A 72,089-nucleotide genomic window follows, 5' to 3' on the forward strand; every position below is an offset into this window, starting at 1 on the left:
TGGATTGATCTGGCGATCGATCCAGTGATACGGCTGATCGGTCTGGTGACCGATCAGTAATCAAATAAAATGTACGTGGATTATCGATCGGTGCGAAGACCGATCGAGCAAACAAGAGAAGAAGAAAGGTGATCGGTCCAAGGGACCGATCAGACTCCTCTGGACCGATCGGGACATAGTCTCGGTGAAGAGTGCTGATCGGTCCCCAAGACCGATCAGGGACAGTGTGGACCGATCAGGTTGGAGCCTGATCGGTCCAGCACTAGCCGTTGTGACTCAACGGCTAGGTTATTTCGGGCTCCTGTGTTCTGGTCTTTTTGCTTGCAGGTTCGCAGTTTGGCTCAGGAGATCAGAGGTTATAAGAAGAGATCGAGGGTTGCTACTGCTACCTCTTCTTCCTCTCTGTTTTTCTTGCTTCTTGCAAGTTTTTCCTGGTTCCTTCTGCGAGCTTTGTTGAGCTCTCACTGCCAAAGATTCGGGTGAGCTTCCTGCTGGTTTTCTAGCTGAGCTTGGATCCGAGAAGTTGCTGCTTCATCAGGATTCCAGTCGACAACGAGAAGGCAAGCAAAGGGTTTTACATTTCGATTGTTCTTGTTTGCTTTCTCTATTGTTGTACTCCTTATTGCTGTTGCAAAGTTCTTGTGGCGAGGTTTCTCCACCCATAAGGAGTTTATATTAGCCGATTTTCCGGGGACTCATCCACCGACGGATTGATAGGCTTCGTCCACCTTACGGACACGCCGAGGAGTAGGAGTTTCATCTCCGAACCTCGTTACATCGCTACGTGTTGAGGTTTAATCTTCTTGTCTTTGTTTCTTTGTTTTATTTTCCGCTGCGCTAACTCGACTTGTAGAAAGAAACGAAGATTTGGGGTCGGCTATTCACACCCCCCCTCTCTAGCCGCGGCCATCGATCCTAACAAGTGGTATCAGAGCGAGGTTGCTCTTCGTTGGATCAACACCCGGGGGAGCACAAGCTAGAGATGGATCAACTCGGAGAGGACATCACGATTCCACCCTTCTACGATCGCGACGACTGCGCGTTTTGGAAGGTAAGAATGAAGTACTTTCTTATGACTAACCTAGTTCATTGGAGTTGTGTGCAGGTATGGTTTACTCATCCGGTGGATAAAGACGGAGAACCCCTAGAGAAGAAAAAGTGGACGAAAGAGCAAATCCACCAATCCACAATCAACGATGAGGTAACGAAAATTCTTGAATTTTCATTACCTAATGACATTTTGTGTAAGGTAGGTGGATATAACAATGCCAAGGAGTTGTGGAACAACTTGGCCAAGTTCCATGAGGGAAGCTCCACTTCAAGTCATGAAGAGGAGTCAAGTGAGCTAAGTAGCTCACTTCATGGAGGCATGGAATTAGAAGTTGAGGGCCACTCAACATCTAAGGAAGAAAAGGAGGAGAGTTCTTCTTCAAGATCGGAGCAAGATGAAGAAGCTTCTACCTCCGGAAGGGATGAAGGAGAGAGCTTACATCCCACCTCAACCCTAGGTAACTCAAGCAATTTAAGTTCTAGTAAATTGCATATATTATGCTTTGAGTGTAGGGAATTTGGACATTACAAGAGTAAATGTCCAAAGAGGGTTAGGAAGACTCCACCGGCGCCAAAGATCAAGGAAGCCGGAGTCCCGATACGCAAGAGCAAGGAGCACGTGGTGTGCTTCCAATGCAAGCGAAGGGGACACTATAGGAGCCAATGTCCGAGGGGGAGGCAACCTCACAAGGACAAGAAACCAAGCACATCGATAGGGGGAGCTAAGGCAAACCCTAAGGTAACCTTTAAGGCTCATTATTGCAATTCTAATAAGACACATGCTAGTAGTTTTATTGCAATTGCTAATAATGATAAGCATGTTAATTATAGGAATCAATATATGTGCTTAGGTGCTAAACATGTTAGCTTGAATAAGGACAACTCTAGGAAAGCCAACCCTAGAATTAACCCATCTAAGGCTAAGGAAAACCTAGGTAGGAATCCCAAAACTACTAGACATATGCCTAGGAGTACCTCAAAGAACAATGACAAATTAAAACTTGAGGTATTAGAAAAGGAGAATCAAGTCTTGAGGTCAAGACTTGACACTTTAGAAAAGACCCTTAAAAATTTAGAGAAGTCAACTCTAGGGTCTAAGGGTCAAAAATCCAAGTCCAAGGACATGAAAGGTTTGGGTCACAAACCTAAGTCCCAAGTGGTCAAGCCCACTTATCACAATGTTCCATTCGATTATGGAACAAAATCTAGGGCTAGGAAGACCATCACCAAGGTCACAAGGGGAGTCGCCTCTAGGGTTGATCTTGATGAGTCCCAAATGACTAAGGTTTTAAAGCCTAGGAGGGTCATTAGGAGGGTTGCTAGGGAAGTCATCCCTAGTGAATATTTAGTGAACCCAATGAGCTCCAATAGGTATTGGGTTCCTAGGAGCGTGATTTCATCACGCTAGATTAGTTAGGGTGTGCCAACCTTACTTGAATAGGTAGTTAACCTAATCATGGCAAAAGGTGGCACTTTAGGATTTTTCAAGGTATAATCAAGCCTTGAAAATGAAATTAAGAATTATTCCTAAGGTGATTAGAATGTGCCAATCAAATTTGAGGAGTTGTCTAGAGTCAATCTAGTTGGCACATAGTGATCTAAAAGTCTTGAGAATATGATTTTAGGTCTATTACACTTAGGAATATAGAATCTATGGAAAAATGATCAAAATTGTCAAAAATGGCAACTAAGGCTAGAATTAGATATTTTCTATACCTTGACATGTTATTTGCCATATATTGTTTGCCATATGTCATGTCATGACATCATATTTAATCTATGATCATTTGAAATGTCATGATAATGCTTAGGTTATTTAAATGTCATGCTTTATTTAAGTTTCATACTTTATGCCATGACATCATGACATTGGCACATGTTTCCATTTATGATATCATTATATGTCATGTCATCATCTCTTCTCTTGCATTTATAATCAATGAAATTGATTTAAGGACTAAAACACATTTTGATATGGAGATCAAATTGTTGTTTAGAAAATGCATGAGAACCTAGTTAAGATAACCTAAACTCATATCTCACACCAAAATTGACTTGGATGTGTTTGATACACCTTAGATGTGTGTGAGATATTAGGATGATGAGTTAGGATCAAGGTGCATAGTTCTTGTGCCTAGATGAGCCTAATTCGAAATTGGGGATCATAGGGAAAGCTTATGTACAAGTCATGTACATTTAGCCCAAAGATTGTGGTCCTAAATTAAATGGTTTAAAATCATTTCAAAATTGATTTGAAAAACCTTGATGAAGCTTTTCTAGTGATAGCATTCATCATTGAACAAGTTGATACAAAGATAAGCTAACTTTGAGCTATTTCAAAGACTTTTAAACTTTGTATCAAGATTGAAAAATAGAAGTTATTTTCATAGAAAACTATTTTTCCTTGATAGTATATGTTATGAGGAATGTATCCTCAAAATTTCACAATTTTTGGAATTTTCTATAATTTTCTAGAGGTTTCTGAATTTCGGGAGAAGAAAAATTCAGAAATCAGAAATCAGAGTTGTGGACCGATCAGAGGGGATTCTGATCGGTCCAGGGGTGCCTGGATCGGTCACCGTGACCGATCAGGGCGTGCCAAGTTGCTGAATTTCGACTGTCTGTCTGAAATTGCAGCTATGGAAGTGGTGTTTTGGAGTTCTAAAGGGTTGAAACTCTCCAAGACATTGTTGGTGCAATGGTCAAGGGGGAGTTGACCTTTAAGGGGGAGTTTTACCTATTAGTCAAGGGGGAGTTGACTTTTAGGGGGAGTTTTTACTCCTAAAGACTTGAGTGATATGGGATTATCACTAAGTTAATTGTTGGACCTTAGTATCAGGGGGAAATTAAGAGTTTCAATGAAAGGTATGGGACTTTCATTAGGAAGAAACTCTTGACCTTGATTCACTCTTTTTGATGTGTGTCAAAAAGGGGGAGAGTAGAAAGGAGAATGGAGAATGTCTAGAGAATGTTCAGGGAAGAACATTGGAAAACCTAAGTTAGGTTATCGGGTTAACCTAACTTGATTATGGGTTTGATTATGGGTTTTGCCAAACATCAAAAAGGGGGAGATTGTTGGTGCAACCTTAGGTCAAGGTTGACCTGGTTGACCAGACTCGAGTTGACTTGACTCGAGTTGTGTTTTGATGTTTGACGAGTTATGTTTGACAATGTTTGTACCTTGATGTTTTACAAGGATACAAGCTTGGGAGATTGTGGATGCAACCCGTGGTCAAGGTTGACCTGGTTGACCCGAGGTGAGTTGACCTGACTCGGAAAAGTCCAAGCAGGGAGCTTGGCACGGGAAGAGTCCAAGCAGGGAGCTTGGCTTGGGAAAAGTCCAAGTAGGGAGTTTGGCATGGTGAAAAGTCCAAGCAGGGAGCTTGGCACGGGAAAAGTCCAAGTATGGAGACTTGGCACGGAGAAGTCCAAGTATGGAAGCTTGGCACATGGGAAGTCGGAGAGGGCTCGGTAGCTCGTTGTCTGGACTGTGGTCAGAGAGGGTTCGGGAGCTCGTTCTCTGGACCGGATGGAAGTCGGAGAGGGCTCGATAGCTCGTTCTCCGGACTGTGGTCAGAGAGGGCTCGGGAGCTCGTTCTCTGGACTGGATGGAAGTCGGATAGGGCTCGGTAGCTCGTTCTCCGAACTGTGGTCAGAGAGGGCTCGGTAGCTCGTTCTCTGGACCGAATGTGGAAAGTCCTGGTGAGTGAAGCCAGGCAGACGGATAAGTCCTGGTGAGTGAAGCCAGGCAGTGGGAAAGTCCTGGTGAGTGAAGCCAGGCAGTTATGAAAACCCTAGTGAGTGAAGCTAGGTGAAAGTCCTAGTGAGTGAAGCCAGGCAGTGGGAAAGTCCTGGTGAGTGAAGCCAGGAAGCTGGAAAGTCCTGGTGAGTGAAGCCAGGCAGCTGGAAAGTCCTGGTGAGTGAAGCCGGGCAGATTGGAAATCCTGGTGAGTGAAGTCAGGTGAAAACCCTGGTGAGTGAAGCCAGGTAAAAGTCCTGGTGAGTGAAGCCAGGCAAGGAAAAATCTAGATGGATCAAGGGTGATCGGACATCTGGTGTTGAGAAGGTCAAGTAGGTCAAGGGAGTGACCGGATACTTGACACGAAGAGAAAAGTCCAAGTGGGTCAAAGGGATTGACCGGACACTTGGTGGGGAGTCTTAGCAGGTTAAGGGAGTGACCGGATGCTAAGCATAATGTACCAACAGGTCAAGGTTGACCGGATGTTGGTTTGGAAGGTTTGAGACTTGGTTTGGGCAAAAACCAAGCTCTGGATCGATCCGGGGGGCGATCCAGTGATACGGCTGATCGGTCTGGTGACCGATCAGTAATCAAACAGAATGCTTCTGTGGATTATCTGATCGGTCTGAAGACCGATCAGGAAGCAAACAGAAGAGAAGAAGGAGAAAGGCTGATCGGTCCAAGGGACCGATCAGACTCCTCCTGGACCGATCAGGACATAGCCTGATCGGTCCAGGCTTAGCCTGATCGGTCCCCAAGACCGATCAGGGATAGTGTGGACCGATCAGGTTGGAGCCTGATCGGTCCAGCACTAGCCATTGTGACTCAACGGCTAGGTTATTTCGGGCTCCTGTGTTCTGGTCTTTTTGCTTGCAGGTTCGCAGTTTGGCTCAGGAGATCAGAGGTTATAAGAAGAGATCGAGGGCTGCTACTGCTACCTCTTCTTCCTCTCTGTTTTTCTTGCTTCTTGCAAGTTCTTCCTGGTTCCTTCTGCGAGCTTTGTTGAGTTCTCACTGCCGAAGCTTCGGGTGAGCTTCCTGCTGGTTTTCTAGCTGAGCTTGGATCCGAGAAGTTGCTGCTTCATCAGGATTCCAGTCGACAACGAGAAGGCAAGCAAAGGGTTTTACATTTCGATTGTTCTTATTTGCTTTCTCTACTGTTGTACTCCTTATTGCTGTTGCAAAGTTCTTGTGGTGAGGTTTCTCCACCCATAAGGAGTTTATATTAGCCGGTTTTCCGGGGACTCATCCACCGACGGATTGATAGGCTTCGTCCACCTTACGGACACGCCGAGGAGTAGGAGTTTCATCTCCGAACCTCGTTACATCGCTGCGTGTTGAGGTTTGATCTTCTTGTCTTTGTTTCTTTGTTTTATTTTCCGCTGCGCTAACTCGACTTGTAGAAAGAAACGAAGATTTGGGGTCGGCTATTCACACCCCCCCTCTCTAGCCGCGGCCATCGATCCTAACACATATTTCGTGTAGGGATGTACTCAAGAATAATCGTTTTCTTGTCAATAATATCTCATACAAAATTATACTTAATTTCTATATGCTTGCCTTTGCTGTGATATTTGGGATCCTTGGAAAATGCTATCGCAGCTTGACTGTCACAATACACAGTAACAGGACTCCCACTATCCTCAGCAATCCTCAGATGTTTCAGGAACCTTCTTAGCCAGACAGCCTCTTGCACAGCCGCTGCACAAGCCGCATACTCAGCTTCCATTGTTGACAAGGCTACACAAGCCTGCTTCTTGCTGTTCCATGAGATGGCGCCATCATTCAGCAAGAAGACATAGCCAGATGTGGATTTTCTATCATCAAGGTCCCCTGCCCAATCTGCATCTGAGTAGCCACTTAGGCTCATATTTGATCCTTGGAAACAGAGGCAATAATCAACTGTTCCTTTAAGATATCCGAATATCCTCTTCACCGCTTTCCAGTGTCTCGATCCTGGGTTTGACTGGAAACGACTAACTAAGCCAACAGCATAGCTTATATCGGGACGAGTACACAACATAGTGTACATCAAACTACTAATAGCACTGGCATATGGTTTCTTCTTCATTTCGGCTATTTCCTCAGGAGTCTTGGGATACATACTTTTGCTCAAGACAGTACCTTTCGCAATAGGCGTATGTTCAATGTTGCAATCTGATATATTGAAGTGTTGTAGCATCTTAGTGATATAAGCTTCTTGAGACAAACCCAAAAGTCTCTTTGATCGGTCTCTAACGATCTTCACTCCTAAGATGTACACTGCTTCTCCCATATCTATTATGTTAAATTGTGATGAAAGCCAACTTTTGACTTCTATCACACTCTTTATGTCACTTCCAGCTATTAGCATATCATCAACATATAATGATAAAATGACAAGCTTTCCTTTTCCTTTCTTAGGTAAACACAATGATCCTCATTGATCATTTTGAAACCATAAGATAATATTACATCATTAAATCTTATGTTCCATTGTCTTGACGCTTGCTTTAGCCCATATATAGACTTCCGAAGTCTACATACTCTTTTCTCTTGGCCCTCAGCAACATAACCTTCTGATTGTACCATATAGATTTCTTCATCAAGATTACCATTAAGGAAAGCCATTTTTACATCCATCTGATGTAATTCCATGTCATAGTGTGCTACTATAGCTAGGATGACACGTATTGACACAAACTTTACAACTGGGGAGAATGTCTCTTCAAAGTCAATACCCTCCATTTGGGTATATCCTTTTGCAACTAATCGAGCTTTGTATCGATTAATCGATCCATCTGCTTTCCTCTTTACTTTGAGAATCCATTTATTCCCAATAGCCCTTCGGCCTGGAGGAAGATCGACTAAATCCCAAACTTGATTCTTTCTCATTGACTCCATTTCTTCATCCATTGCAACTTTCCATTCTTTTCTAACTGAGCTGCTCAAAGCTTCCTCAACTGTTCGAGGTTCCTCATCATCAACTGGAAGAACCATTAATGCCTCATTCTCAATATCAAACCTTCTCAGAGGAATAATCTGATGACTACTTCTTCGAAGGTTAGACTGTTGAGAAACTGACTCATTCAGTGGCAAATTACTCTCACTCGGTTGACTAGATTCAGGCATCTCCTAATTTGTTGATAAAGGAACATTATCCTCCTCCTCTATCTCATATAGAGGAATTGTCTTATCAACTTCACCTCGTGTTGGAAACTCAGTTTCTAGAAAAGTAGCATCTCTTGACTCTATCTCAGAGATGGTTCCATCTTGTCACTCACCAATAAAAACATAACCCTTAGAGGTCTCAGAGTATCTTATAAAGATACACTTCTTACCTCTGGGTCCTAGTTTTCCATATTCATGAGTCTTATCATGAACGTAGGTAGCTGACCCCCAAGGTCTCAGATTACTCAGATCCGGCTTTCTGCCTGTCTAACGTTCATGTGGGGTAGATGGAACTGACTTTGAAGGCACTTTGTTAAGTATATAGGTCGCTACTAGTAATGCATCTCCCCAATAGGAGATTGGCAAATTAGCTTGCGCCATCATAGACCTAACCATTTCAAGAAGAGTCCTATTTCTTCTTTCAGCAACCCCATTTTGCTGTGGAGTTCCAGGGATAGTAAGCTGTCTAACAATCCCTTTCTCATTACACATTGTCTTGAACTGATCAGACAAATATTCTCCTCCACGGTCAGTGCGCAAGGTTTTAACCTTACGTTCCAATTGATTCTCAACTTCGTTCAAGTAACGAATAAAGCAATCCAATGCTTTAGATTTATGAGAAATCAAATACACATGACCAAAACGTGTGAAGTCATCGATAAATGTAATGAAATAAGAACTCCCATTTCTAGCCTTCATATTCATCGGACCACAAATATCCGAATAAATTAATTGCAATGGTGATTCAACCCTAATAGCCTTACCAAATGGTTTTTTAGTCGTCTTTCCAGCAAGACAATGCTCACATATAGACAAGTTAATCTTAGCATGAGTGCCTAAGAGACCCTCCTTAGCTAATCTATTCATTCGTTCTTGTCCTATATATCCCAATCTAGCATGCCAAATTTCATCATTAACATCAGCATTACTAGTAAGAGCAATGTTTGAAAAACAACTATTATTATTTGGTTCTACATCAAGAACCATAAAACCATTTGTTACATAACCATATCCAATTAACACAGAGTTAATTCGAAGTTCCACACAACGGCTATAAAAATTTACATTGTAACCTAAATCAAGAAGACAAATAACGGAAACCAGATTCCGTCGAATCTCAGGAGCGTACAGGACATCATGTAGAAATAAGGTACCTCCACCACGTAGGTTGAGATTGCAAGTGTCAATTCCTTTGACTTCAATTCTTGCATTGTTTCCTACATATATCCATTTGTTGCCAGCTGGTACCCGACGGTACTCCACATATGTAGCTCGATCATGAGCTACGTGGTTCGTTGCTCCTGAATCTACAATCCACAAAGGATACGAATCAGCTAACAACACTATACTTGCAACATATTGCTCGTGGAAAGAAGACAAAAATGGATTTACCTTTTTAGCCTCAGTACAATCCCGAGCAAAATGGCCCTTCTTGCCACAGTTGAAGCAAGTCAACCTGCTCTTAGGTTTTTGTCCATATTTCTTTCCTTTCTTCTTGATTTGGTTTTTCACAGCAACAGCATTAGCCTCCTTTCCTTTCCCCTTTCCTTTCTTGAACCACTTGTTCTTATTCTTGGAACCAGAACCTTCAGCTACAAAATCCTTGCGGATTCAATCCTCTCCGCCTCAAGTTCTACATGGCGTGAGACATTAGTGAAAGTCTTGATACTCTCACTATGGGTCAGGTTCTGTTTCATCGTTTCCCAAGAATCAGGAAGGGAACGGATAACTGCCTGAACTTGTTGTTCATCGGTCAACGTATAACCAGCAGTCTTAAGCTCTCGAATCATGTTACCCATCTCCCTGAGATGTTGGGCCATGGTAACATTCGAGCGCTTCTTACAACTATCAAACTTAATAGTTAGCTGACGGAGCTTACTCAGACTGACTCCACTATACTTCTCTCTAAGGGCTACCTAGACAGCATTAGCCAATGGTAATAGCTCATATTCAAATACCAGGTCATCCACCATTGAACTAATCAATATACCCTTAGCAATGGAGTCCTTCCTTTTCCATGCCTTATAGGCATCAAGGTCACGTCTGTGCTGTGCTGTAGAACCATCAGCTGATTCTTCCATGATTTGATTTACAGCCTCTAGAACTTCTTGCTCCTCAAGAACATATTGTATCTTGAGGTGCCAGATTTTGTAGTTATCCCCATATAATTTCTCACCCTTATTGATTTCAACTATGATATTTTTAGTTGCCATGATCTACATAAATAAACAAATTATTTATTATTTCAGTGTAATTCATATATGTGCAATTAATCATTGACTCAGTGTAAATTAGAATTAGTTTACAAAATCAAGTGATAACATTATTTCCACTCATCATTTGTATGTTCTAATCTAATCAATTTTATTGCACACATCCCAACTAATGAACAAATCATTTTATATGAACGAATCATACTTATATGAACTAATCATATCATGAAATGAACTAATCATTTCCAAGTTAGTTAACATATAACATAACTTTTATTATATAATTCTGTTTGTACAAAACAACAAAAATTATTACATGACTCAAAACTAAATGAGCTAACACTGCTCGTACATAACGACAGCAAACAGAACACTAATAAACTAGATAGGCCAGCACTGCTCCCACTAGGACAAACACTAGTATAGCAGCCAACACTATCCCTATTAACCTGGACTCATTTGGGATAATCTCAGATGGGGTAGCTTCAAGATTCTCCATTAGATCCATTTCTGGATCTTCCTCGAGCATCTCCTGGTCCTCTTCAGACTCTTCAGGCTCTTCTTCACCCATATGGTGAAGTAGTTCCTTACACAGTACTGAATATGTGACACGCCCTTGATGACGCCCCCATACATAGTCTGCTATTATCCTGGGATACTCTGGCAATGAATGCATCAATGCCCAGATCCTATAACTGTCCAGGACTGGAAACTCTTCTTGCTCAAGTTTCCAAAATAGTCTATCCAGCCGTCTAACATGTCCGTCAACTCCATAAGCAGACTTATACTCTATCTCCTGAATCTCCTCTCAGAGCTGGTTTTGCCGCACTTCACGACGAGTCAATGTGGTAATCGTCCGTGCCATCTGAAAAATTAAATTTCAATACGTCAGTACAAAACTGACTAACCAGTACAAAACCAGTTTAATTCAATTTATACAGGCATACCATCATTATAAATCAAGAAAAATAAATCTTCTCGATTTTCAGGAGTTTAAGTCGACTGACCCATTAGACAGGTCAATCAGGAGTCTGGATGTTAAACTTAGTCTATTGTCCTCATTAGAACTAATCTAATTGGACCTATGTTCTGTTCTAGTTTAAACCCATTTGAGTCAATCACAGACTTATTAATCAAACTCAGGTTCGTTTGACTCGTCCAATTGCCCATTGGATTAAGTCTGACTCATTAGAACAAATCCAATGTTTCTGATCAAATTTGGCACAACGAAACTAATCCGGTCATATTTGATCAGCCCAACTACTGTAATCAAGATCACCCTTATTAATTCAATAATAAACTGAGCTGATTAAACCAACAAACAATTTGAACCAGCTTTAGATATCATTGAATCAAATTGGTCTGCTTAAATTAACTAATAATTTAAATCAGACCTGGGTTTGATCGGACAAGTTGGTCTAGTTCAATTTTCAGTAAATTGAACCATAAATTAATTAAATATCTATTTATTAATTAATAATATATTTTCTTATGTATTTAATTAATTAATAAATACATTTAATTAAAGTTTAACTCATGCACTTGTTTATTTATCAGATTAATAATAATAATAATTAATTAAATCTTTAAACAGTGCTGCATGCAACGAACACGATTTTATTGTTTTTTTTTTTAAACAAAACACACTGTTCACTACAGCGTTTTCAAATCGATCAAAAACTCATTCAATCGATTCAAAATTAGCTTCGTCAAAAGAAAACAATCGCGATTTTTTTTTTCTCTAATCGATTCATTCACTGTGTCGTGAACCTAATCGATTCATTTTCCTTCTCAATCGATTCAAAATGTATGAATTGTTGGATTTTTCGGGCCGCGAAAATCGCTTTTCACATCGCGGAAACCCCGAATCACCCAAAGTCGTAGATCCGTGCAAGGAAAACCGAACGAAAATTACGAGTACGAGTTTCAAAATATCTATATCTACTCCTAGATCTATGTGTTAAGAAAATACCTTGAAGCGTGCCCTTTCGCGTTCCCGCTCGTCCAAGGAGTTGCCGGATCTCTAGACCGTCAAGCGTCGGTCCTCTAGAAGTATCCACATGGACACGTAGGTGGAGAAAACCTCACACAAAGGTGTGCTAGCACCTTGGTGAGATTCAGCCAAGCAAGGAGGAGAGGGAGAGGAAGAGCTTCAAGAGGAAGAAGAAGAAGATACACCACTTGAATGAAAAAATGAAATCTCATTCAAACCCAAAGTGGCCGGCCACTCTCAATGGTGAAAACTCCCAAATTAATTGCATTAATTGCAATTAATATGAAGACATTAAAGAGAATGGCTTTGTAACTTCCATGAGGTGGCACCCATGATGATGTGGAGTATCATCATTGGTCCACCTAATGCCAACTCACCAATGAGGTGGCAAAAGGTCAAGTCAAAATTAACCTTTGGTCTTCCTTCTTAAGTCAAGTCAAACTTGACCCAATCTCTTCCATGGTTGATCTAATCTAACCATTTGATTCAAACCAACTTAATATAATGAATCTAATTCATTTAATTAAATTGATTCAATGAGTCAAAACCTAAATTAGACTCATCGAACACATGAATCAACTTGAGTCGAACTCAAGTTAGCCCAATTAGGATTACTCTTAATCCAATTTGATTCATCAAATGAATCTAATCCTCTTGGTTCATCATATGAACCTAATCTCCATCTAATTGTCTTAAGTGTGTGACCCTATAGGTTCTTGTAACGTTGGCAATGCCCTAAACCCATTTAGGAGCATAAGTAATGAGCGGTATCTAGCAACACATCATTACTACCCAAGTTACAAGAATGTCGAGATCCGACATCACCTTGTGACTACTAATTGTGACTCCTCACAATATGTAACATTGTCCTTCTATCCTAGACATCTAGATTGATCAATGTGAGGCATAGACCGTGTCATCCTCTAACCAATCTAAATCTTGAACTCCAAGTAGACTCACTCAATCAAATGAGCTCAACATCTCATGTTGACTCACTTGGGCATAGTCATGCACTTCGTGGTCTAACTCTATCAAGAATATTGATGTCGCTCCCGTCATATGGGAGGGATAGATCCCATCTACATCACTCACATCCCTCTGCATAATTTGTTACATACCCAGTAATCGCCTTTATAGTCCACCCTGTTACGGGTGGCGTTTGACGAAACCAAAGTACATAACTCCTTATGTAGGGATCCATGGTGACTTCAGGTCAAAGGACTAATAGTCATACTAATAGCCACATGAGAAAGTATATGACACTCATATAACGATCCATGATACTTTCTCATGGCGGGTCATTCAGTATACATTCTCTAATGCATACTCATGTGTCAGCTTGATATCTCTATATCCATGACTTGTGAGATCAAGTCATCGAGCTGACCTACATGCTAGTCTTATTGCATTAACATTGTCCCTGAATGTTAATACTCGACTAGGAATGATTTAGAGTAGTGTTCCCTATATCATCTCACTATCGATTCAACTGATCGATTGATATAGGTATGAACCTTCTACTCAAGGACACTATTATACTTAGTCTATTTGGCACTAATACAAATAAGTATAATAGCCAAACAAATGCCTTTATTAATATACAAGAATATGATACAATGAGTCCATACAATCATCAAATGATTGGCTCTAGGGCTCTAACTAACATGAATCGATTGAGTAATCGATTAAAACAACAAAATGTGCACTGTTCATGTTTTTTAATTCCTGTTCAATCGATCCATGAATCGATCAAGCAATCTGTGCGATTTTTTAATCGATTGATTAATCGATTCAATTGCACTGTTCATCTTCTTCTTCGCGACAGAAGAAGAAAAAACGCGAGCTTTTTCGCATCAATTTTCATGCTTTCAAAAAACATGCACGCTCTGATACCATTGTTGGTAGTTTTGAGAGCATGAAAAACTAAAACGAATCAATTGAATAATGCGGTAACTACTCACATGGATCTCCCGAAGAACCGCAACCAAAGACGTCGGTCGATGAAGTCGCCGATGAACCGCCGGAGACGTTGCTGCTGCTGTCGCCGAGAAGATCACCACACGGAACCTTCTCGGACTCTTCTACAAACCAAATCCTTTCCCTGGACGTTCTCTCTTTGCTCACTGATCACCTCACGCCTCAACTCGCTGATTACCTTCGCATCAACTTCTCCTCACCTCTGATTGCCTTGGACGCCTCTTATAAGAAGGCTGAGGAAGACGAAGGGGAAAGGACGCCCCTTCGTCTCCTTGACATTTCCAGCAAACTGCCGTTTGCGACAGCGAAAGGGACGAACCCTTTCGTCTGCTAAGTGTAATGCCCAACAAAAAATTCAAACACAGTTTTTAACTGTTGTCAAAACATTTCTAATCAAGATGAACAACCGTTTTTAAACTATTATGAAAAGTAATTAAATACAATAGTTTTAAACTTGTTGTCGAACCATCATCTAACATTGAGGTCATCAAAAAAGATAATGATATTTAGCTGTTGTCAAAAGAAGATAGCAATTTTTAATATTGTAAAAATATTATTTTTGATATTAAAAGATAACAATTTCAAATCGTTACAAAATTATTATTTATCGCGCTCAAATATAACAATTTAAAATGTTATAAAATCGTTGTCTTTTCATTCAAATATAATGATTTAAAATTATTATCTTTTAACATATTTTTAATAATAGTATCAATTATAATAATTTTTAAATGATAAAGATAATTGATAAAATCTGTTATCTAGTATTTTTGTTATAGTGAATTTTAGTTGTCAAACAAGGTCTTTTAATGTTTGGTTTCTTCGGAGGTGGAAAGAACCCCATGTAAAGGGACTTATATTTATCAACTCTTTCAATTAGTCATTTGGTTGCACTGATGATATGATGGATTTAAATTCGAAATAATTACTTGTCTATTGCATTTTTTTTACGATATGCATAGAGACAACCCTTGTAGTCAAAAGTTACACGGTCTCAAAAAGCTTCAAGTACTAGACATCATTTAGCTCTACAAAATAAATATTTCATTTCTTAATCAGATGTTAATTTTAAATACTATTGAAGCAATAAGTAACATCGTTTATCATATTAATATCATCGATCCCCATAAAATACAGATAGATAAATTATAAAGAATATTTTATTCTACTTCAATGACTTTTATATGAAAAACATCAAACACAAAATATTTTATCTCCGCTAAAAATTGACCCAATTTATTTTGAATCCTATTATCGTATATAAGTTAGTTTTGATGAGCCTATGTAGGAGGATATTTAATCATTTACAAAAATCAACCTTTATTTAATGAAACAACTCTACAATTTAAATCAATTTGGCTACACCATGGGGCTAATAGATAAGTAGTTGAAGAGCTAAATTGGAACAATCAACTTTTGAAAACTTTAATTTTGGTTTTCTGGTACATGAAGCAACCGATTCATTTTTAGCTGAGTGACAGCTCAATTATCATACATTTAAATATTATAGGAACTTAGATATTAAAAATAGATTGAGAACCCTTTTCGAAAATTTCTAAAACGTATAAAATTTTAGTATGATAATAATTATATAGAATTATTATAGACTTAAATCACATTCATAGAGTATACTTTTTAGATATTACTCTATAATAGAATTAATTTTTTATGTTAGTAAAAGTTGTAATGGTAGAAAAACAAGGAGTACTATGAAGGCCCTGCAGGATGCGTCCTTTTCTCCTCCACCACGCACCACTCCTGCTATATCCGTCCTCGCTCTTTCTCCGCCCACGCGCTCACAATCGGCTGTAGACGAAGCGTCAAATGATCCCGATGTGATTTCCTGACCGAATTTAACCTAATCATGGAGGAAATCTTCCCCTTCTGTTCCTGCCGCTCCCTCCGCCAGGTTCCCCCAATTGCTCCACCCCTTCTCTCACGAACCCCCCCGCTCGATCGCTGCCGTCGCCTCAGGGCATGCGCCCATCTTTCCAAGAACACTCCCATCCCCCTTCCTGAGAAGCCTCCGCGAATATCCCCACCCTTCCCTGTTCTACGCCTCTCATCCAACCCCTCCCCGGCCGCTGTCTTCCACGACAAGTTACTCTTCCTCGACTCTGTCGGCATCGACCTCTTCGCCGCCTCCTCCTCCTCCCATCCAGCCCTCGCCGCTGCTTCTCTCTATGACCTCCGCTCTTCTGTGCACTTCCTCCGCTCCCTCGGCCTCTCCGCCCCAGAGCTCCGCCGCGCCTGCGGCATGTGCCCCGAGATCCTCACTGCCTCCCCTTCCAACCTCGCTGCCGTTGTCTCTTTCCTCCTTCGCGAGGCTGGCGTCCAAGACCAGGACCTCCGCCGCGTCATCTTCCGGCGACCCCGCCTTCTAGTCTCTGACGTCGCCGGTCACCTCCGCCCCGCACTCTACTTCCTCCAGATGCTCGGCATCGCCCCCATCGCGCGCCATACCTCGCTGCTATCCTGCAGCGTCGAGGAGAAGTTCCTTCCCAGGCTCGAGTTCCTCGAAGGCGTGGGCTTCTCCCCACGGAACGCTCGGGCTATGGCCAGGAGATTTCCACAGCTCTTCTGCTACAGCATAGACGAGAATCTTAGGCCAAAGGTGGAGTTTTTGGTGTTGGAGATGCAGCGAGAGCTACGGGAGCTGAGAGACTTTCCCCAATTCTTCTCTTTCAGTTTGCCCAACAGGATAAAACCGAGACATCGGACATGCAAGGAGAAGGGCGTGGTCTTCCCGCTACCGGTATTGCTGAGACCAAGCAACGGGCAGTTCATGGCGCAATTGGAGGTACGAATTAGCTCTTCCCTTCCGTTGAAAAGGTCGCCCCTTTGGCGCACAAGTATGGATGGTGGTCTATAACTTGTTTTTTCAAGAGTCATTGCAGAGTGCGCCTCATTCTGTTTCTTCGAATGGAATCAGACTATAAATTTATGATAAAAATTTATCATTGTCAATATTGTCCTATTGTACAATGAGAAGTGTAAACTGCCTCTCTCCATGGATTTCGCGGATTCCTTTTGTAGCCCTTGCTCTAATTTTCTCGCCCAGTATCTTGTTTGATGAAATGCCTAAGATATTCCTAAGTTGATTTTTATTTACTCAGCGATCCGATTATGATAATGACACGGTCCACTTTGTCTTAATGATTAGATGGAATAATGGTTAAATTCAGAACAATATCACACGCGTAGAATGGGTTGAATCCAACGGGGTGTAGTCCGACTGCTTACTGGTCTACATAATTGACTGAATTGTCATAATTTTACGTGTGTGTCTGTCTGTATGAACAAGTCCTAACGCCATAAGTTGTTCAATTTCAAGTATAAGACAGGTTCTTATTTCACCCATTTTACTCGTTCATTTAGTAATTATATAAAACATCTATACCAATTTCTCTATAAATATTTTTAAAATTTAAAATAAATTATCTATTTCAATAAATTTAGATAATTATTTTTTACTACTTTACTTTAAAAATTCTACTATCTTTATTTTCTTCTTATTATTTTTCCTCTCTCTAAATAATATTTATTTTTATTACTTAATTCATTCTCTTTATTTTTTTCTTTTTCAAATTAAATGATATTTAATGTTTAGGAAATATATTTATTTCTTAAATTTAAAAAAATATTATTAAATCTAAATTTAGAAGGTGCTTGGTAGGCGGGGTTCGGATGCTTAAATGGAAATGAAATATAATGAAATCTATTTCATTCTCATTCTTGATACTTGATAGATAGGAATCATAATCAAAATATGGATTTGATACCCCTACTTTCATAACCCACCCACCCTTAGATTATCGTTAAACTCATTCCTCCTTATTCATGTGATTTTTTTTACGGCCCAGCCCTCGAGCCGAACCTTTTCTTCTCTTTTGATTTTCGTATTTCTGCGTCTTTTTTCCTCACTCGCCGCTGCGCCTCAACTCGCCTCTTTGCCACAGTCGGGTTTGTCGAAGGTAAGTCAGTTGCCTCAACTCGTCTTTCTTTCTCTTTTGATTTTCGCATTTCAGCGTCATTTTTTTTACCTAATTTTCGTCAATCGGAATTAGTGTCATTTATTTTCTATTGTCTCTTTATTTTCTATTGGTGACAATAGTGGTCCTTGTTCTAGGACTATGGAACTCGATCGTCGCTTTTGAGATCTCTCTCTTTAGTGGATGGTAATAATATTCATTTCAATATTTATACCAAGTACCATCAATCTAGTAATCATTCTCATTGTCATAACCCCTCAATCAAAACTCATTATCATTTCCATTGTCAAATATATACCAAGCACCCCCTTAGAGAATGAATAGGATAATAGATGTAAATTTTTTTTACTTAAAATATAAAATTTAAGATAAATTTTATATTTAGGGAAGTTAATGTGGATATTATTAGCTAATCATTCTTCCTTTAAAATTATTCTAGATGCATTTCTACAAATTTCTCATTATAAAAATATTTAAATATTTTATAAGAACATTTGGGATCTATAATGACAATTTACTAAATAGTACGAGTTTTAAATCACATATCATATTTTCATATTTATCAAATCACATACGTTTTTTCAGATATCTCTCTCAGTACGTTTGTTTATGCGACCCATTCAAGCCACTGATGTACATTTAAAATCTTGAGGAATGAGCTACGTTGTAGTGTGTTGTAAAGCAGTCTTTCTCTCTCAAGAATACAATAGTTTTGGATCAAATCTGGTCTAAGATACACTCGAATCGACTCAAATCAAGATGAATGTAAGAATTTTATCATGCCTTTAAAACTTAATTTCACAACCAAGATAACAGACAATTTGCTCTTAGTGATGTGGTGTGATGGTAAAAAAAATGAGACAAACTCCCTCTCTAGATAATAAGGACTCAAATCTTACCTAGAGTAGATTATGCTTAAGGAGTTTGAAATACTTTCGATATTGGGTCGTCCGCCATGGCCCATTCACACTAATGGATTTACCTTAATAAGTGGTGAAAAACTTCCGTGAGATTGGATTGATCATCTCTAAAATTTATCAGATTCGAAGTTATCTCAGTTATTCATTGAGATCTGAGATTGATTTTGAGAAGCTACAATGAGGAGGAATAGGGAGATACCACATGCTATAAGGGAACTCATCGGTGTTGTTGATCACGCATTTGTTATGTGACGCAAATCAAATTCTACAAATTATAATTAATTGAAATCCCTTATCTATACTAAGGCAGTATAGTAATGCACCAGGTCATCTTTTGGAGAGAGGGAGGGGGGTGTAATATAATAAACAAAATCCTAGCTAACCATCAACAATGAACCCACGACGCATTGTCACCCTGCACTACAGACATCACTATCAACAGAAAGAACATGTAACAATAATTACAACAATCCTATCTAATCATTGAAGATCACCCTCCATCACATTGTCATCCTACGACACAAGAATCACCATCAATAGTCATGATAAACAAGCATAACAGATAGCCACCAAACATGCATAAGATAAGTAATGATTAAAAATCAAACAAACTAAATTAACCAAACCTTAAATCCACAACCAACTCTAAAGACTACCCTCACCATCACACAGGAGGTCTGGAGATAGAACCACCAGCTTTGATGGACAGCAGTGAAGATGCGGTGGTGTTCACATCGACAACGACAATGGTATGAGTCTTCCACCAAAGAACCACTCAAGTTGACTTGAAGAGGTGGAGGGTTATCTGTCTTCATCTATTTGTGCTTCTACCCACAAGAACCATGGCAAGCTTGGCTAGATCAGAAGAAGCCGGAGGTGGAGACAACATAGTGGGAAACTCGCAGAAGAGGATAAACTGCCAGAGCTTCTAAGAAGAAACCTCTGCCTGTATGAACCACGGTAGGCAGGGAATCTCTAATTGACTCTTGTGATGGATGAAGACGGAGACTTCGTCGGAGACTGAAAAGGGGATGGATTGGCGTCACTGCTTCTTCCCCTTACCTTTCTGAACCACGGAAGGCAGAAGTGTCGGAAGGACACTGGAAGGTGGAGGACAACACCGGAGAGATACTTTGATGAGATGGAGATGATCGGAGTGTAGGATTGAAATGATTCGAGTGTAGGATTGAAATGATTGCTAGAAGGGGGTGAACAACAATCTCGAAAATCGATAGCGAATTAATTGAAGTACATAGTGGAAGAAAAAAATGAACCAATGCTAACAAATCAAATTTTACTTGGTTCGGAGCCTTCGACGACTCCTACTCTAAGACCCACACTCGTCGAGTGCTTTCGTCGAACAATCTACTAACAGTTCACAAAAAATTATAGGAGTTAAGTATAAGAACTGGAAATAAAAGTTACCAACAACAACAATAAAATGGAAAAGTCTTGGTCGTCGGTTGTCAGTGGAGTGTAGCAGCGTTACGGGAGCCTTTTCGGAGCACCGAGCAAGAAGAAAACTTGTAGTAATTGTTGTTCTGAAGCTTCGGATTGAATGACTTTAAATAGGTCCATTCTGGGCGCTTGGAACCTGTCCGGGTGCCTGGACTACTTGGCTCGGCCAATCGACGCGCTCCACATCAGCTTGTGGATAAATTTTCGGGTCCGAGCGCTTGGACCAACTCCGGGCGCTCGGACAGCCTGGGCTCCTGTGGCACACCTAGGCGAGCTTGGTCCATGCGCCCGTACCAGCTTCGGGCCCCCGGACTCCTTCCGGGCGCTTGGACCCCTTTTCTTCAGCAGCTTTCCCTTGCAGAAAAGATTAGTCCTAGGCAACCAAGAATAGATTTTTCCTTACAAAACAGAGTTAGCACAAGATAATAAAACATGAGTAGTAATTAGATCATATCTCCCCGAGTCCAGGATCTATTCAATATCTCAACTTATATTTCCTAAATGGATCTAAGTTGGATCAACGCCTACAGTTCTCTCAACGGGGAACGCGTCCTCACTGGATCTCTCCTCTAGTTACTTACTTTCACTTACCAACTGCAGTCACTTGACTTGCCTTTGATCCACTAGGTCTTCCTGCCAATTGTCGGTCCGCAGACCCAACTGGATTTCGACCGGTTATTAGGTCCCGCGGATCCAACTGGACTTCCCGCCAGATATCGGGCCTCGCGAACCTATCTAGACTTCGCACTAGCTATCAGGCCCCGCGGACCTAGATGGATTTCCCACTAGCTATCGGGCCCCGCGGACCTAGCTGGATTTCAGCCTGATGTCAAGTCCTTCAGACCAGTCAACTCCTGTACACTTGGTAGAAGCGTTAGACAAACAATCCATCTAATTTTAACCTATTTGTCATAAATCAAAATTAGACTGTTAGTGCAACCTGCACCAACAATCTGCCCCTTTTTGATGTAATGATAACCTGGGCTAAGTTAGGAAAAAATACAATAAAGCAATAAAGCATAAAATGTTTAAAGTGCGTAGATTTTTCTAACCTAACCCACTATCCTCCCCTTTGTCATACATCAAAAAAATTACATGCATAAAACATAAATAACTAAGTAACAATTTGAGAAAAAAAAATTGCAATCATAGTTTTTCAAGCAACTACTAAAAGTTAGCTTCATTTGAGGGAGGAGTAAAAAAAATTTACAAGTAAGTTTTCAAAAGTAATAACTTTTCAAAAATATTTTAAAGTTCGTTTTCAAATTAATTTTTAAAAATTCAAAGTTTTCTAAGACTTTCAAAAGAAAGTTTAGAGAGAAATGCCTAAGTAATATTTTCAAAGAAAGTTTAAAGCAAAACTTAAAACTTCTAAGTAATATTTTCTTTGCAAAAACTTCTTTAAGTTTGAAAAAAAAATTTCAAAATAACTTTTGGCAAAACAATGTTAAACAAAATTTTTGAAGTCACAATTTCAAATTGATCTCAAAATTTTTTTTTCTAAAAGTAATTGGAAAGAAAATTTTCTAATAAGGATTTTTAAGATAAGGAAACTCTTAATTTTTCTAACATCTTAAAGTAATTTTTTTTTTGCACAAAATAACAATTCAAAACATCCTAAAATATTTTTCAAAAAGAAGTTTTTCAAGGTAAGTTTGTCAAAAACATTTTTTGAATTTCAAAAATCCAAAGTAGTTTTGAAATATATAACTATGTAAAGCTAATTTTCAAAGTATTTCCAAAAAAATGAGAAGAATATTCAAAGAAATTTTTTTTTAAAGAAAACATATAGTGAGATCATGTTTAGAATTTATTTAAATAAATTCTCCCCTTTTATTCTAATAACATAGTGAGATCAATCATTATGTAATAAGCAATAGCAAGTCAAATCACTAAAGTGAAACTAGCTAAAGAGAAATGGAATACTAGTAACTGAAGTGAAAGTAAAGTCATATCAAGTCAACAACAACCAAACAAGAATAATAACAGTCAAAGACTATACTACAGCGAGGATAAGGAAGATAGGTCGGAACCCCAAGATCGTAAGAAATCCATCACCTCAGTATGACAAGTCTGGTTCTCCTCTCGAGAACTGGATGCCCCATCGAAGATCGGAGACCTCCTATCATAGACTCATCATGGCCACCTCAAGTCGGTAACTCAGTCGTCTAACGTACGAGGGACTGGACACTTCAACAAAAACATTAAAAGATAAAGGATTTTATCCGTTGTCGTAGGCCCTTTAAAATCGTTGTAATTGACAATGTTGTTAAAAGTGGGGACTACGACAACGATTTTAAACCGTTATCTTTGAAATAAACGACAACAGTTTTACAACGGTTTATAACTGTTGTCTTTGAATGAAAAGACAACGATTTAAAACCGTTTTTGTTTAGAGCACTTTTAATAGCACTGTCGGTTACAATGATTTTTGGGGCTACGACAACGATTTTTAACCGTTGTCTTTGAAGGCGATAGACAACAACAACGGTTTTAAATCGTTGTCTTTTAAACTATTATCTTTTAATACCAATATATCACATTTCAATATAAATATATAATAAAGGCTCATAATCACAAAAGAAAGAAATTCTCCATATCAATGTCATTCAAAATGTTACTTATACAAAAATTACAATCACAAAAGAACAAACATGTCTCATATACAAATAAAATTTATCCCAATACAAATAAACAAATAAACTCCATTTACAACTAATGAACAATAGCCAAAAGACTATGGTAGCAATAGCCAAAAGACTAGAAACTTGTGATGGTGGTTCATGCCATGTAGGATTGCACTTAATTATTGTCAACTCAAGTCCCATCACAATCTTCAACTTGTAGGAGTTCATTGGAATCCTCTTACAACTAATGAACAATAGCCAAAAGACTATGGTAGCAATAGCCAAAAGACTAGAAACTTGTGATGGTGGTTCATGTCATGTAGGATTGCACTTAATTATTGTCAACTCAAGTCCCATCACAATCTTCAACTTGTAGGATTACATTGGAATCCTCTTTCTCACTTGTTGATTCTTTCATGCCAACTTTTCTAATATTGTTGATCATTAGTTCCATAATAAATCTAATCTTCCCCATACTAGCTCCATCAAAAAGTCTAATCTTTCTACCCCTTTGATAAGGCACTAGGAGATCAACAACCTATTGATATAAAAAAAATATACTATTATATGTATGAAAAAACTTGTTCTAAAAGAATAATAAACACACATGTTTTTACAATAGTCCCTGGAATTTAAAAAGGTATTAGTTGTGAGATGAGTTACTTGAATGCCTGCATGACTGCACAAGTAGAAGTCAAATTCAGTAGAATGACATATCTTAGAATCGACAACAACCCCTGGAATTTTAAGGATGGAAAGCTCCATTGAGAAAACAAGGTTTGAAAAAAATATATAAAATAGAATTGTCTTGAAAATGATGTATCCATGCTATCAACTAAACTAACCAAGCAATATGTTTCCACTCTTATCAACAAATCGGTGGTGTTTCCACTCTTATCAACAAATCGGTGGTCACCATGATTGTTAGCAAACAGTCTAGTGTGATTACATTTTTGGACCACCACAAAAGTCACCGGAATTTCAAGAAGGCTTCCTGCCAAATAGAAGGATTAGCCACAAAAAGCTGAACTATATGTTTTTCCTTCACAGGGAAAGAGCATTCTCTTAATTTTCAACCTTGGCACCACTCAACTTTATCAACCCATTGTTCACGTATTGATGATCTTCCAGACCTGGGTAATAACAAAGCATCAATCCTGAGCACATTATTCCTTTAGATAAGTTCAATCAAAACAACATACAAATGAAAAGAAGATTTGGAATGAGCTAAAGTAATTCATCTATTCACACTTTAAAATCAAAATAAATAGTATCATTAAGAGAGTAATGTCGTATTTCAGAATATTTTACAAGAATTGATTGTTGGATGATGATACTTTTACAAGAAGAATACAGCAATCATTCCATGGAGGGGCAACATCCATGTATCCCATGCCAAATAGTTTCGAACAAACATGAGTTGACGATAATACGATTATAAAGAAAGTGCAGGACCACTAGAGATGCATTAAACAATGATTAAATAATTCACCATTTAATTTACTAACCAAAAAAGCTAGTGATCAGACAAATTAAACTCATATACTGAGAAGAGGATAAAATGGAGGGTTCCTAAGAAATTGAGAAGTAACGACTGAAGTTTTCTATTAACGCGGACATCTAATTTTGTTATAGACAAGATTCAGATGTAGAAACACAATAGTGCATAGTGCAATTATAGATAAACTTTCCAGGTTGCCCAGGCTACAAAATTAATTGAGACTGTGTGCACCTGCTGAGACTAGAAACTGATAACCCTTGATCCAAAGCCTCTTTGCAAACATGTAAACCAATGAAACCATGGCCACCTAGTACAAGTACCTGTCATTAGAAGCATATAAATTAGACTAAACAAAAAGAGAAACTAGGAAAAGGTTTACAAACATAATAAAATAAAACAAAATAAAACAAGGAAATGTCAACTTTTCTAACGGTGGAGGTGGCTTTCTTATAGTTTCTACTTCCTCTAATTTATGAGGCTCGTCCACATGATTCGACTCAATTGAAATTGATCTTTTATATCTCAACAGACGAGCAGAGCTGTTTTGATCATTCACAAAAATATGTAAGGAAAGGAGATAGCTGAAAAACTAAGACATTCTGCGCAGAAAAAAAACTTTCTTTTAAAGGTTCCATCATCAGTTTGTAAATAGTGAAGGAAATCGAACCATGTGTCATTTAATCACCACAACACCTTGAACTTTCAGAATCTCATGATCAATATGTACACAACATAAGAACGCAATCAGCAACTATCTATGACCATGCCCTAGCCTAAAAGACTATTTTTTTCACCACGATCTCGACTCAGGAAGTGATAGAAATAGAAAAAAGAGTACCATTAAACTTGGGGGAAAATGCAATCTTTGCCTAAAAGAAAAAAAATGCAATCTTTGCCTAAAAGACTAATCGAGAAACAAGAAAAGTCCACCCATAATCTGTCTTTGAAAACTTTGGAGCTACCTGAAACAAGACGAAGAGTGTCCCAACCCACAACCACAAATTAGGGTTCATCGCGAGAAATGTGACGAAGAAATTATGACGAGGAAAGCAAAAAGAACAGATGGGGCTTCACTATCGATCCACTAGGAACTGCCAAGTTAAGGACAATCTTCTTCTCGCAGTAAGATTATCATAATCGGAGCCCCTGGCACAACTTTGGTGCTTCGATTTGGAGAGAACCTCGAGGACCACAGCTGCAGGAACCATATCAAATATAAAGATAGACCTTTTCCAGCCATGCTTGAGGTATATTAGTGTAATTGTGGATTCATCCGAAGAGGGAATGAAGATGGGTGGTTTGGCAGAGATGTTTAGCAGGATCGACGGAGATATTCAGCGGTAGAGGGATTCGACATAGAGGGGTTAGACAGAGAGGAGTTAGGAGGAGAGGTTCATGGAGAAGGTTTCATTGGAGAGGGATTGGATGGAGATGTAGGTTTCGGCAGTGTGAAGAGATCATATGGGAGAGGGAAAGAAAAAGGCTTTAGGGTTCGAGAAGGCGGAGAAAACACAACGGCAAAATTATTTCAGGGAGGGAGGGAAAGAAAAACACAGTTGCAAAAAAAAGTGCACACAGGCAACGATTTTCAAAACCGTTGTTGTAGCCCCAAAAATCTATTGTCATAGCCCCAAAAAAGTGCATATAGACAACGGTTTCCAAACCGTTGTTGTAGCCTCCAAAAACCCGTTGTCGTAGCCGCAAAAAACACACATAGACAACGTTTTTAAAAACTGTTGTCATAGCCTCCAAAAATAGTTGTCGTAGCCCTAAAAAAGCACATATAGACAACAGTTTATAAAAACTATTGTCGTAGCCTCCAAACAACTCCTCAAAGATAACAGTTTTTATTAAAATCATTGTAAAAGAGTAAAAGACAACAGTTTTGGTATAAAAATGTTGTCTTTTAAGTGTTGTTGAATAAGAATTTTCTTGTAGTGGGAGGTGCCAGTGTCGGTGCCCCAAAGAGATCAGCAACGTATGCATCTAGCTCTACCTCCTCGTCTAGAGCTGGATCAGGCTGATCCTAGGCCTCAGGATCAAGAGGGGGTTGAGCGGCTGGGTCGGGCTGGTGCTGAGCCTTTCTCCTCCAGGATAGGACATCATCATTATCTATATGTACACCTCCTAAGGAGAAGTCCCTAGCACCTACCATGTCAAACTCATTTAGGGCTCTAACATCACCTACGGTGACATCAATGTCCAATGAGGCAATCTATGCAGTCAAAATATGGCAATAAGGTATGTAGACTCGCCGACTAGTGGTAATACCAGCTGAATAAAGGATGGTGTGAAATATATGCAAACTAATGTCTATATCTAATCCATGACATAATGCATAAAGGGGAAAGAAATGAAAAGGACGCATCATCGCTACATCGTGAGTAGTCAGGGCCATAATGCATGTAACTAGAACTCGATAGAGGACATAGTCTTGGATTCTAAGGGTATCTGGTCTAAATAGGGACACAATCGATACACGCTGACCCCCCAAAAAATATGAATAGATCATATTAAGTGAGATATGTGAGTAGGGATCACTAAATGGTGGATCCTGAGGAGGGTAGCACTGGAAGGGACATGCAGATGGACGCAATCCCAAAAAATCACGAATAATAGTGGGAGATAAGGTCATATCTATACCAGTGCCCCTAGTAGTGTAGGTAAAATCATTGACTCTAACTAGGTTGTTATATAGCTCAGCACACAGACCTATGTTAACTGAACTGAAGCAATAAACTAATTGTTGCAAGCTATAATAATCAATAATTTCTATAGTAGAAATGCATGATCGCATGAAAAATTGTCTATCTAAAAGTCTAGAAGGTATAGGAACATATATGGTAGAGGCAAATTGATGTGCGTAGATATTATAATCGTTTATGCATGTTTTAATGCACATTCACTTGCTTAATTTGCATATATTATTTACACGATCATCTCTCGTATTGTTTATTCTGCATTAATTACTCTTTTATTAGAGATCTTCTCTTTGTTTGGTTTTGTGTTGATAGAGATAACGAAAACAGCGATTGTCGACGCATCGGAGCAAAGCAGGGAGCCACTTGACACCGGCCGTGCAACCTTGCACAGCCGTGTGACCATTCCGAAGAGAGAGTAGCACACAGTCGTGCAGCCTCGCATGACCGTGCCTCACGACCAGTAACCAAGAAGCACATGACCGTGTGAACCTCACACGGTCGTGCAATGCAGACCCGAGCTGAAGGAAGACACGATCGTGCAGATCTCGCACGGTCGTGCCACTCAACCCGAAGGGAAGAGGAAGTTGGTCGTGCGGATCTCGCACGGCTGTGCCACTCCACCCAAAGAGAGGGAGGAGCTGGCCGTGCGGATCTCGCACGACCGTGGCACGAGCCGTGTGGCGCCCGTGCCCTAGCCTATAAAAGGAGCTTTAACCCTTCTTCGAGAGGAGGCGAGCCATCAAAGAGAGTATATCTTGGTGCTGTTCCACGCCGTCCCGGACCTCCGTTCGACGATCCAAGATCACCTCCATCACCGCATCAACTCCAAAAGCAAAGGATTGTATCCGAAGATCACTGGACGACATTGAATAAGCATCTCTTTTCCCTCTCTCTTCTTGTTTGGGATTATATGTCTAATTATACTATATCTTCGGGTTTTTCTCCTGCGTCTATGGAGTAGATTCTTTGTTCTAGGATCAGGGAGTAGTTGTGGATAGGTATTGATGTAAGACTCATGTTTATACCTTTTTCTCATTGAATGATTTCACTTGTCTTGTTTCTATTTGATATGCATGAAACCATGTCGTATTAATTGATTGTGTAGGAATTGCTAATTTCGTAAAAATAGGATCTTAGATCGTATACCTGAGGGGCCCTAGTGATAGGGGTAACCCGTTCACGGACATCTAGGATACTCCCTTGAAAGGAGAGGCAAATCCACACAAGGAAGTAGGAAACCAAACCAAACCAAACCCCTATCTCTATCCTTAATAATACCGATCAGATTCACATTCTTGTGATCCACCGAGGGACCCTAGTGATAGGGGTTAACCCTAACAGGATTTCACAAGAATCTTCTCTATTTAGTTCTTAAGGGTAGTAGCTTGAACTTTCGACGAATACGTGTTGATTGACAATGAGGAAAGGGTAGAACCTGATACATCAACTACCACCACAACAAAACCGAACTCCTAGAGCTCTTCCCAAGCCGAGTAAAACTCTCTCTCTCTCTCTCTCTCTCTCTCTCTCACTAGTTCTCACATCTACTTCCCAAGTTCTTTTCTTTTTAAGAAATAATTCACCTAAAACCATCGGTAGTTTAGCTAATTCTACATGAACAATCGCTAATGCTTATAATCAGACCTTGTGGGATCAATAATCTTTTATTACTGACGACGTATTCATGCACTTGCGGAAGGGTAAGACAAATCTAACCCTAATTCATAATGGGGAACCTAGGGTCTATACTGGCGGTCGAAGGGCCAGCACCAGAACGGGATCATTTCCTAATTAACAAATAACAGCCTAAAATTGAAGTTCTAAGCAAAAAAATTAAAGTTTAAGGTTAAAAAAATTTATTGAGGCATTAGGAATATTTATAAAAGAACTGACGTCATCAGTTGATCCGTAATGCACGACTTGATAACCGAAGTAGGAAAATTTTAGGAAAAAATATTTTCCCTTTTCTTGCTTTTGCTTGTAAAACTCAGTGAGGGGCTTTTTGTAAAAGAGAAGAGGATGATTGGGGGCGCCCCCCCCCCCCCCCCCCCCCCCTTCCCTTTTATAGGGTGTTCCAGGCGCCTAGAATGGTGCTGTACAGGGCACTCAGACCCTCATCCGGGTGCCCGGATCCCAATACCAGGGGTGGGCACCCCTGGTTTTGGGCTCCCGTTCATGGTGTTTTTTTTAATTAATTAAATAATTTTTATTTGAATTATTTAGGGGTTAAAATTGATTAAGTTAAAGATTTATTTGTTTAAAATTTGCCTAAGTTAATAGATTGATTTAAGTGACAAATTAATTCAAGTTAAATTGTTTAACTAATCTTTATGAGGTGAAATTGGAGAATTAAATAAAGAATATGATTAAGTAATTAAGTTGTATAGTTGTGGTATTTAGTCGATTTGGAGATTAAAAAATTATTAAGTTAAAATGCACTACAACAAAAATGGCAAATGACAACAGATATTATTCATTGTCGTAGGGTCAAATATTCGTTGTAACTGACAACGTTGTAAAATGCATTGTCCTACGACAACAGTTTTGAATCCGTTGTCTTTGTAGACATTCAACAACGATTTTAATCTATTGTTGTTTATATGCTCAAAAAAAATTTACCCTATACGACAACGTTTTAAAACCATTGTGGTAGATAATTTCGACAATAGATATAAACCGTTGTGGTAGACTCTTTTTATAACAGATATAAATCATTGTAGTAGATAATGTTAACCGTTGTTGTTTTTAATTTTGACAATAGTTAGAAACCATTATGGTATATAATTTTAATATGTTTTAGAATGGATAAAACTATTGTCTTTTATCACTTTTCACAAAAAAAAAAAAATCCATTATGGTTACGTACTGTTTTGCAATGTTTCTAACCGTTGTCTTTAATGTTCATGTTGTAACATGATAATAACAAACAACCAATCTTTATTTAATATAAACAAACCACCAATACCAAACTAAATATTTACTACAATCAATCCATGAAAATGTTATCTTCAAATTTTGGAAATTAACTACATACATCAAAATGAGAAAATAATAGTTGTGTATTCATCAAACTTAGTAGTATCAAACCATAAATCACACATTTTCTAGTTCGCCAAATGGCATTTTTGCATTAGCAAGGCAATCTAGAAACTAAATAAAGCTCACTCCTTGCATCAAAAATCCCAATCCTCATGAATTGCCCCTGAGTTACGTACCTGCAAGAGAAAAGTCAATTAATCGATACTTTAAACTCAAACCATTGATTTAATACAAATAAAGTCAGAAGAACAGAAAAATTAAACAAAACTTATCAAAGAAAAATATAAAATATAAGAGAAAAGAGAATTATAGTAACTGCATGAACTGTAACCGGAGAAAATGAGGAGGTTTCTTCTCTTCTCATCCATAACTGAAACTTTCGAATATTAGAAACAAGATGGGGACAAAAAAATCTATGATCTTTCCTTATTTGTAACCAAATCATGGAAAGTAGCTTGTAAACAAAGTTCATAGAATATTTCAGACACCACCACTAACTTTGAATTGCTCAAGTTTTTGTACACAATGTTCATGAAATCAAACAGTTAGCAGTGAATAAAGAAAGAAGAATTATTCCTTCTTTTTTTTTCTTCCTTTTCCTTTAGTATTATTTATGTATTGTACCAAAGATTGTGAATTAAAGAGTAGTTGAATGACATATAAAACTAGTTGTCAGTTGTAGTCTTGAAAATCATAAATAAGTTTAAAAAATATGGATTTTATATCAAAAAATCATAAATTCATCTTGTCAAATATGGATTTTATATCTTAATAACTTTTATGTATTTTGATAAACATAAAAGTTGAATATATATTATGAATATTAAGAAGACTTTTATACATGGTTAACTGACGCGAATACTGAACATTACAAGGAGAAAAGGTGACAAACATGCTTGAAAAAATAGGAAGCCTTGTCCCACATGGGACATGTAAATATGACACAGGAGTAGCTTAACCATGCACCTATAAGAAACAACCATCCACCTACCAGTGCAAAATTAATAGGATTGGATTCAACCTAAAGCAACAAAAATATAGATATATACACTACAACAAAAACCTTCATAGACATCGGTTTTCCACCGGTGTCTATTTGATTTTCGACCGATGTCTATGAAGCCGATGTTAAAAGTCTGCCATTTTAGACATCGGGTTAAAACCGGTGTAGTATCACTTAACGACACCGGTTTTCGAATCGGTTATTAACCGGTGTAGTATCACTTAACGACACCGTTTCATCAACGGTGTAAAACCGATGTAATATTGTATGTTAATAACACCAGTTTTGGCAGCGGTAAATGACCGATGTAATATTACTTTATAACACCGGTTTTACATCGGTGGAAAACCGATGTAATATGTATATTTTTTAACAGCACAGATTTGATTTTAAAACCGATAATAACAAAAAAAAACACAAATATTCACAAATTGTACAAATATTCTTCATTCAATAATATCCATAAAATACACAAATATTCACAAATTATATAAATAATCTTCTTACAACAATATCCATAAAATACCCAGACATTCTTTTTACATCAAAAGCTAGCTAATAGATATCAAAATCAAGGTAGAACATTCTTTTAACACATCAAGGTAGAACCGCACTTCAAATGTAATCTAGCATGCATTCAGCCCACTCGAACTGCACTTCATCAATTTCAACTCTGGAGTACTTGAGATTTGTAAACTGTAAAAGCACATAAATCCACCATATGTCAAATAACTAAAACAAATGTGTACATGTATCAAATAAAAAATATAAGATCACAAGTGCTTGTCATAAACATGCTTACCAGCGTGTTGAAACCTATTCTGTGAATGGTGGCTTCGAATGAACTTCACGAGCAAGGCCAAAATTTGCTATCTTCACAAAGTCCTTGGTTACCAATAAGTTCTCTGCAAAGGTTATAATCTAGTTTAATAGAATGCTAACTTCACCAGAATAATTATAGGTGCATAAATCACATTTAACAAAATAAATGCTAATCCTAGATAACAACGTTGTAGGAATAGATATGTTAAGAGCACACAAATGAATCTTTATAGGGTAAAAGCGGAACTAAAGAGGTACACCTACCTCCCATGTCAATAAGTCACTTCCTCGAGTTGGATATGGCTTTTGCAAATCTAGCTCCATATAGAAGGTGTAGAGTTTGATATCTTGAAGCTGCAAATCCAATCAGAAGTAGGATTAGCGTGGTAAGCAAGACATTGAAAATCCCATTAATAAACACATATTGGCCATGAGAACCCTTGTTCTTGTCATTGAAATAAGGTGACTAGGAATAAAATAGGCACTAGGAATGACTAAAAATAAGTACAACTAAAATTCATAATTAGGATATCACTAGGAACGACAATAGTGAAATAGTCTCCTTTCCGATGCCAATCAATTTTTGTCACAACCTGCAAAGCAAAAGAATGAATAATAAAAAGGTAGTGGCAAAGAACATTATAAAACTAAAATTATTAATAGGTTGCAGCTTAGGAACACACGCAATATAATTAAAGAAGGAATCAAATATAAAACTGCTTTATTGCATAAATTCCTCAAGCCAAACCTTATTTTCTCCCCCATTTTCTTTGGCTTCATTTTAGAACACTTGTCGTGTCACGCCCCAGAGGAGTCTCTGTCCGAAGAAATTTCGGCAGCATCTTCCCTGTACGGCGGACAATATGAAACTTTCTACATATCACATATACATCAGCCACAGGCGGCTGGAATGATAACAATAAATAAAAACAAACACCACGCAGTTTATAAAGATATTCAGCCTCTGGCTGTCACAACCACGCAGTTAATAATAGTAATCAATAATAGTAGGACTCTGACTCGAAATCCACCCTACTCCACTACACTCGTAAAGCTCAAATCCAACGAACTCACCTCTTCTGCCGTCCAGGCAGGCATATAGTAGAATAAAAACCAAACCATCCAAAAGACCATCAAACGGTAACAATCCGTACAATATCCATAAATAAAATCCAAAACAAAACTAAAACATAGTCCGATGGAAGAAAAACCAAAATAAAGCAAATAACAACCTAGTAGAGAACTAGCTCTACGTGCAGATGGGGGGGCCAGCGACTGGAACTGCTCCGGACAGCCTCAACCTGAAAATATATCAACAATGGAGGCGGGGTGAGTCCAACACTCAGCAGGTACAACTGATATGCATAATAAAACAAAGAACAGACAACACTAATCATAATATGAGGAGGATAAATGCAACTGAAATGAAATCAGAAGATAACTGTACTGACCGGATCAAAGTATAAAGGTAACAGGTCGTCAGACCGAGTGAGTCATAATCCTGTATGCATGTCAATCAATGCATCCAAACAAATGCAGCATATAAGTGCAGCAATCACAAGCAAATAAAAATGCAATAAATGCATATGTCAACCCCATACTCTGAAATCAATGCTCCTGTGCAATGACAGAGTAAACGGGATGCTGTCGGAGTACTCCTGTCCTGTGACCCCAAATCATAAATGGGGGAGCTCAATGCTCTCATCTCCCGGTACAGATGACGGGAGGATATCTCTGCCCCACGCTGAGTCTCGACCAACGGAGCCAAACATCTGCCGGCTACCACGCTGCTACCCTAAATGCCAACGGAGCCAAACAGAGCGGAACTGACTGCCGGCTACCACGCTGAGTCGCCTGACCAACGGAGCCAAACAACAGAACCGCCACACACCAGCCTGATATACAAATCCATGGGTGATGTGTGCAGTACATGTAACTGGCGATGAGCTCAACCAAAGTAGAGCCGACAATCGCACAGCATGCAATCATGATGCATGATACTGAACATGGCAATCTCATGAATAACATGGCATGATCCATATAAATAGATACAAAGTGTGTACCACAAGAAGACGTATCAAATAGAAGGCACACAAATCGAAGAGGGTATCAAATAAACCCTAGATCCAGAATATAACAGAGCATGTGGTTAGGTCACTACCTAAGGCATATGTGATCAGGTAGATAATATGTAGTGCAGAATAAATAAACAAACAACATGTACTAATCATGTAGTGACCAACCGAAATAAACAGGTAACACAATTACTGTTATATGTTAAACATATTATCATGCATATCAAAAGACATAAGTCAAAGTACCCGCCTCCGAAAATAGAAAGATCCAATCCAACTCCGAGATACTCGTCTCGAATCAGAGCCCTGTGTAAACAAATACATTTACTTTTATTTAGCTAGAATACAATAAATAGCTAAATAAATCCTAAATATAAATTTAGAGATAAACTCTAACCCATCAATCTCAATCTACCTAAATTAAATCCAACGGTTAATTAGGGTTAAATTTCAACTCCCTAACCCTAAGATTAGGGTAAAACCCTAATCAATATACACAACCCAAACCTACTCATATTCATCCATCTAAACAATCGAATCAAAACCATATTCTAAAGCATATATAAAATGCCCTACACCTTACCTCAAGTCAACCGAATCAAGTAGGAGGAAGTGGTGATCTCCAACAGCAACTTTCCATAGCAACCAACCTACTGTTGATGCTGGAACCAAGCAAATCCGCAACAAAGCAAACCCTAATTTGGAGTCCCCTCTTTGTCTCTCTGCCGGCAACTGATGGATGAAGAAGGAACCGGCAGTAAATCTCGGGGTTAGGCCACAGAAGGAAGGAATTCAACTAGAGTAGAAGGAAGGCGACCTGTGGTGTGCCAGCGTTGCTCTGTGAAATGGCAATCTAGGGCAGAGAAGTCTCGGCACTTGGAATCCCACGGCAGAGACCAGGGCAAAGGGGGCGGCCGCCTGCCGGCTGTGGTGACGGTGAGCAACTCCACAGTGAGAGAGTAGGTTTCCGACGATTGGGGTCGGCGTCGGCTTCACCTCGTCGGCGGCAGAAACTAGGGCAGAGACTAGGGCTGAGGAGCGGCTGGCCGGCACTGCTCGGTCCAGAGAATCGGCCGGTGCTAGGGCTCAGGGTGGTCGACGGTGGCTAGGGCTGACGGTCGGGCGTCACAGAGGCAGTGAGGAGGGGCGTCGGCGGTTAGGGCAAAGGGAGAGAGCTCGGGCGGCTGCTCGGGTGCGCGAGGGAGAAAACACAGAAACGGCGCAGGGGAAAAATAAAAAGAAAAAGAAATTTAAAAGGAAAAGGAAAAGGAATAAGGAATTTATAAAAGAAACAATTCCTCGCTAAAATGGGGTAGCCTAAACAGGCTTTTCCGGGCCCCATTTTTATCCCCGTTAACTCGTCCGTACGAGCTCCGAAAAATTCCCGAAAAGTATCCAAAAATTCCGGAAAATTCATTTATTAATATTCCCTATATTTTTTTTTTCCCGGTATTTTACATGTCGTGCCAATCACAACCTTCCGCAACGATCCAATGTTTAGAAAATCTTAAAATATCATCTTAAGCATGTTTTCTTAGGCTTCATTTTAGACCTGTCTTTTGTCGGCCTACTAGCAATGATCTTTAGCAAAAACAATAAACTGACTGCAAGCTGTGCACCTAATCTCATTATATGATAATGCAACAATCAAGTTGGAAAAATTATACTAGATGCCATATCTGTATGACAAAACATTTCAAAGATATTTTTGTAAATCCATTTAGGTACATCAGTACATATTTGCTTTCATCCACATACTAAAATGTAAAAAGGATGAAGCAAAGCTATCAACCTTTGGTCATATTGTTTGTTCTTATAACTGAATTGTAAAGATCAAACTTGTTAACAGATAGTGGAGGGAAGAAAGTGAAGAAAGCTTGCAGAAGCTACAACCAAATTCTGCTACAACACACACAGAAACATCAAACAATGAACAGGACAACTGGGAAAATTCCACACAGAAACATCAGTATAAAGAATGAGTCACGACTCCAACATCTAAGACAGCATCATCTATGGAAACATGATACTAGTGGAGTTGAAACTTACAGGATAGAAAATTCAACAAAAAAAATAAAACAAAGCCATCATGTGTCTCAAAGTCAAGGTTCAACATCATAAGAAATATGCATACCAAACTTATAAGTCGTTGATAAAATTAATTCTTGACAATAAGGATACTAGTTGGTGCTTACAGGTAAGGGGTTTGCGGAAATGAATTGGTCAAAAAAGAATAAATTATCAAGCAAAGAACATGAACTTGCTACCGTAGTCATGTAGGATCAGCAAGTACTCACGTATCTTGACTCGAGGAGATTCTTCAAAGTTTCCTGGAGAATCTATCATTAGTGGCAATACAGTTTAATGACAGAATCTGCTCCAGCTGTGAATAGCCATGGCTGCCTCGGATGAAATTTACAATCTAAAACACCTGTTCAATTAATAAGTTAATGTTAGGTCTAAGATAGGCAGGAATTGCAATTTTTATTTGAGTTAGAAAGCCATAGTTTCTTAATCTAGACGCGGTAAATGAAAAACAAGGAAAACAACAAAGTTTGCAACACAACTGACCTCTGTCATTAAACTGAGAGAATTTGGTATGCCTAAACTTTTCAGGGCACTTTAGGTTTCATCCTGATTCCAGCCTCAAAGGCTAGGTAACTAGGTATAATGTCATGATTTTTATATATTTCCAATTTGTCAGTGTGTATTAGAAAAAAGAAAGAAACAAAACTGAGATATAAAATAGGCACTAGGAATGACTAAAAATAAGTACAACTAAAATTCATAATTAGGATATCACTAGGAACGACAGTAGTGAAATAGTCTCCTTTCCGATGCCAATCAATTTTTGTCACAACCTGCAAAGCAAAAGAATGAATAATAGAAAGGTAGTGGCAAATACTCTACCAATTAAAATAAAGTAATCCAAAGGATTAAGTCTATGTCCAGAAACAATTAAGGTAATTTGATGTGCCTATATTGAAATTAATTACTATACAGATACATATGTACTCTGAAGGGGGGATACACAGTGAATATAGCTCACCTTGCAATGCTTTAATCGGATGCAATCATATTTATCATCTCGAACCCATCTCACTGCTGGAGTGGTATTTCCTAAAGCACAGAATCGAGTGCCAACTGATCTGAACAGAAACTAAAATAATATTATGAGTAAAAACACTTACCCTCATCCTCCTCTAGTTTTGATTCCTCCACATGAAGCAACTCCTTGACCCTTGCTTGATTCTCTGCACTTCCCAATCCAGTATCTAAAATAAGCACATCGCATCCTCTGAAACAATGTGTAAATGTATGTCAGAAAGAAGCAGGGTGGAATTAGGCATCGAAAACTGAATTAAAAAAAAACCCTAGAGGGTGGAAATTAAATTACAAAAACCTGGAGGAAATGAACATACAAAAGAAACGCTAACCATAGGTACGACTCCCTTCTTTTAACATAACCATATTAAATTTATATTCTAACCTAAACCATCCAATATCTAAATTCCCATTAGATCTTCAAGGTTACAATCTTCCATAATCACCTAACATGAAACCTAAATGTCACTGAAACCATTTCAGATTCAGGTTAATCTTTATTTACAACATTCAATTACCCAATATAACAACTCTTATCCTTGTTAACTAGTAACACATCATACCCTTAACCTCCAACACCAGAACAAACAAATTCTTATTGACTCTGCCGTGGATCCAGCTCAAAACACACAGGATTCATTAGGTAACATCTACTGCAACTAATGATCGCACAAGGGTAAGGAACAAGAACTAAACCGTACCTCAATCCCCTACAAACAGAACATTACATAGTGCATCTTCACTAGCCGGATCAAGAAGAAAGAATAACAAGAAGTCATCAAAACAACCTGTTAACAACAACAACAGATCGACCTCATTACCTCTGCACCCTTCAATCACCGGAGACGATCACTGATACGAAGAAGAGATCGATCCAACAGAGCTGTGGTGGCCGGGACCAAAATACCAGTCTCTGCTTCCCAGAAAGAACCACCTGAATCAACACTAGAAAGGATCAAGGTTCGAATTCACAACCAAAACCAAACCCTTACCTCCAAGATCGAAGTTAGGGCAACGACTTGTTCTTGCCGACGAACAGGGACAGAGATCGGGAAGGAACAATGGTTGTTACCTCCTCCAAACAATCGATGCTGGCCTGATCCAACGCCGATGCCCTTGGTTCCCTCCCGACAGCCGGCGAAATCCACCGATCGAGATCCGTCGCCGTTGTTCACCGAGATCAGAGAAGGGAGGAAGGGATCGGGGAGAAAGAAGGTTCGGCTGTAACTAACCTCTCTTCCTCTCAACGCTCCAAGGTCCGCTCTTCGCCGGCGCCACCGAGAGAAGAAGAAATCGCCGGTCTCGGTCGCGTGAAGTCCGAAGTCGCGAGAAGGAGAAAGTCGGGGGAAAAGAAAAGGCTTCGGCGCTTTATAGAGAGGTTAACCCCAAACCCCATCCTCAACCTTTAGCAATCAGACGATTAAGAAGAATGAAAAGAGGAAACGAGAGGTTTTGACCGTGTACCCAGCGAGCGAAGAGGCCGAGAAGGAGAAAATGAAGCACGGAGAGCCTTTATGCCTGCAATTTTAGGGTTTTAACAGGCAGACATACTTCGTTATTCTTGTACTGCACTCGATCTCTCTGCTTCAGAAGAAGGAGACCCCTTTACACAAGATCAGAGATCTCGGTGTTGTTCTCTCTTCCTTCGGATTCCCTCATGTTGCCGACCAACCGTGCCATGGTGGTCGTGGGCGTCCTCTAGCTGTTCGGATCTTGTCGGCCCCTACCTTAGCCGGGAAGAGCGAAGAGAGGAAGGAGGAGGAGGAGGAAGAGAGGATCGGACGAGGAGGCAGAATGGAACGATTTATACTGCGATTTTGCTTAGGATCGAAGCAGATGGTTTTGATCCTAAGGGGCGTCGATCCAGGAAGGGGAAGAGATCCAGGAAAGGGAAGAGGGAGATGAGGCTAAGAGAGATGGTCGGAGGTTTAGGTTTAGGTTTAGGCTGAGAGAAGGGGCGCGATATTGGTTTAGGTTTGGAGGGAACTTTGTGAAGTGTTATAAATTTTGGCTGGTGGAAAAATTAAATTATTTTTTTTTTGTTCATTAACATCAGGTTTTAAAAACCGCTGTTAAAACCGATGTCTATTAACAAAAAAAAAGGCGCTCATAGACATCGGCTAAAAAACCGATGTCTATGAGCGAAAATCTGCGCTTATGGACACCGATTTTTGGAAAAACCGGTGTAAAATACACAAAGACATCGGTTTTTGCTTAAAACTGTTGTTGTTCCACCGATGTCTATGAGGCTTTTTCTTGTAGTGATAAATTAAAGGAGATGCAACTCTATCAGCTTTGTGATGCATGCAAGAAAATGTTACTTTGACTTGCATTGAGTATTGCTATTATATAATGAATGTGTTTTTTTTGTCACTGTTGTCCTCTATAAATTGCCCCTGAGTAACTGCATGATCTTTCCTTATCTATAACCAAATCTCATCTAAATCTTAAAACAAACTCACCCAAAAAATACCGTAAAAATAAGATGATAAATACAAAAAAATTAGACTAGATGTACAAAATAAAAAATCTCACCATTTCCTACCTTCTGAACAAAACCTACTTAAAATCAGTCTCTCCGTAGCACTCAGAAACCACAGAACCTGCAAAATAAAATGACACAAAATATATGAACACATGATAAACAGTACACGAGGCTTAAAATAAATAAACAAACAAACAAAAACTCCTTAGTTGGTGCTGTCTACCTGCTATCATTTTTTGGAGAAATATATGTTTGTTTACCCACAAAATTAGAAAAGTTTCTAAGGACCTAATTTAGGCTTCTAGATTTATTTAACAATCATTATGCATAGAAGTAACAACATTATCCAGCCTCCTTGAGTTTTTCCCTACCATCATCGATACACCAGTGTGGTACAACAACAATTAATACAACAGAGGTGAAGCTTATAATTTGAACATGAACTTCAGTCTTAATCAAGATTAACCAACAAGTCTTGACTATTTCAAATTCAAGACTTGAATGGTTCCCATGTTTGTCATATCAAAGCTGACAATTTGGTGAATGAAAAAAAATCAATTATAAAGTCTAGTAATTTATACCTAATAATGAATATAGTCTGGTATGCATTCCGCCCATTCAGATCCTGATGTTTCAAACCCTGCGCACCCTTGTTCACTTAAGTCAGGAAATGATAGAATTTTCCTTATGATAATTTCCTATCCAAACATTACGAGAATTAATGTCACGCCCCAAGAGTAAGGTTGTTCGACGAAAATCGGACAGCACCTCCCCTGTAGCAGCAACAAATGAAACCAGTATACATTGCCCAAGGCTACTCACAAGCCAACAACATCCCACACGGCTGGATATAAAATACAACCACGCAGTTATATACACAACCCACACAGATGGAACAAAAAGAACATAACCACGCAGTTGTATAGTAAGCAACCCATACAGCTGTACTAAATACACAGCGAAAGACATAAGTAAAACATAAAAAAAATATAAAACTAACTGTGAGTCGACCCGACTTGACACAACAAGTTCATAACCAAAATAAAGGACTCTACAAGTCCGGAAGGCATACAGAAGGTACATAATACAAATACAAGTACAAAACCAATAATGCGAGTGGAAGCAATAACGATAGAAGTCGCTCGATGTGACATGGGACTAGCGGACAGGATCTCCAGGCGACTCCAAAGAATTCCTTTACTTGCTATCTGGCAAAATAAGCCAGTTTACGTGGTGGTGAGTACTAAGACTTAGCAGGTAATAGACAGATAATGCATGAACATAATAAAGAACTAGAGATACAAAGGTATACAGTCTCGTAGGAAAAAATAGTAGATATTATAGTGATATCATTGTTGGGATGTATACTATAAGTCTAGCTTTTGTATGAACATCTGTTTTGAAATATTTTGAAATGAGAATCACTTTGGTCAAATGTCTGCATTTTATATTTATATGTATGTCGATGCAATTATCTATTTAATTTATATTGTAGACAACATGATGTGTGGTGCCACACAGAAGATCATGTTATTGGTTCCTTATAAATTATAAATAGTAGCTCACAACCAAGATGGATTGGGACAAATCATTGAACGGTTGTAGTGTAATTTGGTATTAGTCTATCTTGATTATAAAATTACACTAGTACACTATGTGTGTATTGAGCAGGACCATTTGAGGTTGTTCGATTTGTACTGACTACATAAAAGAACAGAACCTCTGTTATTATGGATGTGCGCCCTCTTAATCCCTATATAATAACAAGCACATATACTTAGTATTTATTTCTTTAATTTATCAATGGGTGAGATTTATTTATTAAATCAAGAAGCCCGATGAGTTGGAAAATAGTACTATTTATATGGTGTGTTGTTGATTATAGAAGGCATCTGTGTCCTAATTATTTAGGTTGATGATGTCCCCTTGAGGAGCTCATAATGGCTTAACTTGGTTTGGTTTAACTTGGTTTGGTTTAACTTGGCTTGACTTAACTTGGTTGGTTTTAACTTGGTTATAGAAAGGGAGATTTTTCTAAACAGAATTCTGTAATTTTTCTTTCTTTGTAACCAATGGCAAAGGTTATAAAAGGAGTAGGTTGTGTCACATAAAACCTAATTTTCCACAATTCCCTTCTCCCTTGCTTGTGGTCAGCGCCACCTCCTCTTCACCTAGGGCCGACACCACCTCCACCAAGGGTCAGCACCCCTTCCTCCTTACCTAGGGCCGGTGGTCTCCTCCACCTTGCTAAGGGTCGGTGCCCCCTCTACTCCTTGTTGGGTGGCGGCTTGAAGAAGGGGAAGAAGAGGAAGAAGAAGAGAAGGAAGAAGATTAGAAGGTGCCCCTCCTAGAGCCTCCTTTTGTAGCCGGCGGTTTGGAAACCGAGAAGAGAAGGAGGGTGATGTTGTCTTGGTAGATCGTCGCCCACACGCCATCCAAGAAGAGGAGAGAAATACGGCAGAAGATCAAGAGGTCTTTAGCTACAAAGAAAAGGTACAACTAGTTCTTTAATTCTACTGCGTAATTAGTTTGGTTTTCTTTGTATCGATTTTGAATACCAACACAAGAGGCCAGTGATCTTGTACTTCGATTAAGATGTGCTTTGATCCATCAAAAACTTGCATGCTTGATCAAACACATGTCTGATTGAACATGCGGGTTGCTAGAAAAAGTTCTGTACTTGTATAATTTTTGTACAGGGAAATTTAAACAGAACAGAATTCCAGCACCTTCAATCATAATAAATGTCCATACTTGAAACCATATCCTAGGCTAGTAAGGTCAGGAATAGTACAGACCTGCTACAGTACTGTTCATAACTACAAGGGTAACATGTGAGGTATATATATACATTACCAATAAATAAGCCAGTATCTAAACACAAACAATAGGTATATAACTCAACATACATAAGCATTTCACATGGATATAACAAGAGAACTGCATAAGTAAACAAACAGTAGCATAAGTAATAACAGCGTATGCACGGATGGTCACTCCTGCTCACCCCTCTGCATCATACCCCTGTATGGTCGAGAGGTCGGGTCAGTGACAAACTGTACACCACTCTAGCTACCACTACTCTCGAGTGACCGAGGGGATAGTTGCATAGTAGCTAACTAGCTACGTCTGCAATGGGGGGTTCTTGCTTCCCACAACTCTAGCTATCACTACCCCTGAATGAGCGAGTGGGGGCACGATAGGACAAGCGACATCTGCTCCAGCTACTACTACCCATGAGTGGTCGAGCGTGCGGCCCTAGCCAACGACCCTCTCAACCATAAGGGAGACATCGTCGTCGGCATGCATGCAATGACATGATGCGTAAAATGCAACAGTCATCATATATATATAAACAAAATCAGGTATGCTACATGAAGCCCGCATGCTCAATAATATACATGAATAAACAGTAGTTAAAGCAAGTAAGCATGGTATCTAGTATCTGCTAAATATCATAGATAGCAACGTGAGACTATATAGATATAGAAACGAGTAGCTCAAAGATCGACTGGATAGGCATCAAGCACAAGAAAAATATGAGTAGAGTCAAGGTAAATGCAATAACTATCTGAATATAAAGCTCATGCACTAGGGTCAAAGTACTATAGAGATAAAGCAAGAAGTACCCGCCTTTAATATGTAGCTCATGTTTGAATAACTCTCACATCAACATGCCCTTTTCCAATCAAAACCTTGTAACACAATACATATTAGAAATCCTATCACGCACCCAAAGAGCTAAGCTAAATCCAAATCCAATTAGAAACCCTAATTAGATCATCTGAATCCTTAATCAACTCAACCATAAACCATCACCCAAACTTACCCAAATCCAGAGACTTCAATGTTGACTCAGCCGGGATTCATGGTCGAAGCTAATGCGAAGCTGCTGCTAGAAACAGGCTAGAGCTATAATGGCTGATTCAGCAACTACAAACTATCCAAACCAATTCACAAACCTCAATCTACATTAATCCCAATCGAAACTGTACCCATAAATTCCAAATTCATCAATTCATTACCTTACAGTTGGTTTTTGCCAAAGGCTCACTGCTTCTTTCCTATCTCTGCCGGAGGAGAAACCAATTACTCGACGAGAGGTAGAGAAACAACAGTGGCAACGAGGTGGAGAAGAGGTACCAACTGCAGCGACCTCTTTAGTCGCAATGATTGCTGCTCTGCTCGAATCCATCAGTGAGAGGGAGAGAGAGTGATGGCGTCTCCCACAATAGCCGGTGGAAGCACCCCGCACAACGAGCAACAATGGATCGAAGATGGTAAAGGGGCAATGACCGACGATGGTGATACAGTGGTGGTAACGATCTAGGGAACGATATATAGGTGGGATCGGGAGAGGGCTCGGGTTCCCCTCTTGGCCGAAGACCAACTTACACAGAGGCAGTGACTCAGAGAAGAAGCGGTTGTGCCAGATAATCTGACGCTCCATGATGGCACTGTGCTCAGTGATCGGGGTGGCAATCGACGAGGCTGACGATGTCCAACGGTCGGTTGGCGCCGTGAGATCGAGAGGAAGAGGGAGATGAGATCGATGGCATCGTCTTGGGTAGTGGTGATCTCTCTCCCAGTAGATGACTGGATCAGGCCAAGGGTACTGACAAGATGTCCCTCTGGTGGCGGTTCTCGACATCGACGATGGTGGATCTAGTGGAGATTGCTCGCGGAGGAGATGAGGAGAGGAGGTGTCGGCGAGATTGGGGGAAGAAGAAAGAATCGGGAGAAAATAAGGAAAAAGGAAATAAAACCTTGGTTTTTTAATTAAACCTTATGCTAATGGAATTAATCAACTCCCACTTAAAGAATATTTCAAACAGACTTTCTCTTAGTCTCATCAATTCATCCCCTTTAAACGAATCATACAGACTCCGTTTAAATCCTGAAAAATTTCTAAAAATTTCTAAAAAATTCAATAAGGTTATTTCTCCCATAATCCTTATTATTTAATTATTATTTGAGTGTTGTATTTTACATTCTTCCCCACTAATAAAAATTTGGTTCCCAAATTTACTGCTAAACTCATGGCTCCTCATGCAAGGTTAACAACTAAGTAGCACACTCATATACTAATCTTCGACCGCAAAGGATGACTTTGTGGGCTATGAGTTCACCCTGCTTCCGCTACTCCCATACTTTTATCTATCCAACTGTGGGTAAATCAACTACCTCCAAAATCCATAACACACACTATCAGCAAACCTCTAACGTCCATATAATGTGCTCCGACTGTCCATCTGTCTGAGGGTGAAAACCTCTACTACAACAAAACTCTATACTCACGATCTGCTACAAAATTTGTCAGAAACATGAGGTGAATCATGGATCTCAATCTGATACAATACTCATAGATATACCATAAAGTCCGGCGATTTCTTTACAGTATAAACCCTGCTAATCGATTCAAAGAATTCATCCTACAGATCGATAGAAAAGGAGTAAATTAGTCAATCAATCAACGGTTACCCAATATCGCAACATATCCTCTATAAGTCCCAGGTAATCCCACAACAAAGTTCATCATAACAAACTCCCATTTCCATTCCAGTATCTGAATCTACTAGAACAATCCTACTAGTCTTTGATGTTCAGTCTCCACTTTCTGACATATTAGACATTAAGCTACAATATCCGCGATGTCTTTCTTCTTATCGTTCTACCAACAGGAACATTTCAAGTCTCTATGCTTCAGGTACCACCCGGCTGTATCGTAAATCTAGATGCGTCTTGGAGTATCTCCTCCCGGACCGAATGTGACTAAAGAACACACACAAACTCCTATAGTAATAATGAATCTCGTATAAATGATGTCTCCACATTTTCAGCGCGAAAATAATGGCTGCTAATCTCAAATCATGAATCAGATAATTTTTCTCATGATCTTTCAGTTGTTGAGAAGAATATGGACTACTCAACCGTGCACCTAACCCCTAGTACGAGACTTCCATGAAGAGTACAAATCTGTTTACATTAGAAGGTAAAACTAGGACGAGTGCAGTTATTAGTCTTCGTTTCAACACCTAAAACTGGTCTCAAAAGCATATGTCCAGGAAAATTCCACACCCTTCCTAGACAGTCAAGTCAATGACATAACAACGCTGGAGAAACGCTTAACCAATCTCAGTAATATCCAACCAGACCAAGGAAGCTGGGAGTTTCTTATACAGACTTCAACTACTCCCAATTGGTGACAACTTCTATCTTTTGTGGATCCACTAATATACCCCTACTAAAGACAATATGTCCCAAAAATTCCACAAAAGACAATCGAAATGCACACTACTGAACTCCGCATAAAGATGTTCCCATCGAAACATCTCCAGAACTATGCGAAGATGATGCTTGTGATCCACCTCGGATCAGAAATATATCACAGATATACTACTTCCCATATCACCATCAACGACAAACACTAAATAATAGACTATCAAATTAAATATCCTCTAATAGATCATTAGAAAACAACCTATCACAATATCTGATATCACAATATCCACCAATAAATCATTAGAAAACAATATATCACAATATCCGACAATATCCATCAATCTCAAATCATCCTCAACATCAATCAAACCTGATAATTTTCCAGTGACCAATTCTTATTATGGTGTACTATCAAGATGTAGAAATATATCATCATCCAACTTATGATGTATGACTACTGAAGTCCAAGGGATATCCCTTGACTTCTTGATCGATAATCAACAACTCCCCAAATGATAGAGATACGGTCAATCAAATATGAGTATAAAAACTATACTAATGTTATCAAAAAATGTCCAAAGAGTATGTCAAATCTCATCCTTCAGATACTCAAATATCTACAGTAAAGAAGTAACAATCCAAAGTCCAAAGGGTCCCTCAGCATCCGATTGAAAGTCTACCCATCAGATAATATCACCACAAATCTTATAATCATACCCGAAGAATATCCGCCGATAACTGTTGACAAAATATCGAATACTCTGATCTAAATTATAGACTTCAAGACCTTTAGTAAATGATCATGTGATCAATGTCTTGAGCTACTTATGGAGACAATGATAGTTAAGTCGACTAACCATTGTCTTGCAACACACCATACTACGATTTCTCCACCTGAGGTTCAATACCCTCTAGTGACGAGCAATGCATACAAGGGTAGATGAGTACTATCAACAACTAGCCAACCAACATCACTATCGATCATCGCTCTGCTCCTCAAAATCATCATCTAAAACTTCCCCTCATTAACGGTCAGATTTAATAGGTGTTATTCAACTAACACCACATTCTCCGCATCATTACGACAATTCTATATGTATCACTGAGGATATCTACCTATATCCGATCGGTCCATGAGTCAGGATCTCCCACGAAATAACTTTAGGCGAGTCGGCTAACCATCACCTTATAAATCATTATACCACGATTCCTTCTTTTCAGGTTCAAGAACTCCTAACAAGATATACAGAAGGAGGTAGAGAAATATCATCTCTCTAGAGTATCTCAGAATCATCAACAAGAGATGCTCTACTCCCATAAGTCGTCTTCTACATTTTGCTTCACGTGGTGCCTATTCATGTAAAGGATAAGCAGCAACCTTTATCTTTTCCGCACTAGTACAAATCATATATCTAAATGTACTCTCAAATTTATACATCCATATAACGAATGTATCACGTAAGTATTAAGCAACTAACTTTATACTTTTCCACATCAGTGGGGGTCATCTATCTGAGTATACCTTCTAAATTATCCTACCAGGCACATATAGTCCATGATCAAAGTTCCCATGGAATAGGATACATCGATCCTCTACAGACTAGTCAAGCCAATAATGGTATACGACTAATTCAATCCATTTTACATTTGTACAAGTCATGTACTCCAATGTGTCTTCCATATTATCTAACTAAACATAAATAACCCAAAGATCAGAATCTCCATGAAATGGAGTAAGTCGGTCCCCTACTAACCGAACTAATAAGAGCAAATCAACCCTCTACTAATAAAACCAACAAGAATAAGTCGATTCTCTACTGACCAATCCAACATTGATAAATCGGTCCTCTATTGACCTAATCAACATGAGTAAATCGATACTCTACTAATCGAGCCAACATGATATTTAGCAGATATTATCCACTACCTAACAAGTAATAGAAGAAACTAGTAGTACTGGTGGTATGGTAGAAGAAATCCCATGAGACTGTAATCCCTACTCTCTAGTAGGGTTTAATGGACCTAAACAGTGGTTCTATAAGAGTATGATGAATCTAAATAGTGACTGACCCAACACATGTCATACATGCTATAAATAACTAGACATGTACCAATAAAAGTGTATGATAATAGTATACAAACATACCTCCTATAGCTTGGAGATGTCTTGTCGCTGTCTGGTCTCAAAATTGGAAAAGTCACATCGAGAAACCAAATCATGAAAATCTAACAACATGAGAAAATATGCCTCATAAACCTGTGGCTCTAATACCAATAAATTATCATGCCCCGAGGGTAAGATTGTCTGACAAAAATCGGACAACACTTCCCCAATAATAGTGACAAATGAAACCAATATATATTGCCCAAGGCTACTCACAAGTCAACAACAACCCACACGACTGGATATAACATACAACCACGCAGTTATATACACAATCCACATGGTTGGAACAAAAAAACATAGTTGTATAATAAACAACTCACACGACTATACTAAAAACACAACGGAAGACATAAGCAAAACATAAAAAAAATATACAACTAACTGTGAGTCGACCCAACTTGACACAACAAGTTCATAACTAAAATAAAGGACACCACTAGTCCGGAAAGCCATACAGAAGGTACATAATACAAATACAAGTACAAAAAACAATAATGTGAGTGGAAGCAATAACGATAGAAGTCGCTTGATGTGGCATAGGTCTGGCGGACAGGATCTCCAAGCGACTCCAAAAAAATTCTTTACTTGCTATCTTGCGAAATAAACCAGTTTACAGGGTGGTGAGTATTAAAACTTAGCAGGTAATAGTCAGATAGTGCATGAACATAATAAAGAACTAGAGATACAAAAGTATACAGTCTTGTAGGAAAAAATAGCATATACTACAGTGATATTATAATAAATGTCTATATCTGAAACCATATCCTAGGCTAGTAAGGTCAAGAATAGTACATACCTGCTACAGTACTGTTCATAACTACAAGGGTAACATATGAGGTATATATATATATATATTACCAATAAATAAGTCAATGTCTAAACATAAATAATAGGTATATAACTCAACATATATAAGCATTTCACATGGATATAACAAGAGAACTGCATAAGTAAACAAACAACAACATAAGTAATAATAGCGTATGCACGGATGGTCACTCCCACTCACCCCTCTACACCTTGACCCCTGTATGGTCGAGAGGCCGGATCAGTGATAGACTGTACACCACTCCAGCTATCACTACTCTCGAGTGGCCGAGAGGACAGTTGCATAGTAGCTAACTAGCTACGTCTGCGACGGGGGTCCTTACTGCCCGTAACTCTAGCTATCACTACCCCTGAGTGAGTGAGTGCGGGCATAACAAGACAAGCGGCATCTACTCCAGTAACCACTACCTATGAGTGGCCGAGCGTGCGGCCCTGGCCAACGACCCTCTCAACTACAAGGTAGACATGGTCGTCGGCATGCATGCAATGACATGATGCATAAAATGCAACTGTCATCATATATATATAAACAAAATCAGGTATGCTACATGAAGCCCACATGCTCAATAAGATACATGAATAAATAGTAGTTAAAGTAAGTAATCATGATATCTAGTATCTGCTAAATATCATAGATAGCAACGTGAGACTATATAGATATAGAAACGAGTATCTCAATGATCGACTGGATAAGCATCAAGCACAAGAAAAATATGAGTAGAGTCAAGGTAAATGTAGCAACTATCTGAATATAAAGCTCATATACTAGGGTCAAAGTACTAGAGAGATAAAGCAGGAAGTACCCGCCTTTAATATGTAGCTCATGTTTGAATAACTCTCACATCAACATGCCCTTCTCCAATCAAAACCCTGTAACACAATACAGATTAAAAATCCTATCACGCGCCCAAAGAGCTAAGCTAAATCCAAATCCAATTAGAAAACCTAATTGGATCATCTGAATCCTTAATCAACTCAACCATAAACCATCACCCAAACTTACCCAAATCTAGAGACTTCGATGTTGACTCAGCCGGGAAGCTTGCTGTCGGGGATTCATGGTCGAAGCTAATGCGAAGCTGCTGCTAGAAACAGGCCAGAGGTACAATGGCTGATTCAGCAACTACAAACATTCCAAACCAATTCACAAACCTCAATCTACATTAACCCCAATCAAAATAGTACCCTTAAATTAGAAATTCATCCATTCGTTACCTTACAGTTGGTTTCTACCAGAGGATCACTACTTCTTTCCCATATCTGCTGGAGGAGAAACCAATTACTCGTCGAGAGGTAGAGAAACAACGATGGCAACAAGGTAGAGAAGAGGTACCAACTATAACGACCTCTCTAGTGGCAATGATTGCTGCTCTGCTCGAATCCATCAGTGAGAGGGAGAGAGAGTGATGGCGTCTCCCACAATAGCCGGCGGCAGCACCCCCCATGATGAGCAACAATGGATCGAAGATGGTAAAGGGGCAACAGTCGACGATGGTGATAGGGTGGTGGTAAGGATCTAGGGCACGATATAGGTGGGATCGGGAGAGGGCTTGGGTTCCCCTCTTGGCCCAAGACCAACTTACACAGAGGTAGTGACTCAAAGAAGAAGCGGCTATGCCAGATAATCTGACGCTCCACGACGGCACTACGCTCAGTGATTGGGGTGGCAATCGATGAGCCTGATGATGTCCAACGGTTGGTCGACACCGTGAGATCGAGAGGAAGAGGGAGATGAGATCGATGGCATCAGCTCAGGCAGTGGTGATCTCTCTCCCAACAGATAACTGGATCAGGCCAAGGGTACTGACAAGATGTCCCTCGGGTGGTGGTTCTCTACGTCGACGACGGTGGATCTAGTGGAGATTGCTCACGGAGGAGACGAGGAGAGGAGGTGTCGGCGAGATTGGGGGAAGAGGAAAGAATCGGGAGAAAATAAGGAAAAAGGAAATAAAAACTAGGTTTTGTAATTAAACCTTATGCTAATGGAATTAATCAACTCCCACTTAAAAGATATTTCAAACAGGTTTTCTCTTAGTCTCATCAATTCATCCCCTTTAAACGAATCATACGGACTCCGTTTAAATCTTGAAAAATTTCTAAAAAGAGAAATGATATTGGCCACGACATCTCTTCGCGACCTTGTTGGCAACCCGCGTGGCCACCTCCACCTCAGCCTTCTCTCTCCGCGACGCGAATGAAATCCACTTGGGCCACAATCTGTTCGTCGCGTGCCCTAACTCTCTTCTCCCCCTTGCGACTTCTTCTCCCCCCTCGCGTCACGGTAACTTCTCCCTCCCCTGCCCTGCCCTAACTTCTCTTTTCCCTCCCCTGCCCTAACTTCATTGAAAGCGTCGCAGCCGCTTCTCCCCCCTCGCTGAAGCAACATCAACTCCCTCCCCTGTCATTTTCTCTTCTCCCTCCCTTGCCCTAATTTTTGTTAAAGCGCCGCAGCCGCTTCTCCCCCCTCGCTGAAGCAGCAGCAACTCCCTCCCCTGCCGTTTTCTATTCTCCCTCCCCTGCCCTAACTTCTTCGAAAGCACCACAGCCGCTTCTCCCCCTCGCTGAAGCAGCAACTGTTCTCCCTCAGCGAGGCTCGTCTCCCTCAGCGTATTCAAAGGATTCGAAGAAGCACATAAGTTATAGCAACAAGGAGCAGTGATTTTGAGTACTCTTTGAGGTAATCAACTTCTTCTTCTACATCTTTTCTTTCTTCAATTCGTGGACGAGACAAATCCTAACAATGTTCCACATGTTTTTTTATTCGTTTCATATTGATCATCATAACTCTTGCACATCTTCTATGGTGATTACATTCTTCAGATTCTTGCAATATAATATATCCCCTATCAGGAATTTGAAGATGTCGTACTTGGTTGAATCAAGTTTACATTGTGTAGCCTGACTATTGATATTGGTCATCGATCTCTCTCTATCAATGCTATTCTAAATGTTATTCTAATGCAACTTGGTAAGCCTGAATTCCTATTCTTTATGGGTGGGAAACACACCACGATCCTTTAGCACAATCTAAACCAAAAGAAATTGCTTTATTAGTAGAAAGAAGCTGATGATCTTGGATGTACATCAACTTCTGTTACTTGCTTGTATAACATAATAATGCAGTAGGAAAATAGTGAGATCAATCCCAGACTGTACATACAAACAAAAATTAGCACATATCAAGAACTCGCCATAACCCCCAGCTTTTAAAGACTTTTGAAATGTTTTAGTTATAAACTGTACATGGAAAGCTTTTGTTATTTTAGATTCAAGTAGAGTTCTTTCACCAACAGCCGATGCAGCAAATCCAAATGGGCATTTGCTTGGCTTAGTTCTAATATGACAAATACTTTTAAAAGAGAAGCAAAAAAAACATTATCTCTACATTCTCCATGTTATTTATTGGAAGAGACACAAATCTTTGTTTCAGTTATTTCTTGCATATTATCTTTGTTTCAGTTATTTCCTGCATGTTATTTTCTTTCTTCAAGTATCATTTCTGTTGCTACAATAACAAAAAATCACATTGCAAATTTCAAAAACTTTCATATAGGCTTTGTTTTGTTTCATTTTTAATTCCTTAGCACAAGAACATGAAAGACAGTATTGATTTGCCCTGTTATAGCTTTATTTTTGTGAAGAATGACACTATTTTTTTTTAATCTAAGTAATGAAAATTTAATTATTAGGTTGTTATTTCATGTCATCATCAAGTTATAGCAGCATCGATAATACGAGATCTCAACCTGTAAGATGCAGAGACTGTGGACAAATAACATTGGTGTGCATTTCTAAATCAACCAAGAATCCTGGAAGACACTATTATAGATGTGGCCAACATGGATGGCAAAAGTGGGTGACTACCGATATTAGTTCATCTGGTAAAATTAAAAGTGAAGAGAATGCTTATCGTGGACATAATCCGATAATAATCAATGTACCAAAATTCATTTGGATATCAGTGTTGGTGAACTTGATTCTCTTAGCCGTAATCCTAATTGTGTTGTTAGTTCATCTGGTTGGTTAGTGTTATGTCATGTTGATGTTGTAATATAAATGGTTAAATGTTTGTAATTCTGAACGCAAACTTGGTTTGTTAGTTTATATTATTAAACACTGTTCGAATAGAAATTTCTGAGTGTTTAATTGAAATGTTTAATTGGAATGTTTAATTGATTTGTAGGATCAGTTTCTACATTAAATTTACTACGAGCTTCCTGCAATGATATGCAAAAGCAATATAAGGAGCAATCTCGAAGATTGAAGAAAAAATAACTCTTCATTTATAATATTTGAAGTTGCCAGCATTCACAATTCTCCCAGAGGTCTTTTATTGGGAAGACAAATTTCATAGCAACCAGTGATAACTTCAAATCCCAACTACTGTAAAAGTTCCCAAAGTTAATTGCAGTACTTGACAAAGAAAACTAATAACTACGAGAAGGAAATGCACAATCATATCATAAACTGACGTGAATCTAGTAATCAGTCTTTCTTCCCAACTAAACTGATAAGATTATGAGATTTTGCTATCGCAGGACTGAATATCTGTTGCTACTGTGTTGATTCATCTAAGGACTCAAAAAGTTTTTCTATGCAACTGTTCTGATACAAAATTCGACGCATCTTTGCCACTACTATCAACATCTCTATTATACATATAGTCCATCACATTAGTCTAAACACTAAATATTCTTTCTTCTAGACTCAACTACAACTGAAGAGCTTCTTCTCATATTCTTTCTCTCAATTAAAAAATCATAAAATAATAATGTCTCAGTGAATGTCTGGGAGCTATTGCCGGGGAGCTTTTAGGGGACTATTGCTTGGGAGCTTTTAGGTGTAGCTTCGAGATATGAATGTCTCAGTGAACTATGCCATGGTGAAGTTTTAATTTCATAATCTTTATTTGCTAATGCAATCTGAATCTCAGTGACATTGATAATTTCATAGCCAATAAGATGACACCAACAATATAAAATCACACAAGAACACGATATATGAACAACAACAATATGAAACCAAACTACAAAATCATTAACATAACACCAATAGGCTAAAACTGAGTTGGAAATATTATAGAGGAACAACAGAAATTAAACAACAGATTGCCTGAATACAAATTCAACGGTACATCAACAATTAGTTCTTGATTCACAAACTGAAATACATCAAAAATCTGTACTCAAAAGGTATAGAAAGTATGAAACTGCAAAAAATAGAGAGTTCAGGCTTGTGCTAAGGCTTGAAACCACAAGGGTGTGCATTCAGTAGTTTTGCGACTCTCTCCTTTTGAATGACTCCTGCTCACAAACACAAACACAAGAAAGATTTAGAAAATTCAATGAACCAATTATCAAATTTTATAAGAATATGAATGGAAATCCAATTTCAAACAGCATATATTCTGAAACCACAAAGAAACAAACGGTTTGTTCTATTGGGGAGGATGCTACGAAACACTACTGATCAAATTTCCATATCTGATTGATGATGGGTAAATGTGTGAGGGGAACTGAAAATGGTGGTGGGCACCCTGGTGAAGCAATAGCTTACCAAGGTGATATCAATAGCCGATTAAAGAAAATGAACCCACACTAGGATTGAAACACAATCCAAATTTCTACGGGGAGGCAAATTCATTCTCTGATATTGTAAGAATAATTGATCAGGAAGATGAATATTCATAGAGATTCTGCTGATTTGTTTAATCAATTGTGAATTGTGACCCATATCTCTTAGATATTTTGATTGCACATCACATTCATGCTATAGCTTCAGTTTTGTCTGTTTTAAACAAATCACATTCGTGCACATCACATTCATGCTATAGATATTTTGATCTAATGATATTTTACTAGATCCAAAAATAAGGCAAGATAACCACATGATACAATGCAATTCACAATGGCCAATAGATCAGTATAGCTTTTCTCACAAAGCTGATGGCATTAATTGTACTGAAAATGCAATTATAATGCTATTTACAGAGAGCAATATCAACACCAAATACATTTGATGCTAGTTATACCAAACTCAGAATAAATTTTTACGACACTAAATACATGCTGAAGGCAAGTAAGAAACTACTACCATAGGTGTGTTTAACAATAAACTAAAAGAATACAAAATATCGTTAGAATGGAAGTTATAATTGTTGGTGCGGGTAGCACTAACGGTCTAACCTAGGTTTTGATGAATGACAAATAGGTTAAGTTAGTTTTGTTGTTTTCTGACACTTTGATCGAGTGTACAGGAGAAGTCCAGACTGGTCGACGGGCTGACCGGATGTCTGGCACGAAGTCCAGCTAGGTCGACGGGTTGACCGGATAGCTGGCGAGAAGTCCAGACGGGTCGAAGGGCTGATCGGACGTCTGGCAGGTAAGTAAGGTAAGTCACTGGAGGGGAGTGATTGCGAGGACGGGTTCCCGGGAAGGGAACATTAGGCGTCGATCCGGCTTAGATCCATTTCGGATATCTAAGTCGAGATCGTGACTAGATTCCGGTCTCGGAAAGACGGAATCTAAGTCATACTTTTTCTATTAATCAATACTTTATAAATTGTGCTAACAATCTGTGTTGCAGGATACATTTTTGCCTCGGACTAACCTTGTTTTGCAGGAGAAGGAATCTCTGGAAAAAGGTGGTCCGGGCGCCCGGAGGGGATCCGGGCGCTCGGAGGCAAGTTTTATCCTCTGCGTCGCCTCGTCACGTGGAGCATCCTGACTGGACTTGCCACGTCGCACCAGGGCGCCCGGAAGGGATCCAGGCGCCCGGAGCAGCATATAAAAGAAGCCCCAGGGGTGGAGCTTAAACACATCTCTCAGAATTCCCAGATTGCTTTGCTGCTCTGTGCTCCAGCGACGCTAACAAAGCTCCGACACTTCGCTCCTTCCTTTTCTTTCTTGTCGGTATTTGTTTTCATTAGCATTCATTGTACTTCTTTTGTAATCATTATTTCGAATTGCTAGTGATTGTCCAACGAAAGTGGTCAAGGACCACGGGCCTTCGAGTAGGAGTCGTCACAGGCTCTGAACGAAGTAAAATCAATTGTGTCCATTTACTTTTCCGCTGCGTACTTTCACACTCGAGTTTTTGAATCGATATTCACCCCCCCTCTATCGAACGATCACGGTCCTACAAGTGGTATCAGAGCAGGTACCGCTCTGATTTGGTGCAACCACCAATCAGACTGGGGGTGAAACCTTTATTTCCGGTCTTCAGTTTTACGCTTAATTCTAAACTGGTTTATCATTTTTTTAATATTTTTTGTTTGTTGCAATTAAACCTAAATTGGTGCAACACCAATCTAGATTTTTGTACTATTTTTTCCCGCACTACTAATCCAAGATCAAGTCTTGGGATTCTTGTTTTGCTTTTCTTTCTTCTGTGCGCAGGACTAAAATGTCTCAGACAGAATGATTCAGCACAGTACGACCTCCACTTTTCAACGGAGATGATTTTCTGTACTGGAAGAAGCGCATGGAGGTTTACCTCAAAACATACTTCGACCAGTGGATGAGCGTCACGAGACCCTATAAAATTCCAGCGGACAACTCCGGGAATATACTGGATCCTGAAGACTGGACAGCAGATTTGAAGGAAAAAGCGTCAACAGAAAATAAAGCGATCAACACTCTACAGTGCAGATTAACAAGAGAAGAACTAAACAGAGTCGGTCCACACAAAAATGCTAAAGAGCTGTGGGACAAATTGATCGAGCTGCACGAGGGAACGAGCGACGCCAAGGTAACTAAACGAGACCTGCTCTTAAATAAAATTCTTAATATAAAAATGCAGGAAGGTGAAACGGCAAATCAGCTTCACGCGAGGATCAAGGACATCCTCAACGGGCTTCATGCGATAGGCCACCAGATGGAAAATAGAGACTTAATAAGGTACGCATTAAATGCTTTTCCACGTAATAGTTTGTGGGCATCAATCGTAGATGCCTACAAAATTTCTAAAAATCTTTCTAAGTTAAAATTAGACGAGCTTTTCTGTGAATTAGAATTACATGAACAAACTAATGCTGGAGCCGAGAAAGGTATAACTTTATTTGCAGGTTCCTCCAAAGAAAAGAAGAGCAAACCTGAATATGAAGAAGATTCCGACCAAGACTCCGAAGACGAAGAACACCTGGTGAACTTGGTAAGAAAAATGTTCACCAGGAGAAAAAGGAGCTTCACCAAAAAGGACCTTCAAAAGATCAACTCTCCCTCAGAACAAAAGAACGTGACTTGCTTCGGCTGCAATAAAAAGGGACACTACAAGAACGAATGTCCAAAACTGAAGTTCGACAAACCGAAGCCAACCAAAAAGAAGGCCCTCAAAGCAACGTGGGACGACTCCTCGGACGAATCGGAGGAAGAAGAGCAGAAACATCAGAGCCACCTCGCACTGATGGCTCGCGAAGCTGAAACAGAAGACGAGTCGGAAGATGAAGACGGGTCTGAACCCGAAAAAAGCCACGAGTCCGTACTCGTTTCCGAAGGTCCGAATGAGGTAGATTTTAATTTAAACAAAAAAAATTTTAGAATTATTTCCTGTTTAAATAGTAAATTAATTAAAATAGAAAATGAAAATAAATCACTACTTGAGGAAAATCAAAACCTCAAGGAACAATCAAAAATTCAAATCCAACTCAAGATTTAACACTTGAGGAGGAGAATCTATCATTAAAAAATGAGATTAACAATTTAAAAGAAATGTTAGAAAAATTCACAACAAGATCAAAAAATCTAGTCTTAATCCTAAATAATCAAAAAGCATGCTATAATAAAACTGGACTAGGATATAGGTCGAATTTAAATAAGACCTTCAAATCATTAATAACCCAATACAAATCAACCAATCTAGCTTGGGTTCTGAAAGCGTGCTTAACCACGCAAATAGGACTTAATCAATATTATATACCTAAAGAAAAAATACATTATATAAAATCGAATAAACCAAACCAAAATCCAAAATACAAACCTAAATCAAAATCAAAATCTAAACACCTTAAAAAACAACAAAATTATCACCAAGTTAACTATAACTATAAAAGGAATCGACACAAACCTGAAACCAAAATTTAAATTAATGGCTAATAATTCAGGGGGAGGCTCCAGAATAGCTGGCACCTCCAAAACTAACTTACCCGACAGGGTAACCTAAAACAAACTAACCCGGCAGGGTAATTAGGATTAGAGACCAAGTTTAACTTGAATCATGGTACTGGTGAAGTTTTTGGATGATAGTACATTAGCGAAACTTGGGCATAGCATGTCTAGAAAGATATGGTTTCGATCTGGTGCATTTGGCCAAGTGGAACTGACCGAAGCTACCCTTAAATGAATCCTAACCAATTAGACCAAGATTTAGTACTAAGCTTCGTGGATAGGACTATTTGGAAAACCTCGAAAGGTTGGTTACTACTAATGAAGTCCATGTGACTCACCAAGCTTAGAAGTTTATCCGAAGATTGCCCATTTGTGGAGACCAAAGCTAAATCTGAATCTAACACAAGTTAAACCAAAACTCCATAATTAAAAATTCAATTTCATCTCACAAAATCATAGGATTCCCTGATTGATAATATAGATCGGGTGAGATGAATAAGGCTTAAATTTGTTTAAATTAATTTCAAAATTTTAATTCTAAAACTTAAAAATTAATTTCAAAATCTTAATTTTAAACTTAAAAATTAATTTCAAAATTTTAATTTTAAAACTTAAAAATTAATTTCAAAATTTTAATTTTAAGCTTAAAAATTAATTTCAAAATTTTAATTTTAAACTTAAAAATTAATTTCAAAATTTTAATTTTAAACTTAAAAATTAATTTCAAAATTTTAATTTTAAAACTTAAAAATTAATTTCAAAATTTTAATTTTAAACTTAAAAATTAATTTCAAAATTTTAATTTTAAAACTTAAAAATTAATTTCAAAATTTTAATTTTAAAACTTAAAAATTAATTTCAAAATTTTAATTTTAAAACTTAAAAATTAATTTCAAAATTTTAATTTTAAACTTAAAAAGTAATTTCAACTTTTAATTCTAAACTTAAAAAGTAATTTCAAAATTTTAATTCTAAACTTAAAAAGTAATTTCAAAATTTTAATTCTAAACTTAAAAATTAATTTCAAAATTTTAATTTTAAACTTAAAAATTAATTTCAAAATTTTAATTCTAAAACTTAAAAATTAATTTCAAAATTTTAATTTTAAACTTAAAAATTAATTTCAAAATTTTAATTCTAAACTTAAAAATTAATTTCAAAATTTTAATTCTAAACTTAAAAATTAATTTCAAAATTTTAATTTTAAAACTTAAAAATTAATTTCAAAATTTCAATTTTAAACTTAAAAATTAATTTCAAAATTTTAATTTTAAAACTTAAAAAATTAATTTCAAAATTTAAATTTTAAAACTTAAAAATTAATTTCAAAATTTTAATTTTAAACTTAAGAATTAATTTCAAAAATTTAATTCTAAACTAATTTCAAATTTTTAATTTTAAAACTTAAAAATTAATTTCAATTTTAAACTTAAAAATTAAATTCAAAATTTTAATTTTAAAAAACTTAAAAATTAATTTTAAACCTAATATCTAAATCTTAAAAAAAAAAAGAAAAAAAAAAGGGCTGGCGGGCGCCCGGGAGGGAATTCGGGCGCCCCGCCTAAAATCAACTCAGGGCGCCCGGAATGGCTCCAGGCGCCCGGAGCTCCCTATAAATAAGGGGCAGCGGGCGCCCCCAACCCTTGCCCCACAAAATTTTCACTTTTGCCAAGGTTCACTCCGAACCTCAGTGCGAGAGTATTTTAAACCAAATTTTTCTTGCGGTGAAGACGCTGCTGCGATTCAACCGAGGTCGTCAGATCTATATTTGTCGATGGCTCCTCGGTAAATCTTCTTCCCCTATCTGAAAATTTATTAGAATTTGGTTTCTCATTCTTTTCTTAGAATATTTTTTATATATATATAGTAGGAAACGAACAAATACTGGTGCTGGACCCTCTAATGCTAGCACTGACCCTAGGTTTCCCACAGATGAACTAAGGCTTAAGTTTGAGTCAACCATTTATAAGGCCATTAGGACTAAATGTATAAATAGATCGTTCTTTCTAGGTTCGTGTGCCTCCGTTATAGAGGTTATAAACCACTATAACTTAAGGAACCTTGTCGAATGTACCAGTCCAGTAAACATAAGTCTATGTGCTGAATTTTGCAATAACCTAGTGAAAGTAGACGATCTCACCTATACCACTAGGGCAGCGGGTACTGATATCACGTTTTCCCCTACGACTATCCAAGAGTTTTTAGAGTTACGTCCATCTACTTGTTCTTTCTTGTGCTATCCTCCCAGGGATCTACCATTCGGAGATCCCTACTCACATATTACTTTCGATACGATTTATTCGTATTTTTTTGGGGGAGAGCGAGATCCCACTGTGACCCAGTTTAGGTCGGTAGAACTTCGAGTCCAGGACTACGCTCTTTATAGGGTCTTAGTCTGTTGCATTTTACCACTGACTACTCGGGACATCGCTGTGATGCGCCCATTCCATTCATTTTTACTCTATGCCCTGAGTCATCGGTTAGAGATTGACATCAACCTACATATCTTCTCCACCATTATCTACTCGGCTGGATACGTGACTGATAGACGAGTCCACATGCCGTTCTGTCACATTCTGACAGCATATATGTCCTCGTTGCACATTGATGTCACTAGAGGAGACATTGCCTATATGACCGAGTTCGATGTCATAGCAGCTAGGAACTTCTCCCTAGCTGGTATCCACGTAAATAGGGATGACGGGACTATGTCTTGGCGGAGGGGGGCACAGCACCAGCCCGATCCAGACGCAGAGGGGGACGAGTTCATGCTTGCACTATTTCCAGAGGAAGCCGCACCGGCTCCACCACCGCCCCCAGCTCGAGCACCACGTCACGCTCCCCGCACTCTAGCCGACCGTATGACCGGACTAGAGAGAGCTATGGCGAGTCTCCAGCAGGAGAACTCTGATTTTCATCGGGACATACGACGAGAGGTTGCCGAGTTACGAGCTGCCGGGGAGACCCGACACACTGAGCTGATGGCGCTTCTCCGATCCTTGGGATCTGGACCACCCCCTTCCTCATCTCAGTAGCTCTAGTTGTGACATTTCAGACATTTACATCACTTGTAGTATACTTATTTATCTACCTAGTGTTCCTTCTGGTATGAATTGATCATGTTCAATCTTAATAGACTAGGAGTTTCATAGTTCAAAAATCGTTTTCAAAAATAATTGTTTTCAGATTATAAGTTAAACCTGTTTGTTTTCAAAACTTTCCATTTTTAGATTTTCAAAAATAGTTTTGGCCTTAGACTAGTTTTTGAATCCTTAGAAAGCATGTACCCATAGGACTAGTTTTTGAGCATCTCACCAACACCTTAGGTTTACCTTGCTTGTGTTTGACAAACATAGAAAGGGGTGAGATGCATAGGCCAACTGTCTGGACTTAAGATGCTTATTTCAGTGCATCAGCATAAGTCTGGACGTTAAATACAAATCAGACATTAATCAGATTAAGTTCATCAGTCAAGTCAAACATTGACTGCTTATAATCAACTTAATCTGACTAACCAAGTGAAAGCTACTATCTTCTGATAGTTAGTTAGTACCTAATTGGTTAGACAGTTGTGTAATTTTAAGTGTCAAGTTCAGGGGGAGAAATTAATTAAAATTTTGTATGTTTTTGTACATCTATTTTAAAACTAACTTATTTTTGAACACCAGTCTTTAAAAAAAAAAAGTTAAATTTAACTGAGTGTTTGAAAAATTGGAAGTTTAAAAAGTAGAAATTACCTTTTGAAAAGTAAATGTTACTTAAACTTGAAAAGTAAATTTGAAAAACCTGATTTGAAAAATTTTACACGTTTAAAAAGTTAAACTTGATTAACTTTAAACTTATACTTTTCAAAATTAAACTTGTCTCCCCCAAGTCAACTTGACTATCTTTTTAACTTGGTGTTTGTACTTTTATCAGTATCTTTGAATTTTGAATCAAACTTAGATATTTTTCAAAATTAACTGTTTTTTAATTGATTACTTTTCACAGTAACCCTACACTATGCTTGTTTACCCTTGCTTATTTTTTGATGAATGTCAAAGGGGGAGGGTTAGGTGGTTAAGTTAGCTAAACCAAATTGAAAACACTAAAACCCATGTACCTGTTTTATTTATTGCGTCTTTTCACTAACTTAACCAGATTGTCATTCCATCAAAAAGGGGGAGATTGTTGGTGCGGGTAGCACTAACGGTCTAACCTAAGTTTTGATGAATGACAAATATGTTAAGTTAGTTTTATTGTTGTCTGACACTTTGATCGAGTGTGCAGGAGAAGTCCAGACAGGTCGACGGGTTGACCGGATGTCTGGCACGAAGTCCAGCTAGGTCGACGGACTGACCGGATAGCTGGCGAGAAGCCCAAGTAGGTCGACGGGCTGACCAGACGCTTGGCAAGAAGTCCAGCTAGGTCGACGGGCTGACCGGATAGCTGGCGAGAAGTCCAGACGGGTCGAAGGGCTGACCGGACGTCTGGCAGATAAGTAAGGTAAGTCACTGGAGGGGAGTGATTGCGAGGACGCGTTCCCGGGAAGGGAACATTAGGCGTCGATCTGGCTTAGATCCATTTCGGATATCTAAGTCGAGATCATGACTAGATTCCGGTCTCAGAAAGACGGAATCTAAGTCATACTTTTTCTGTTAATCAATACTTTATAAATTGTGCTAACAATCTGTGTTGCAGGATACATTTTTGCCTCGGACTAACCTTGTTTTGCAGGAGAAAGAATCTCTGACGTCACGTGGAGCATCCTGACTGGACTTGCCACGTCGCACCAGGGCGCCCGGAAGGGATCCAGGCGCCCGGAGCAGCATATAAAAGAAGCCCCAGGGGTGGAGCTTAAACACATCTCTCAGAATTCCCAGATTGCTTTGCTGCTCTGTGCTCCAGCGACGCTAACAAAGCTCCGACACTTCGCTCCTTCCTTTTCTTTCTTGTCAGTATTTGTTTTCATTAGCATTCATTGTACTTATTTTGTAATCATTATTTCGAATTGCTAGTGATTGCCCAACGAAAGTGGTCAAGGACCACGGGCCTTCGAGTAGGAGTCGTCACAGGCTCCGAACGAAGTAAAATCAATTGTGTCCATTTACTTTTCCGCTGCGTACTTTCACACTCGATTTTTCGAATCGATATTCACCCCCCCCCCCTCTATCGAACTATCACGGTCCTACAATAATTACCTGTGAGTAACAGCAAAAATGAATCATCTGGTCCAGCCAGTAAGAAACTACTCATAGCTGCAAGATAGATTATAAACAAACTTTAAACTATCTAAAACCACATGAATATACTTGTACAAAACAATAACACACAATTATTTTAGGTATTTATTATATGCATCACATACCTTCTTTCGGGCCTTTGCAATTGATTTCTTCACTATTTGTTCAACCTTGGATTGTTTCCTCTTTATGGGTGGACGACCTTTGGTTCTTACTTTCAATGGAGAGTGTATCACTTTTGCCCCAGATGTAGATGCTTCTTCAAGTTGTTCAACCATTGATTGTCCATTCTCCATAGCAATAATAAGTTTTTCCTTAGTGTCTTTCATGATTTCCACCAAAACAGAACAAATGTCGTCATTTTCGGCTCCAAGTTGTTGAACCTCTTGCATCAATGGGGTGAGAGTATTATACCGAAGTCTTTTTCCATCACAATCATAATCATCATATATGTTACTGATGCTTTGATACCCACGCTTAATATCTTTGCGCCATCGGTCCATAATATAACTCATAGGAACTTCAATAACCTTCATTCTCATCAACACTTTGATCACATGCCTACATAAAATTCCTCGAAACTCAAACAGACGACACATACACTTCAATTCGCAATCTAGCTAACTCCATATAATGTACCTTAAAGGAAACTTTTCTTCCAGGTTGTCCATTCTTCCCCAACATATTTTCTACTACTTCAAATATTAAAGTTGTCTCTTCTTCCCTCAGCAAAGAGCCATCGCAAAACATCAACCCTCTTATTTCATCTTGGAACAACTTAAATATATTGTTAGTGTAGGCATTTTGGAATTGTCTTTCAATAAAATGACCAAGAATAACTGGCATGATAGAATTAAAAGAAATAAAATTTAATTTTTTTTCATTCTCAATATTCTTCTTCAATGCACTATCATACTGCTCAACAAATTGCTTCAAAGATGTTTTAGAATTAACATAGTCATCAAAAAATGCATTCATACTTTTACTTCTTTGAGTTGTGGACATACCATCCCAAAAGTGATCTTTAACATATATAGGTGATCCTGTCTGAGAAGCCGACCGTGAAGGAGATCCGGAAGAAGGAAACCCACTATAATGACGAGGAATAAGGCCGGTGAAACCTCGACCCGAGAAACCCAAAGCGGGTCGGAAGAAAACCAGAATCACCGGAGGAAATCTGCTAAGTAGGAAGAAATCCCCGTACAAATAGGAGAAAACCGAACTTTCAAGCTCCTGAAGCTCCCTGCGCACAAGAGACCAACCAACACTATTGTCAGTGACCTAAGACCGGGGTGGGAATCCCCCAGCTAGGCCCTCCGACGCTCAAGTTAGTGATCTCCCTTGATGTCGAGGAAGGAAGAAGAAAGAAGATGAACCGTAGCCAGAAAATTAGGGATCTCAACTTACCTTGCCAACGGAGAGGATTCCCCCTTTTATACCACTTCATATAACCTCCGTAGTCATGAAGTGGACCCCGGTTTGTTAGAGTTCGTTATGACATCAGCTGCGTACTTGGGGAAGATGATTTTTAAGGAATCTTTTTTGTACCTCAGATGTACCTTCTTTGTCGTTTAGCGCCTGCAAGACAAGCTGAAAGCATATTTCCCGCCAGAATATATATTCTCTATCATGAATTATTTTATTCGGTATATTCATGTATGATTCTTCTTCATGTGACTTCTATTTGTATCTTTGTTATGTTTTAAAATAAACTTTTTATTCAACATGTTTCTAAGGTATTCATTGAAGGAACTATGCGGGTTCTTTGCTCGAAAGAACCCTCTTGACCGATATTGGTCTATCGTTGCTTCGGAGTATGTAGCGGTCGTTATTGGCTTACCTTCATACGGCAAGCATGTATCGACCGATATTGGCCTATCTTCGTTCGGTAGGCATGTATCGACCGATATTGGCCTACCTTCGCTCGGCAGGCATGTATCGACCGATATTGGTCTATCTTCGCTCGGCAGGCATGTATCGACCGATATTGGTCTATCTTTGCTTCGGAGTATGTAACGGTCGTTATTGGCTTACCTTCATACGGCAAGCGTGTATCGACCGATATTGGCCTACCTTCGCTCGGCAAGCATGTATCGACCGATATTGGTCTATCTTCGCTCGGCAGGCATGTATCGACCGATATTGGTCTATCTTCGCTCGGCAGGCATGTATCGACCGATATTGGTCTATCTTTGCTTCAGAGTATGTAACGATCGTTATTGGCTTACCTTCATATGGCAAGCATGTATCGATCGATATTGGCCTACCTTCGTTCGGCAAGCATGTATCGACCGATATTGGCCTACCTTCGTTCGGCAGGCATGTATCGACCGATATTGGCCTACCTTTGTTCTGAAAGTATGTTTCGGCCGTCATTGGCCTTCCTCCTTTGACTCTTTCTTCTCTTTCTTTCCTCATCTGAAGACCCACAAAACCTAACACATATCACTAGCCTTCCCTTCAAGTCTAGTCGAAGGAGGTGTAGACGACTGACTAGACAGAAGTATGATCTTGTCTTTTCCTACCCGTGACTCTACTCCAGATTTTGAAATGACCTCACAGATTTTGTGTACCACTATCTTAATAGATTAAGTGTGGCCATACGTAAGCCTTTTTTCTCCTTTAAATAGGGCTACAACCTTCTCTTCACCCACAACCTCTCTCAGTTCTTTTTCTTCCTTGCCACTTTTTGTTGCTAAGGCCATGGTCGTGGATCCTCCTTTTTGGAGGCAACTTTTGTTGGACAATGTGAGATCTATATATGAGTTTAATGGGATTTTTTGCTTTGGCTACTTCAGGGGTTCAAGGGATCGTCTTAAGAGATGAAGTTTCGCGGTTCATATCTTGTATCCAAAGATGCAGGTGCTATGAAGGACCCAAGAAACTTCAAAGAAATTTTTTCTACTTATAGAGGGGCAGCCAAATGACCCATGGGTGTTGTGTGAAGGGCACTGCACACGATACCCTTGGGCTAAGATTGGTTGCTTCACTTGCTGAGCTCATACGGCTTGAGAGGGGAAGTGGTTTCCACATTTACTTTTCCTTTATGGAATGAATCAAGGTCCCCTCTTTCATTGCCCTTGAGCCCTCTTGCTTTTGTTGCTTTCTTCGTCCCGGGCAAAATGTTGCCTCGTATATGCCTTGACAAGCTCGGACGAAGTGGGCTGTTTCCATCTCTGCTCCATGGTAAGTTTGAATCTAGTGTGACTAAAATTCTCTGAGTGCCCTAAGAGTTTATGCTTGTAATATTTGTTATCTATTTGAGGTTTGCTGTTCCTGAGGAAATGTGATGCTATGTATTTGCTGAGATTCTGAGTGTAAAGACAAATTTTTGTATCTAATCAAAGGCTCTCACTGAATCCCTCTATCATTTACAATGTGTTGTTGTGTTCATCATTGCTTCATGTATCCTATGTATCATTTATCATAGCTAAGGTTATTTTAACTATCAGTACAGTTTGATATTATAACCGCAATATTTATCTATCATAACCACAGTTGCCCTCGTTAATAGAAATATTTTCAATAAATACTAAGTCATATTCTGCACGGACAGATTGACATTTACCACTCCTCTAAACTTTTTACTCTTAAAATGTTCTCGTCTTTAGCCTGGGTATGGTCAAAAAGTTCTGTCCTTTCTATTTTATTAGGCCTAGCCGATCACGTCTTCTTTCAAAATTTTCTAATCGACGATTGGCTTTCCCTCGGGTGAGAGAGTGTTCGAAGCACTACCAACCCCATCGCGATTCGGTTCGTCACGTCTGATATAAATGCCCCCCTTTTTTTATGATGACCTGACACATGCCTTTTCTGATCACCACGTCACATAGGCCTTTTGCCCTTCTATTGCAATCCTCAGCGTTTGCTGAGCTACCACCGTCCTAATCTGACGACCATCTTGTGTTTCTCAAACCCTAAACCTTTCGTCTCCTCTTTAAACCTCGTCCTTCCTTTTTCCTTCTCTAGAGTTCCTTCCTTGTTGCTGTCTTCAACCAGTCCTCGTGCTCGCCATTTCACGGCGATCCCCTTTCTTGTCTTCAGTAAGTAATCCGTCATTGCTTTAGCCCAAAATTTTGTCCATAGCTGAAGAAGCAATTGCTCCTTGGTATGTCCATATGTCTTCTATCTTTGATAAGAATGCTAGATTATCCATCCGTCGTTAATATGAAATTCCTAAGGAATTAAAATCATACTCCCAACACCGAAGGATCGACCTCATCATCCCCCTGATAATTGCGTGACTTTTTTCAGGGACCAGCTGATAGGGGGCTTAAGGTTCCCCATTCCTCCTTTCTTAATTGAAATAAGTCGATATTTTGATCTTCCTCTGCAACAATTTGCTCCTAATGCATTTCTTTATCTATGCGGTACTTATATGTTGTTTCGTCTACGAGATATTCCTCCTACTCCTCAAAATTTCTTCATGTTTTCCTACCCCAAGCTTTCAGAACCTGGTGTCTTCTTATTCCAGTCGAGAATGAGAATGATCCTTTTTGGAGATATTCCATCGTCTCTCAAAGCCTGGAAATCTCATTTTTTTTCTTTTTAAAGTTTCCGGGACCTATTCCTTGGTCTCATGCTTGGAAATCTTTCTTGCCTCCCTTACCTGATGTTAGAGAGTTTCATCTCCTTCCTACTTTTCCCATTCATTGTGAGAAGTTATTAGGTCATCGGCTTTCGATCCCGAAATGGTTGAAGGTCGAGCTTCTATACCTATTTGGTTTAAGCCCCATCAAACCTGATACTCGCATTTCCTTAGGTAATGCCTTGTTCCTTTCTTTTTGTTTATAACTAGCTAAATTATTTCTCTGGTCTATACAGTGGAGAGTTTCTATGATGCGTTGATTGACGAAGAAATACGCATGGAAGAAGAATTGCTTCGTGCCAAGGAGGCCGAATTTCTAGCGGCTATCGCCCCTCCACCCTCAATTGAAGAGCCGGCTCGGTTAGCCGAAATACCTAGCTCTTCTGGGCTTCATAAGACTCCAGGAGATTCTTCTAGGGATCCTGCTCCCGCTGTTACGTCTCCTGCAGCTGTTACTGTCTCCCCATCTGCCTCTATTCCTCTTATCGAGCTTACATCCCCTGGTAGCTCTGATAAACCCATAACTGAGATTTCTGTGGGCAAGCGTCCGGGACGCAAGCTAACCAGGGCTCCTCCTCCAAAAAGGAGGCTCATTCTTTCTGCTAATGAGCCTGCTTCAAAAGATTTTGTGTCGACTGGCCTTCTCTCCGATGAGCCCACATTAGCATAACTTTATCCTTCTTTGAATTTTCCTATCTCTCCTTTTCCTAAAACTAGTACTTCTGATGACGTTTCTTTTACTTTTCCTTTATCTATTCCGACTTCAGGATCTCTACCCTCTTCGCCTTCTTCTTACTTGATTTTTGCTCCACCATCTATCCCTACTTCTTCCTTCTCAACTGGCTCTTCTACCATTCCTGTTCTTCCCATATTATTGGGGGGTTCTTTTGCCAGTTCCTGGGATGAGGTGCGTCCCCTCTTTGAGGGGCTTTCCATTCCCGAAGCGATTGACCGCTTTTCTAATAAAGAGAATAAGGTATGTTTACATACTCCTGCTTCCTGTTTATGAAATATAGTCTTACGGTTTCGAATATGCTTCCAGCGGTGGCTGGAGAACATGGGTTTCTCCCGACTATTGCACAATCTATACATTGAGAACGACAAATTGAGATCGGAGAACAAGGGGTTGCGACAACAGGTTATCGAATGGTCTTCTGTCGAGTTTTCTGCTGCCGCCAAGAAGCAATTCGAAACTCAAATTGAGAGCCTTGAAGCCCAATTCAAATTGGTTACGGACCTCAATCAAGAGCTAACTTCACAACTTGGCGAACTAAAAGAGAATTATGAAGCAGAATTGAGTGAAAAATTGAAGGCCCTGCAATTAAAAGAAAATGAGGTGGCATCTCTAAACAATTCCCTTGATTTAATAAAAACTGAAGCCGCTGCTAGGGAGAATGAACTGAAAACCTCTCAGATGGTGTTAGTGGTTTATAAGGAGCACGAAGATGTTCGTTACACAGAACAAGCCACCGCCATGATCGAATCTACTGAGTTCAACCACCCGATTGTGAGATCCATCTTGTCTGCTTTTACGGCAGGGGCCAAAGGAGCAATTCGATAGTTGGAAGAGGAGGGCCACTTAGCGCGTGTTCCTCCTCTCAATTTCCTGAACCGTCGCAAACTCATTGAAGAAAGACCTCCTGATTTATACCCTAAGCTAGTTCTAACTCATTCTCCAGTTGTTGTAAAGAAGGGGAATTGAGGTTTTACAAACTTACGTGAATCTGAATAGTCTCTTTGGATTGCTGATCTTATTCAAATTTTTGGATAATTTGTTGGTTTCATGTACGTGTGCTAAATGCTACTTAGCTTGTTAGTGTCCAATTTTTCCCGATGACCCATTCTTCACTGACCCGGTCGATATATGTATAAACATTAGTAAGTACCGTCCAATATTTCGGAGATACCCCCAATTATCTCCATTCTTTACTGATCCGGTCGACTTAGGTATAAGCATTGGTAGGTCTCGTTCGATATTTCAAAGATACCTCCAATTATCCTCATTCTTTATTGTCCCGTTCGACTTAGGTATAAGCATTGGTAGGTATCGTTCGATACCCCAATTATCCTCATTCTTCATTGTCCCGATCGATATATGTATAAACATTGGTAGGTATCGTTCGATATTTCGGAGATAACCCCAATTATCCTCATTCTTTACTGACCCGGTCGACTTAGGTATAAGCATTGGTAGGTCTCGTTCGATACTTCAAAGATACCTCCAATTATCCTCATTCTTTATTGTCCCTTTCGACTTAGGTATAAGCATTGGTAGGTATCATTCGATACCCCAATTATCCTCATTCTTTACTGACCCGGTCGACTTAGGTATAAGCATTGGTAGGTATCGCTCGATATTTCGAAGATACCCCCAATTATCGGTCGATTTATTAGGATGGTTCAATTTAACCAGGTTGTTTTCATTAATCAATATTCGAGGCTTGACCCGTGCTTTAAACCTATATTTATAGTATTAATTTTTGTTTTGTCTCATCAAGTTTCTTCAAAAATTATTTCTAGGAAAATTTTACGTTTTTTCCGAGGTAGTTTATTTGACTTTATCTCTTTCCCTTTATTCTATGATATTATTACCTTTTATGACGCTTGACATTCTGAGCACCTTTTATTTCCCTTTCGTATCTTATGTTTAGAGGTTTTAGCATAGGACTAGAAAAGGGACAAGGATTTACGGAATCTTATTCTGCTTCCCTCCGTCCATCTTTTCGCTTCTCAATTCTTCTTCTTCTGACCTTCTCTCTTCATGGCGGTTTCTTCTCCGGCATGGTTCCTCTCTTGCTCTTCCGATCTCACAGATACAGAAGAAGTGGACTTACAGGCAACCTATGGTTTTCCCCCTTACATTGTCCGCCCTGCTCCCCACGAGGGTCCTCACCTTTCTCCCTTAGGCTATATCTCCATCTTCAGGGACCAAGTCCTGCAAGGTTTCAGATTTCCTCTTCACTCCTTTTTTTGTGAGGTTAGCCGTTATTTTGCTATCTAAACCAGTTCGTCCCTCAATCCTTTTCCATTCTAGTGGGCTTCATTGGAGTATCCAAACTGTTAGATTTCCCACTGTCTCCTCGTCTTTTCCATCATTTCTTTATCCCTCGTCGGGTAGATGTTGGTATTTTTAAGTTTCAGTCTCGTCCCAAAGCCATTCTATTTAATCGTATTCCCCCTCAAGGTGAATGGTATAAAAAAATTTTCTATATGCGTCTACCTTCTCCCCCTCCTTTTCCTATTCAATGGATACATGATCTGCCCTCGCTTCCTGACACTCAAGGTCTTCTCAATGATCCTTCAGTGGCCTCTGCCTTGCCTAAACTGCGGGGAGCGAAATTCAGTTTACCGCATCTAATTGAAGAGGGCTTAATGTTTCCCTTTGGGATAGGCAACATTAACACTCCTTTGGATAGTTCCTTTGGTGAGTATAATTATTTTACTTCGCCTTTGCTAATTAGTATATCTCTATAATCATGATGTTTATACTCTGTTTTTCAGCCGATGCTATTCTTCCGGCTCTTATGTACAGGAATTCTGCTATGACCAAGTCCTTTATCAATAATCTTGGAGGACAATGGTTACTGGCTCGCCAATCTGATCCCAATCCCTCTACCTTGGGCTTGCTTTTTGAAGAAGAACAACAAGCAGAGGGTGTCGCACTCATGGAAGAGGAAGAAGAAGAGCCTTTTGTTACTTTAGTTAAAAAGCCAAATCTTACCAAGGATTCTCCCTTTGGTGATTTCTTTGGTACCTTTGTACAAACTCCTCTTGCTCCGGTGCCTATTTCTTTTGAAAGAGGTAAAGCACCGATGACTCCCACCAATATCATCTCCAATCCTGCTCTTCGAATGATGAGGCCTGGTCTGCTTATCTCTTCTTCTTCTACTGTTTCAGCTTCTCCTGCTCCTGCTTCTGAGATGGCCGCTATCTCTCCTGTGCCTTCTACATCCTTGGCATTGGCCTTGCCTCCCTTGGCTTATAGGCCTCGAGCGAAACGAACACCTTGCCGAAGATCTTCTCCCATTGTCAGCCCTTCAACCGTTAGTGTTTCCACAATTGTAACAACCCCTCCTGCACTACTACCTTCTGTTCCCTCTAGCTCCCA

General features: G+C 39.1%; 1 protein-coding gene and 2 long non-coding RNA genes across 8 annotated transcripts; 1 reads left to right on the forward strand and 2 right to left on the reverse strand.

The window, feature by feature from the left end:
• The first annotated feature begins 15,843 nt into the window (after positions 1 to 15,843).
• LOC122017787 (transcription termination factor MTEF1, chloroplastic-like) lies at positions 15,844 to 17,217 on the forward strand. Its single transcript, XM_042575479.1, has one exon. It carries the CDS (start codon positions 15,986 to 15,988, stop codon positions 16,991 to 16,993), a length of 1,008 nt encoding a protein of 335 aa, XP_042431413.1. The 5' UTR covers positions 15,844 to 15,985; the 3' UTR covers positions 16,994 to 17,217.
• A 6,665-nt stretch (positions 17,218 to 23,882) lies between these two features.
• On the reverse strand, positions 23,883 to 26,143 carry LOC122016784. The gene is made up of 3 exons (XR_006121185.1): positions 25,582 to 26,143; positions 24,851 to 24,939; positions 23,883 to 24,251 (listed from the first exon to the last, which is right to left on the reverse strand). It is a non-coding gene; the product is annotated as an uncharacterized LOC122016784 (long non-coding RNA).
• Positions 26,144 to 32,001: 5,858 nt separating this feature from the next.
• On the reverse strand, positions 32,002 to 39,153 carry LOC122017455. 6 transcript variants are annotated; one of them, XR_006121356.1, is made up of 10 exons: positions 38,830 to 39,153; positions 38,438 to 38,731; positions 38,187 to 38,299; positions 37,452 to 37,558; positions 37,310 to 37,380; positions 36,832 to 37,121; positions 36,558 to 36,691; positions 32,450 to 32,539; positions 32,166 to 32,268; positions 32,002 to 32,059 (listed from the first exon to the last, which is right to left on the reverse strand). It is a non-coding gene; the product is annotated as an uncharacterized LOC122017455 (long non-coding RNA). The 6 variants fall into 6 exon arrangements; XR_006121355.1 differs by having other exon boundaries at positions 38,438 to 38,768; XR_006121353.1 differs by having other exon boundaries at positions 38,598 to 39,153.
• Positions 39,154 to 72,089: the final 32,936 nt, after the last annotated feature.

The sequence above is a fragment of the Zingiber officinale genome, chromosome 8B (assembly GCF_018446385.1).
Source record: "Zingiber officinale cultivar Zhangliang chromosome 8B, Zo_v1.1, whole genome shotgun sequence".
NCBI lineage: Eukaryota > Viridiplantae > Streptophyta > Magnoliopsida > Zingiberales > Zingiberaceae > Zingiber > Zingiber officinale.

What these genes read in the sequence shown, in the direction of transcription:
- LOC122017787 (XM_042575479.1), top strand. Translation starts at nt 15,986, where the DNA reads ATGGAGGAAATCTTCCCCTTCTGTTCCTGCCGCTCCCTCCGCCAGGTT.